General features: G+C 48.7%; 1 protein-coding gene across 2 annotated transcripts; it reads left to right on the plus strand.

Annotated features, from left to right (window-relative positions):
- The first annotated feature begins 23,645 nt into the window (after positions 1-23,645).
- Positions 23,646-57,937, plus strand: asb10 (ankyrin repeat and SOCS box containing 10). 2 transcript variants are annotated; one of them, XM_041189082.1, is made up of 6 exons: positions 23,646-23,998; positions 33,368-33,635; positions 35,763-36,267; positions 44,048-44,080; positions 44,670-44,783; positions 56,198-57,937. In XM_041189082.1, the coding sequence occupies exons 1-6, from the start codon at positions 23,803-23,805 to the stop codon at positions 56,381-56,383; spliced, it is 1,302 nt and encodes a 433-aa protein (XP_041045016.1). In that variant the 5' UTR covers positions 23,646-23,802; the 3' UTR covers positions 56,384-57,937. The 2 variants fall into 2 exon arrangements, with proteins under 2 accessions (XP_041045016.1, XP_041045017.1); XM_041189083.1 differs by lacking the exon at positions 44,048-44,080.
- Positions 57,938-72,089: the final 14,152 nt, after the last annotated feature.

Below are 72,089 nucleotides of genomic sequence, written 5' to 3' on the forward strand. Positions count from 1 at the left end.
GCACTCCTTCAGTACGGACCAGCCCACTGTGCAGCACTCCCTCAGTACTGACCCTCTGACATTGCAGCACTAACTCAGTACTGACTCTCTGACAGTGCAGCACTCCCTCAGTGCTGACCCTCTGACAGTGCAGCACTCCCTCAGTACTGACCCTCTGAAAGTGCAGCACTCCCTCAGTACTGACCCTCTGATAGTGCAGCACTCCCTCAATACTGACCCTCTGACAGTGCAGCACTCCCTCAGTACTGACGCTCTTACAGTGCAGCACTCCCTCAGTACTGACTCTCTGAAAGTGCAGCACTCCCTCAGTACTGACCTTCTGACAGTGCCGCACTCCCTCAGTACTGACCCTCTGATAGTGCAGCTCTCCCTCAGAGCTGACCCTCCAACAGTGCAGAACTCCCTCATTACTGACCCTCTGACAGTGCAGCACTCCCTCAGTAGTGACCCTCTGACAGTGCAGGACTCCCTCAGTACTGACCCTCTGATGTTGTAGCACTCCCACTGTACTTACCCTCTGACAGTGCAGCACTGCCTCAGTACTAACCCTCTGACAGTTCAGCACTCCCTCATTACTGACCCTCTGACAGTGCAGCACTCCCTCAGTACTGACCCTCTGACAGTGCAGCACTCACTCAGTACTGACCCTCTGACAGTTCAGCACTCACTCAGTACTGACCCTCTGACAGTGCAGCACTCCCTCAGTACTGACCCTCTGACAGTGCAGCACTCCCTCAGTACTGTCCCTCTGACAGTTCAGCACTCACTCAGTACTGACCCTCTGACAGTGCAGCACACCCTCAGTACTGACAGTCTCACAGTGCAGCACTCCCTCAGTACTGACTCTCTGACAGTGCAGCAATCCCTCAGTACTGACCCTCTGACAGTGCAGCATTCCCTCAGTACTGAACCTCCAACAGTGCAGCACTCCCTCAGTACTGACCCTCTGACAGTGCTGCATACCCTCAGTATTGACCCTCTGACAGTGCAGCACTCCCTCAGTACTGACCCTCCCACAGTGCAGCTCTCCCTCAGTACTGACCCTCCGACAGTGCAGCACTCTCTCAGTACTGACCGTCTGACAGTGCAGCACTCCCTCAGTACTTACCCTCTGACAGTGCAGCACTCTCTCAGTACTGACACTCTCACAGTGCAGCACTCCCTCACTACTGACGCACTGACAGTGCAGCACTACCTCAGTATTGACCCTCTGACAGTGCAGCACTCCCTCATTACTGACCCTCCGACAGTGCAGCACTCCCTCAGTACTGACCCTCTGACAGTGCACCTTTCCCTCAGTACTGACCCTCTGACAGTGCAGCATTCCCTCAGTACTGACCCTCTGACAGTGCAGAACTTCCTCAGTACTGACCCTCCGACAGTGGAGCACTCTCTCAGTACCTACACTCTGACAGTACAGAACTCCCTCAGTACTGACCCTCTGACAGTGCAGCACTCCCTCAGTATTGATCCTCTGACAGTGCAGCACTCCCTCAGTACTTACACTCTGACAGTTCCGCACTCCCTCAGTACTGACCATGTGACAGTGCAGCACTCCCTCAGTACTGACCCTCCAATACTGAAGCATACCCTCAAAACTGACCCTCCGACAGCACAGCACTCCCTCAGTACTGACCCTCTGACAGTGCAGCACTCCCAAAGTGCTGACCCTCTGACATTGCAGCTCTCCCTCATTACTGACCCTCTGACAGTGCAGCACTCCCTCAGTGCTGACCCTATGGCAGTGTAGCACTCCCTCAGTGCTGACCCTCTGACAGTGCAGCACTCCCTCAGTGCTGACCCTATGACAGCGCAGCACTCCTTCAGTACTGACTCTCTGACAGTGCAGCACTCCCACAGTAATGCCGCTCTGACAGTGCACCACTCCCTCAGTACTGACCCTCTGACAGTGCAGTACACCCTCAGTACTGACCCTCTGACAGTGCGGCACTCCCTCAGTACTGACCCTCCGAAAGTGCGGCACTCCATCAGTACTGACCCTCTGACAGTGCAGCACTCCCTCAGTACTGACCCTCTGACAGTGCAGCACTCTCTCAGTACTGACCCTCTGACAGTGCAGCACTCCCTCACTACTGACTCTCTGACAGTGCAGACTCCCTCAGTACTGACCCTCTAACAGTGCAGCATTCCCTCAGTACTGACCCCCTGACAGTGCAGCATTCCCTCAGTACTGACCCTCTGAGAGTGCAGAACTTCCTCAGTACTGACCCTCCGACAGTGGAGCACTCTCTCAGTACCTACACTCTGACAGTACAGAACTCCCTCAGTACTGACCCTCTGACAATGCAGCACACCCTCAGTATTGATCCTCTGACAGTGCAGCACTCCCTCAGTACTTACTCTCTGACAGTTCCGCACTCCCTCAGTACTGACCGTGTGACAGTGCAGCACTCCTTCAGTACTGACCCTCCAATACTGAAGCATACCCTCAATACTGACCCTCCGAAAGTGCAGCACTCCCTCAGTACTGACCCTCTGACAGTGCAGCACTCCCTCAGTGCTGACCCTATGACAGTGTTGCACTCCCTCAGTGCTGACTCTCTGACAGTGCAGCACTCCCTCAGTGCTGACCCTATGACAGTGTAGCCCTCCTTCAGTACTGACTCTCTTACAGTGCAGCACTCCCACAGTAATGCCGCTCTGACATTGCACCACACCCTCAGAACTGACCCTCTGACAGTGCAGTACACCCTCAGTACTGACCCTCTGACAGTGCGGCACTCCCTCAGTACTGACCCTCGGAAAGTGCGGCACTCCATCAGTACTGACACTCTGACAGTGCAGCATTCCCTCAGTGCTGACCCTCTGACAGTGTAGCACTCCTTCAGTACTGACTCTCTGACAGTGCAGCACTCCCACAGTAATGCCGCTCTGACAGTGCAGCACTCCCTCAGTACTGAACCTCTGACAGTGCAGTACAACCTCAGTACTGACCCTCTGACAGTGCGGAACTCCCTCAGTACTGACCCTCCGAAAATGCGGCACTCCCTCAGTACTGACCCTCTGACAGTTCAGCTCTCCCTCAATACTGACGCTCTGACAGTGCAGCCCACCCTCAGTACTGAGCCTCTGATAGTGCAGCTTTACTTCAGTACGGACCCGCCCACTGTGCATCACTCCCTCAGTGCTGACCCTCTGACAGAGCGGCTCTCACTCAGTACTGACCCTCTGACATTGCAGCACTGTCTCAATGCTGACCCTCTGAGAGTGCAGCACTCCCTCACTACTGACCCTCTGACAGTGCAACACTCCCTCAGTTCTTGCCCTCTGAAATTGCAGCACTCCCTCAGTGCTGACTCTCTGACAGTGCAGCACTCCCTCAGTACTGACCCTCCGACAGTGCAGCACTCCCTCAGTACTGACCCTCTGAGAGTGCAGCACTCCCTCAGTACTGACCCTCTGACAGTGCAGCACTCCCTCTTTACTGACCCTCTGACAGTGCAGCACTTCCTCAGTACTGTCCCTCTGACAATGCAGCATTCCCTCAGTACTGACCCTCAGACAGAGCAGCACCCCCTCAGTACTGACCCCCCGACCATGCAGCACTCCCTCAGTACTGACCCTCTGACAGAGCAGCACCCTCTCAGTACTGACCCTCTGACAGTGCAGCACTCACTCAGTGCTGACCTTCCGACAGTGCAGGACTCCTTCAGTGCTGGCTTTCTGACAGTGCAGCCCTACCTCAGCACTAACCCTCTGACAGAGCAGCACTCCCTCAGTGCTGACTCTCTGACAGTGCAGCACTTTCTCAGTACTGACCCTCTGACAGTGCAGCACTCCCTCAATACTCACCCTCTGACAGTGCAGCACTCCCTCAGTACTGACCCTCTGACAGTGCAGCACTCTCTCAGTACCTACACTCTGACAGTACAGAACTCCCTCAGTACTGACCATCTGACAGTGCAGCACTCCCTCAGTATTGATCCTCTGACAGTGCAGCACTCCCTCAGTACTGACCCTCCAATACTGAAGCATACCCTCAATACTGACCCTCCGACAGTGCAGCACTCCCTCAGTACTGACCCTCTGACAGTGCAGCACTCCCTCAGTGCTGACCCTCTGACATTGCAGCACTACCTCAGTACTGACCTTCTGACAGTGCAGCACTCCCTCAGTACTGACCCTCTGACAGTGCGGAATTCTCTCAGTACTGACCCTCCAATACTGAAGCATACCCTCAATACTGACCCTCCGACAGTGCAGCACTCGCTCAGTACTGATCCTCTGACAGTGCAGCACTCCCTCAGTACTGACCCTCTGACATTGCAGCACTCCCTCAGTACTGACCCTCTGACAGTGCAGCACTCCCTCAGTAATTACCCTCTGACAGTGCAGCACTCCCACAGTAATGCCGCTCTGACAGTGCAGCACTCCCTCAGTACTGACCCTCTGACAGTGCGGCACTCCCTCAGTACTGACCCTCCCACAGTGCGGCACTCCCTCAGTACTGACCCGCTGACAGTGCAGCAGTCCCTCAGTACAGACCCTCCGACCGTGCAGCACTCCCTCAGTACTTACCCTCTGACAGAGCAGCACGCCCTCAGTACTGACGCTCTGACAGTGCAGCACACCCTCAGTACTGAGCCTCTGATAGTGCAGCACTCCTTCAGTACGGACCCGCCCACTGTGCAGCACTCCCTCAATACTGACCCTCTGACAGTGCAGCTCTCCTTCAGTGCTGACCCTCCAACAGTGCAGCACTCCCTCAGTACTGACCTTCTGACAGTGCAGCACTCCCTCAGTACTGACACTCTGATAGTGCAGCTCTCCTTCAGTGCTGACCCTCCAACAGTGCAGCACTCCCTCATTACTGACCCTCTGACAGTGCAGCACACCCTCAGTACTGAGCCTCTGATAGTTCAACACTCCTTCAGTACGGACCATCCCACTGTGCAGCACTCCCTCAGTACTGACCCTCTGACAGTGCAGCACTTACTCAGTACTGACCCTCTGACAGTGCAGCACTCCCTCAGTGCTGACCCTCTGACAGTGCAGCACTCCCTCAGTACTGACCCTCTGAAAGTGCAGCACTCCCTCAGTACTGACCCTCTGACAGTGCAGCACTCCCTCAGTACTGATCCTCCAACAGTGCAGCACTCCCTCAATACTGACCCTCTGACAGTGCAGCACTCCCTCAGTGCTGACTCTCTGAAAGTGCAGCACTCCCTCAGTACTGAGCTTCTGACAGTGCCGCACTCCCTCAGTACTGACCCTCTGATAGTGCAGCTCTCCCTCAGTGCTGACTCTCCAACAGTGCAGCATTCCCTCATTACTGACCCTCTGACAGTGCAGCACTCCCTCAGTACTGACCCTCTGACAGTGCAGCACTTCCTCAGTACTGACCCTCCAACAGTGCAGATCTCCCTCAGTGCTGACTCTTTAACAGGTCAGCACACCCTCAGTACTGACCCTCTGACAGTGCAGGACTCCCTCAGTGCTGACCCTCTGACAGTTCAGCACTCCCTCATTACTGACCCTCTAACAGTGCAGCACTCCCTCAGTACTGACTCTCTGACAGTGCAGCACTCACTCAGTACTGAACGTCTGACAGTGCAGCAATCCGTCAGTACTGACCCTCTGACAGTTCAGCACTCACTCAGTACTGACCCTCTGACAGTGCAGCACTCCCTCAGTACTGACCCTCTGACAGTGCAGCACACCCTCATTACTGACCCTCTGACAGTGCAGCACTCCCTCAGTACTGACCCTCTGACAGTGCTGCATACCCTCAGTATTGACCCTCTGACAGTGCAGCACTCCCTCAGTACTGACCCTCCCACAGTGCAGCTCTCCCTCAGTACTGACCCTCCGACAGTGCAGCACTCTCTCAGTACTGACCCTCTGACAGTGCAGCACTCCCTCAGTACTGACTCTCTGACAGTGCAGCACTCCCTCAGTACTGACCCTCTGACAGTGCAGCATTCCCTCAGTACTGAACCTCCAAAAGTGCAGCACTCCCTCAGTACTGACCCTCTGACAGTGCTGCATACCCTCAGTATTGACCCTCTGACAGTGCAGCACTCCCTCAGTACTGACCCTCCCACAGTGCAGCTCTCCCTCAGTACTGACCCTCCGACAGTGCAGCACTCCCTCAGTACTGACCCTCTGACAGTGCAGCACTCTCTCAGTACTTACCCTCTGACAGTGCAGCACTCCAGCACTACTGACCATCTGAGAGTGCAGCACTCCCTCAGTACTGACCCTCTGACAGTGCAGCACTCCCTCATTACTGACCCTCTGACAGTGCAGCACTCCCTCAGTACTGACCCTCTGACAGTGCAGCATTCCCTCAGTACTGACCCTCTGACAGTGCAGCATTCCCTCAGTACTGACCCTCTGACAGTGCAGAACTTCCTCAGTACTGACCCTCCGACAGTGGAGCGCTCTCTCAGTACCTACACTCTGACAGTACAGAACTCCCTCAGTACTGACCATGTGACAGTGCAGCACTCCCTCAGTACTGACCCTCCAATACTGAAGCATACCCTCAATACTGACCCTCCGACAGTGCAGCACTCCCTCAGTACTGACACTCTGACAGTGCAGCACTCCCTCAGTGCTGACCCTCTGACATTGCAGCTCTCCCTCAGTACTGACCCTCTGACAGTGCAGCACTCCCTCAGTACTGACCCTCTGACAGTGCAGCACTCCCTCAGTACTGACCCTCTGACAGTGCAGCACTCCCTCAGTACTGACCCTCTGACAGTGCAGCACTCCCTCAGTACTGACCCTCTGACAGTGCAGCACTCCCTTAGTGCTGACCCTCTGACAGTGTAGCACTCCTTCAGTACTGACTCTCTGACAGTGCAGCACTCCCACAGTAATGCCGCTCTGACAGTGCACCACTCCCTCAGTACTGACCCTCTGACAGTACAGTACACCCTCAGTACTGACCCTCTGACAGTGCGGCACTCCCTCTGTACTGACCCTAAGAAAGTGCTGCAATCCATCAGTACTGACCCTCTGACAGTGCAGCACTCCCTCAGTACAGACTTTCAGACCGTGCAGCACGCCCTCAGTACTGACGCTCTGACAGTGCAGCCCACCCTCAGTTCTGAGCCTCTGATAGTGCAGCAATACTTCAGTATGGACCCGCCCACTGTGCATCACTCCCTCAGTGCTGACCCTCTGACAGAGCAGCACTGTCTCAATGCTGACCCTCTGAGAGTGCAGCACTCCCTCACTACTGACCATCTGACAGTGCAGCACTCCCTCAGTACTGACCCTCTGACAGTGCAGCACTCCCTCATTACTGACCCTCCGACAGTGCAGCACTCCCTCAGTACTGACCCTCTCAGAGTGCAGCACTCCCTCAGTACTGACCCTCTGATGTTGTAGCACTCCCACTGTACTTACCCTCTGACAGTGCAGCACTCCCTCAGTACTGACCATCTGACAGTGCAGCATTCCCTCAGTACTGACCCTCCCACAGTGCAGCTCTCCCTCAGTACTGACCCTCGGACAGTGCTGCATACCCTCAGTATTGACCCTCTGACAGTGCAGCACTCCCTCAGTACTGACCCTCCCACAGTGCAGCTCTCCCTCAGTACTGACCCTCCGACAGTGCAGCACTCTCTCAGTACTGACCCTCTGACAGTGCAGCACTCCCTCAGTACTGACCCTCTGACAGTGCAGCACTCTCTCAGTACTTACCCTCTGACTGTGCAGCACTCCCTCACTACTGACCCTCTGACAGTGCAGCACTCCCTCAGTACTGACCCTCTGACAGTGCAGCACTCCCTCAGTACTGACCCTCTGACAGTGCAGCATTCCCTCAGTACTGAACCTCCAAAAGTGCAGCACTCCCTCAGTACTGACCCTCTGACAGTGCTGCATACCCTCAGTATTGACCCTCTGACAGTGCAGCACTCCCTCAGTACTGACCCTCCCACAGTGCAGCTCTCCCTCAGTACTGACCCTCCGACAGTGCAGCACTCCCTCAGTACTGACCCTCTGACAGTGCAGCACTCTCTCAGTACTTACCCTCTGACAGTGCAGCACTCCAGCACTACTGACCATCTGTGAGTGCAGCACTCCCTCAGTACTGACCCTCTGACAGTGCAGCACTCCCTCATTACTGACCCTCTGACAGTGCAGCACTCCCTCAGTACTGACCCTCTGACAGTGCAGCATTCCCTCAGTACTGACCCTCTGACAGTGCAGCATTCCCTCAGTACTGACCCTCTGACAGTGCAGAACTTCCTCAGTACTGACCCTCCGACAGTGGAGCGCTCTCTCAGTACCTACACTCTGACAGTACAGAACTCCCTCAGTACTGACCATGTGACAGTGCAGCACTCCCTCAGTACTGACCCTCCAATACTGAAGCATAACCTCAATACTGACCCTCCGACAGTGCAGCACTCCCTCAGTGCTGACTCTCTGACAGTGCAGCACACCCTCAATACTGACCCTCCGACAGTGCAGCACTCCCTCAGTACTGACACTCTGACAGTGCAGCACTCCCTCAGTGCTGACCCTCTGACATTGCAGCTCTCCCTCAGTACTGACCCTCTGACAGTGCAGCACTCCCTCAGTACTGACCCTCTGACAGTGCAGCACTCCCTCAGTACTGACCCTCTGACAGTGCAGCACTCCCTCAGTACTGACCCTCTGACAGTGCAGCACTCCCTCAGTACTGACCCTCTGACAGTGCAGCACTCCCTTAGTGCTGACCCTCTGACAGTGTAGCACTCCTTCAGTACTGACTCTCTGACAGTGCAGCACTCCCACAGTAATGCCGCTCTGACAGTGCACCACTCCCTCAGTACTGACCCTCTGACAGTACAGTACACCCTCAGTACTGACCCTCTGACAGTGCGGCACTCCCTCTGTACTGACCCTAAGAAAGTGCGGCACTCCATCAGTACTGACCCTCTGACAGTGCAGCACTCCCTCAGTACAGACTTTCAGACCGTGCAGCACGCCCTCAGTACTGACGCTCTGACAGTGCAGCCCACCCTCAGTTCTGAGCCTCTGATAGTGCAGCAATACTTCAGTATGGACCCGCCCACTGTGCATCACTCCCTCAGTGCTGACCCTCTGACAGAGCAGCACTGTCTCAATGCTGACCCTCTGAGAGTGCAGCACTCCCTCACTACTGACCATCTGACAGTGCAGCACTCCCTCAGTACTGACCCTCTGACAGTGCAGCACTCCCTCATTACTGACCCTCCGACAGTGCAGCACTCCCTCAGTACTGACCCTCTCAGAGTGCAGCACTCCCTCAGTACTGACCCTCTGATGTTGTAGCACTCCCACTGTACTTACCCTCTGACAGTGCAGCATTCCCTCAGTACTGACCCTCCCACAGTGCAGCTCTCCCTCAGTACTGACCCTCGGACAGTGCTGCATACCCTCAGTATTGACCCTCTGACAGTGCAGCACTCCCTCAGTACTGACCCTCCCACAGTGCAGCTCTCCCTCAGTACTGACCATCCGACAGTGCAGCACTCTCTCAGTACTGACCCTCTGACAGTGCAGCACTCCCTCAGTACTGACCCTCTGACAGTGCAGCACTCTCTCAGTACTTACCCTCTGACTGTGCAGCACTCCCTCACTACTGACCCTCTGACAGTGCAGCACTCCCTCAGTACTGACCCTCTGACAGTGCAGCACTCCCTCATTACTGACCCTCCGACAGTGCAGCACTCCCTCAGTACCGACCCTCTGACAGTGCACCTTTCCCTCAGTACTGACCCTCTGACAGTGCAGCATTCCCTCAGTACTGACACTCTGACAGTGCAGAACTTCCTCAGTACTGACCCTCCGACAGTGGAGCACTCTCTCAGTACCTACACTCTGACAGTACAGAACTCCCTCAGTACTGACCCTCTGACAGTGCAGCACTCCCTCAGTATTGATCCTCTGACAGTGCAGCACTCCCTCAGTACTGACCCTCGGACAGTGCTGCATACCCTCAGTATTGACCCTCTGACAGTGCAGCACTCCCTCAGTACTGACCCTCCCACAGTGCAGCTCTCCCTCAGTACTGACCCTCCGACAGTGCAGCACTCTCTCAGTACTGACCCTCTGACAGTGCAGCACTCCCTCAGTACTGACCCTCTGACAGTGCAGCACTCTCTCAGTACTTACCCTCTGACTGTGCAGCACTCCCTCACTACTGACCCTCTGACAGTGCAGCACTCCCTCAGTACTGACCCTCTGACAGTGCAGCACTCCCTCAGTACTGACCCTCTGACAGTGCAGCATTCCCTCAGTACTGAACCTCCAAAAGTGCAGCACTCCCTCAGTACTGACCCTCTGACAGTGCTGCATACCCTCAGTATTGACCCTCTGACAGTGCAGCACTCCCTCAGTACTGACCCTCCCACAGTGCAGCTCTCCCTCAGTACTGACCCTCCGACAGTGCAGCACTCCCTCAGTACTGACCCTCTGACAGTGCAGCACTCTCTCAGTACTTACCCTCTGACAGTGCAGCACTCCAGCACTACTGACCATCTGAGAGTGCAGCACTCCCTCAGTACTGACCCTCTGACAGTGCAGCACTCCCTCATTACTGACCCTCTGACAGTGCAGCACTCCCTCAGTACTGACCCTCTGACAGTGCAGCATTCCCTCAGTACTGACCCTCTGACAGTGCAGCATTCCCTCAGTACTGACCCTCTGACAGTGCAGAACTTCCTCAGTACTGACCCTCCGACAGTGGAGCGCTCTCTCAGTACCTACACTCTGACAGTACAGAACTCCCTCAGTACTGACCATGTGACAGTGCAGCACTCCCTCAGTACTGACCCTCCAATACTGAAGCATAACCTCAATACTGACCCTCCGACAGTGCAGCACTCCCTCAGTGCTGACTCTCTGACAGTGCAGCACACCCTCAATACTGACCCTCCGACAGTGCAGCACTCCCTCAGTACTGACACTCTGACAGTGCAGCACTCCCTCAGTGCTGACCCTCTGACATTGCAGCTCTCCCTCAGTACTGACCCTCTGACAGTGCAGCACTCCCTCAGTACTGACCCTCTGACAGTGCAGCACTCCCTCAGTACTGACCCTCTGACAGTGCAGCACTCCCTCAGTACTGACCCTCTGACAGTGCAGCACTCCCTCAGTACTGACCCTCTGACAGTGCAGCACTCCCTTAGTGCTGACCCTCTGACAGTGTAGCACTCCTTCAGTACTGACTCTCTGACAGTGCAGCACTCCCACAGTAATGCCGCTCTGACAGTGCACCACTCCCTCAGTACTGACCCTCTGACAGTACAGTACACCCTCAGTACTGACCCTCTGACAGTGCGGCACTCCCTCTGTACTGACCCTAAGAAAGTGCGGCACTCCATCAGTACTGACCCTCTGACAGTGCAGCACTCCCTCAGTACAGACTTTCAGACCGTGCAGCACGCCCTCAGTACTGACGCTCTGACAGTGCAGCCCACCCTCAGTTCTGAGCCTCTGATAGTGCAGCAATACTTCAGTATGGACCCGCCCACTGTGCATCACTCCCTCAGTGCTGACCCTCTGACAGAGCAGCACTGTCTCAATGCTGACCCTCTGAGAGTGCAGCACTCCCTCACTACTGACCATCTGACAGTGCAGCACTCCCTCAGTACTGACCCTCTGACAGTGCAGCACTCCCTCATTACTGACCCTCCGACAGTGCAGCACTCCCTCAGTACTGACCCTCTCAGAGTGCAGCACTCCCTCAGTACTGACCCTCTGATGTTGTAGCACTCCCACTGTACTTACCCTCTGACAGTGCAGCATTCCCTCAGTACTGACCCTCCCACAGTGCAGCTCTCCCTCAGTACTGACCCTCGGACAGTGCTGCATACCCTCAGTATTGACCCTCTGACAGTGCAGCACTCCCTCAGTACTGACCCTCCCACAGTGCAGCTCTCCCTCAGTACTGACCATCCGACAGTGCAGCACTCTCTCAGTACTGACCCTCTGACAGTGCAGCACTCCCTCAGTACTGACCCTCTGACAGTGCAGCACTCTCTCAGTACTTACCCTCTGACTGTGCAGCACTCCCTCACTACTGACCCTCTGACAGTGCAGCACTCCCTCAGTACTGACCCTCTGACAGTGCAGCACTCCCTCATTACTGACCCTCCGACAGTGCAGCACTCCCTCAGTACCGACCCTCTGACAGTGCACCTTTCCCTCAGTACTGACCCTCTGACAGTGCAGCATTCCCTCAGTACTGACACTCTGACAGTGCAGAACTTCCTCAGTACTGACCCTCCGACAGTGGAGCACTCTCTCAGTACCTACACTCTGACAGTACAGAACTCCCTCAGTACTGACCCTCTGACAGTGCAGCACTCCCTCAGTATTGATCCTCTGACAGTGCAGCACTCCCTCAGTACTTACTCTCTGACAGTTCCGCACTCCCTCAGTACTGACCATGTGACAGTGCAGCACTCCCTCAGTACTGACCCTCCAATACTGAAGCATACCCTCAATACTGACCCTCCGACAGTGCAGCTCTCCCTCAGTACTGACCCTCTTACAGTGCAGCACTCCCTCAGTGCTGACCCTATGACAGTGTAGCACTCCCTCAGTGCTGACCCTCTGACAGTGCAGCACACCCTCAGTGCTGACCCTGTGACAGTGTAGAACTCCTTCAGTACTGACTCTCTGACAGTGCAGCACTCCCACAGTAATGCCGCTCTGACAGTGCACCACTCCCTCAATACTGACCCTCTGACAGTGCAGTACACCCTCAGTACTGACCCTCTGACAGTGCGGCACTCCCTCAGTACTGACCCTCCGAAAGTGCGGCACTCCATCAGTACTGACCCTCTGACAGTGCAGCACTCCCTCAGTACTGACCCTCCGAAAGTGCGGCACTCCATCAGTACTGACCCTCTGACAGTGCAGCACTCCCTCAGTACAGACTTTCAGACCGTGCAGCACTCCCTCAGTACTTACCCTCTGACAGAGCAGCACTCCCTCAGTACTGACCCTCTGACAGTGCAGCTCTCCCTCAATACTGACGCTCTGACAGTGCAGCCCACCCTCAGTACTGAGCCTCTGATAGTGCAGCAGTACTTCAGTACGGACCCGCCCACTGTGCATCACTCCCTCAGTGCTGACCCTCTGACAGAGCAGCACTGTCTCAATGCTGACCTTCTGATAGTGCAGCACTCCCTCACTACTGACCCTCTGACAGTGCAGCACTCCCTCAGTACTTGCCCTCTGAAATTGCAGCACTCCCTCAGTGCTGACACTCTGACAGTGAAGCACTCCCTCAGTACTGACCCTCCGACAGTGCAGCACTCCCTCATTACTGACCCTCTGAGAGTGCAGCACTCCCTCAGTACTGACCCTCTGACAGTGCAGCACTCCCTCATTACTGACCCTCTGACAGTGCAGCACTTCCTCAGTACTGTCCCTCTGACAATGCAGTATTCCCTCAGTACTGACCCTCTGACAGTGCAGCACTCCCTCAGTGCTGAACTTCCGACAGTGCAGGACTCCTTCAGTGCTGGCTTTCTGACAGTGCAGCACTCCCTCAGCACTGACCCTCTGACAGAGCAGCACTCCCTCAGTGCTGACTCTCTGACAGTGCAGCACTTTCTCAGTACTGACCCTCTGACAGTGCAGCACTCCCTCAATACTCACCCTCTGACAGTGCAGCACTCCCTCAGTACTGATCCTCTGACAGTGCAGCACTCCCTCAGTACTGACCCTCTGACAGTGCAGCACTCTCTCAGTACCTACACTCTGACAGTACAGAACTCCTTCAGTACTGACGCTCTGACAGTGCAGCACTCCCTCAGTATTGATCCTCTGACAGTGCCGCACTCCCTCAGTACTGACACTCCAATACTGAAGCATACCCTCAATACTGACCCTCCGACAGTGCAGCACTCCCTCAGTACTGACCCTCTGACAGTGCAGCACTCCCTCAGTGCTGACCCTCTGACATTGCAGCACTCCCTCAGTACTGACCCTCTGACAGTGCAGCACTCCCTCAGTACTGACCCTCCAATACTGAAGCATACCCTCAATACTGACCCTCCGACAGTGCAGCACTCCCTCAGTACTGACCATCTGACAGTGCAGCACTCCCTCAGTGCTGACCCTCTGACATTGCAGCACTCCCTCAGTACTGACCCTCTGACAGTGCAGCACTCCCTCAGTGCTGACCCTATGACAGTGTAGAACTCCTTCAGTACTGACTCTCTGACAGTGCAGCACTCCCACAGTAATGCCGCTCTGACAGTGCACCACTCCCTCAGTACTGACCCTCTGACAGTGCAGTACACCCTCAGTACTGACCCTCTGACAGTGCGGCACTCCCTCAGTACTGACCCTCCGAAAGTGCGGCACTCCATCAGTACTGACCCTCTGACAGTGCAGCACTCCCTCAGTACAGACTTTCAGACCGTGCAGCACTCCCTCAGTACTGACCCTCTGACAGTGCAGCTCTCCCTCAGTACTGACGCTCTGACAGTGCAGCCCACCCTCAGTACTGAGCCTCTGATAGTGAAGCAGGACTTCAGTACGGACCCGCCCACTGTGCATCACTCCCTCAGTGCTGACCCTCTGACAGAGCAGCACTGTCTCAATGCTGACCTTCTGATAGTGCAGCACTCCCTCACTACTGACCCTCTGACAGTGCAGCACTCCCTCAGTACCTGCCCTCTGAAATTGCAGCACTCCCTCAGTGCTGACACTCTGACAGTGAAGCACTCCCTCAGTACTGACACTCCGACAGTGCAGCACTCCCTCATTACTGACCCTCTGAGAGTGCAGCACTCCCTCAGTACTGACCCTCTGACAGTGCAGCACTCCCTCAGTACTGACCCTCTGACAGTGCAGCACTCCCTCAGTGCTGACCTTCCGACAGTGCAGGACTCCTTCAGTGCTGGCTTTCTGACAGTGCAGCACTCCCTCAGCACTGACCCTCTGACAGAGCAGCACTCCCTCAGTGCTGACTCTCTGACAGTGCAGCACTTTCTCAGTACTGACCCTCTGACAGTGCAGCACTCCCTCAATACTCACCCTCTGACAGTGCAGCACTCCCTCAGTACTGATCCTCTGACAGTGCAGCACTCCCTCAGTACTGACCCTCTGACAGTGCAGCACTCTCTCAGTACCTACACTCTGACAGTACAGAACTCCTTCAGTACTGACGCTCTGACAGTGCAGCACTCCCTCAGTATTGATCCTCTGACAGTGCCGCACTCCCTCAGTACTGACACTCCAATACTGAAGCATACCCTCAATACTGACCCTCCGACAGTGCAGCACTCCCTCAGTACTGACCCTCTGACAGTGCAGCACTCCCTCAGTGCTGACCCTCTGACATTGCAGCACTCCTTCAGTACTGACCCTCTGACAGTGCAGCACTCCCTCAGTACTGACCCTCCAATACTGAAGCATACCCTCAATACTGACCCTCCGACAGTGCAGCACTCCCTCAGTACTGACCATCTGACAGTGCAGCACTCCCTCAGTGCTGACCCTCTGACAGTGCAGCACTCCCTCAGTACTTACCCTCTGACAGTGCAGCACTCCCACAGTAATGCCGCTCTGACAGTGCAGCACTCCCTCAGTACTGACCTTCTGACAGTGCGGCACTCCCTCAGTACTGACCCTCCCACAGTGCGGCACTCCCTCAGTACTGACCCTCTGACAGTGCAGCAGTCCCTCAGTACAGACCCTCCGACCGTGCAGCACTCCCTCAGTACTTACCCTCTGACAGATCAGCACGCCCTCAGTACTGACGCTCTGACAGTGCAGCACACCCTCAGTACTGAGCCTCTGATAGTGCAGCATTCCTTCAGTACGGACCCGCCCACTGTGCAGCACTCCCTCAGTACTGACCCTCTGACAGTGCAGCACTCCCTCAGTGCTGACCCTCTGACAGTGCAGCACTCCCTCAGTACTGACCCTCTGAAAGTGCAGCACTCCCTCAGTACTGACCCTCTGACAGTGCAGCACTCCCTCAGTACTGAACCTCCAACAGTGCAGCACTCCCTCAATACTGACCCTCTGACAGTGCAGCACTCCCTCAGTACTGACCCTCTTACAGTGCAGCACTCCCTCAGTACTGACCCTCTGACAGTGCAGCAGTCCCTCACTAATGACCCTCTGACAGTGCTGCACTCCCTCAGTACTGACCCTCTGAAATTGCAGCACTCCCTCAGTACTGAACCTCTGACAGTGCAGCACTCCCTCAGTACTGACCCTCTGACATTGCAGCACTCCCTCAAAACTAACCCTCTGAGAGTGCAGCACTCCCTCAGTACCTAACCTCTGACAATGCGGCACTCCCTCTGTACTGACCCTCTGACAGTGCAGCACTCCGTCAGTACTGACCCTCTGAGAGTGCTGCACTCCCTCAGTTCCGACCCTCTGACAGTGCAGCATTCCTTCAGTGCTGACCCACCGACATGCAGCACTCCCTCAGTAGTGACCCTCTGACAGTGCATCACTCCCTCAGTACCGACCCTCTGACTGTGCAGCATTCCTTCAGTACTGACCCTCTGACAGTGCAGCACTCCCTCAGTACTGACCCTCTGACAATGCAGCACTCCCTCAGTACTGACCCTCTGACAGTGCAGCACTCCTTCAATACTGCCCATCCCACAGTGCAGCTCTCCCTCACTACTGACCCTCTGACAGTGCAGCACTCCTTCAATACTGCCCATCCCACAGTGCAGCTCTCCCTCAGTACTGACCTTCTGACAGTGCTGCACTCCCTCAGTACTGACTCTTTGACAGTGCAGCTCTCCCTCAGTACTGACTGTCTGACAGTGCAGCACTCCCTCAGTACTGACTCCTTGACAGTGCATCACTCCCTCGGTACTGACTCTCCGTCAGTGCGGCACTCCCTCAGTACTGACCCTCTGACAGTGCGGCACTCCCTCATTACTGACCCTCTGACATTGCAGCACTCCCTCAGTACTGACCCACTGACATTGCAGCACTCCCTCAGTACTTCCGCTCTGACAGTGCAGCACTCCCTCATTACTGCCGCCCTTACAGTGCAGCACTCCCTCTGTACTGACAGTCTGACAGTGCAGCACTCCCTCAGTACTGGCCCTCTGACATTGCATCACACCCTCAGTACTGCCGCTCTGACAGTGCAGCACTCCCTCATTATTGCCGCTCTGACAGTGCAGCACTGCCTCTGTACTGACCCTCTGACAGTGCAGCACTCCCTCAGTACTGACCCTCTGACAGTGCAGAATTTCCTCAGTACTGACCCTCCGACAGTGGAGTACTCCCTCAGTACTGACCCTCCGACAGTGGAGCACTCCCTCAGTACTGATCCTCTGACAGTGCAGCACTCTCTCAGTATTGATCCTCTGACAGTGCAGCACTCCCTCAGTACTGACCATGTGACAGTGCAGCACTCCCTCAGTACTGACCCTCCAATACTGAAGCATACCCTCAATACTGACCCTCCAACAGTGCAGCACTCCCTCAGTACTGACCCTCTGACAGTGCAGCACTCCCTCAGTGCTGACCCTCTGACATTGCAGCACTCCCTCAGTACTGACCCTCTGTCAGTGCAGCACTCCCTCAGTACTGACCCTATGACATTGTAGCACTCCCTCAGTGCTGACCCTCCAACAGTGCGGCACTCCCACAGTAATGCCGCTGTGACATTGCACCAATCCCTCAGTACTGACCCTCTGACAGTGCAGCACACCCTCAGTACTGACCCTCTTACAGTGCGGCACTCCCTCAGTACTGACCCTCCGACAGTGCGGCACTCCCTCAGTACTGACCCTCTGACAGTGCAGCACTCCCCCACTACTGACCCTCCGACAGTGCAGCACTTCCTCAGTACTGACCCTGCGACAGTGCAGCGCTCCCTCAGGACTGACCCTCTGACAGTGCAGCACTCCCTCAGTACTGACCCTCTGACAGTGCAGCACTCCCTCAGTACTGACCCTCTGACAGTGCAGCACTCCCTCAGTACCGACCCTCTGACAGTGCAGCATTCCTTTAGTACTGACCCTCCGACAGTGCAGCACTCCCTCAGTACTGACCCTCTGACAGTGCAGCACTCCCTCAGTACCGACCCTCTGACAGTTCAGCATTCCTTCAGTACTGACCCTCCGACCGTGCAGCACTCCCTCTGTACTGACCCTCTGACAGTGCAGCACTCCCTCAGTACTGACCCTCTGTCAGTGCAGCACTCCCTCAGTACTGACCCTCTTACAGTGCAGCGTTCCCTCAGTACTGACCCTCCGACAGTGCAGCATTCCCTCACTACTGACCCTCTGACAGTGCAGCACTCCTTCAATACTGCCCATCCCACAGTGCAGCTCTCCCTCAGTACTGACTCTCTGACAGTGCAGCACTCCCACAGTACTGATCTTCTCACAGTGCTGCACTCCCTCAGTACTGACTCTTTGACAGTGCAGCTCTCCCTCAGTACTGACTGTCTGACAGTGCAGCACTCCCTCAGTACTGACTCCTTGACAGTGCAGCACTCCCTCGGTACTGACTCTCCGTCAGTGCTGCACTCCCTCAGTACTGACCCTTTGACATTGCAGCACTCCCTCAGTACTGACCCACTGACATTGCAGCACTCCCTCAGTACTGACCCTCTCACAGTGCAGCACACCCTCAGTACTTCCGCTCTGACAGTGCAGCACTCCCTCATTACTGCCGCTCTTACAGTGCAGCACTCCCTCTGTACTGACCCTCTGACAGTGCGGCACTCCCTCAGTACTGACCCTCTGACATTGCAGCACTCGCTCAGTACTGACCCACTGACATTGCAGCACTCGCTCAGTACTGACCCACTGACATTGCAGCACTCCCTCAGTACTGACCCGCTGACATTGCAGCATTCCCTCAGTACTGACCCTCTGACAGTGCAGCACTCCCTCAGTACTGACCCTCTGACAGTGCAGCACTCCCTCAGTACTGACCCTCTGACAGTGCAGCACACCCTCAGTACTGACCCGCTGACAGTGCAGCACTCCCTCTGTACTGACCCACTGACAGTGCAGCACTCCCTCAGTACTGACCCTCTGACAGTGCAGCACGCCCTCAGTACTGACCCTCTGACAGCGCAGCACTCCCTCATTATTGCCGCTCTGACAGCGCAGCAGTCCCTCAGTATTGACCCTCTGACAGTGCAGCACTCACTCTGTACTGACCCTCTGACAGTGCAGCACACCCTCAGTACTGACCCGCTGACATTGCAGCACTCCCTCAGTACTGACCCTCTGACAGTGCAGCACTCCCTCAGTACTGACCCTCTGACAGTGCAGCACTCCCTCAGTACTGACCCTCTGACAGTGCAGCATTCCCTGAATTGAACAATGACAATTTTGTAATAGTTCCATGTTCACTCCAGTTTGCCCCAAATTCTCCTGCTCAAGACCCTTCCCTTTGGTGAACTTTCCCTTGGTCTGTCCATTACCGGGTCTCTGATTAACCTGCACTAGGTATCCACTCTCCGCTCAGTCACCCTGGTGATGTCCCTCTATCCACAGTGTCATGTGGTGACAAATCCACTTTGGCAGCATCCCCAAACCCTCGATGCTGTGCCCCTTTAAATCCAATTACTGGCTCCATTCCATTTTCTGCCGAGTTCCTCCAGAGTTTCTCAAAATAGAAGCCTGAGAACCATGAGTCCTTCTCAAATTCTTCCCTCAGGCACTGTGAGGCATGCAGATTTCGCAACATTCAGACTGTTTACACAGCTTCTGATGGTGTCTCCTCCTTTAATTCATCAGATTATACAATCCCTCAGTCTGTACTCAGGAGCTCATCAAGTCTCCTTAGACAGCACCTTCCAAACCCACAACCACTACCATCTAGAAGGACAAGGGCAGCAGATAGATGGGAACACCACCACCTGGAAGTTCCCCTCCAAGTCACTCACCATCCTGACTTGGAAATATATCGCCGTTCCTTCACTGTCGCTGGGTCAAAATCCTGTAACTCCCCTCCTAACAGCACTGTGGGTGTACCTACACCACATGGACTGCAGCGGTTCAAGAAGGCAGCTCACCCCCACCTTCTCAAGGGCAGCTAGGGATGGACAATAAATGCTGGCCCAGCCAGCAAAGCCCACATCCTGTGAGTAAAATAACTCAAACCCCATCTCCTGATTCTACACCATTGTTGATGACTCCTTGTCCCAGGTTATCCATTGTCCAGGCTGTAGTTCAAGTGTCATCGAACTCAGTAAGAATTGATTCCTGTTAGACAAAAAGAAAACAAGTTTTATTTTAATAAACCTGGAGAGAGGAAAAGCACAAAGCAAAACAACAGCTACGAGCATGGCCTGACCTGTGTGAGAACAAAGTGAAGGAGAGGGGAAAACCAAGTCCTTAGTTAATAATATCACTACTGATGACTATTGATTCCCTAGTTGATTCATTGCTTGGTTTAATCAATGCACAATCCCAATCAAGGTCTACAAAGTAACTTTTAAAAATTCACTGCAGGTTTCATACAGGCCTCTGAAAATCAAGAGCAAAGCAGAAATAAAATGCAAAAAATATAACATTGCGAAACTTAGTGATTAAGGCCTCTGGCCTACACTTTCCTGGTGTCATATTATCTGTAAACGGAGAAGGGGAGAGTCACAGATGGAGGGACTTGGCAGTGTAAACACACGCCAGGTAAAGTTTAACACTTCTCTGCACTGAGTGATTTATTTTGGTGCAAAATCTGTGAAGAGGCATCATGACCTAACTGGTACAGTTTTAAAATGATGCAGACTGGGATGTGTGTACACAATTTTTCAGAGATGGCAAGACAATTTGATGAAGCTGTGTAAAAAAAGGCATGCTGGGTCCTTGCTTTGTAAACTGGAGGTACATAGAGTACAAACCCTTTCTGGTAGGATGAGCTGGAAAGGGAGGCGATGAGCATGGTGGTATTGTCGACTAGTAATCCCAAGACCCAGGGTAATACTCCGGGGACCCGGGTTCTAATCCCACCACAGCAGATGGTGGAATTTGAATTCAATGAAAATCTGGAATTAAAGATCTGATGATGACCATGAAGCCATTGTCGATGGTTCACTAAATGCCCTTTAGGAAAGCTGTTGCCCTTTACCTGGTCTGGCCACCAAAGTCAATGTGTTTGACTCTTAAATGCCCTGTGAACAAGGGCAATTAGGGATGGGCAATAAATGCTGGCCCAGCCAGCGACACCCACAGCCCATGAACAAATGAAAAAATACTTGCTCACCTTGGCTTCTGCAGGAAAAGTTGGGGAAAGAAGGAAATCAGGAAGGCAAAAAGAAGACATGAGGTTACTTTGGCAGATAATGTGGAGGTAAACCCGAAGGATTTCTACAAGTATATTAAGAGTAAAAGGATAGTAAGGGACACAATTGGTCCCCTTGAAGATCAGAGTGGTCGTCTATGTGTGGAGCCTCATGAGATGGGGGAGATCTTAAACAGTTTTTTTGCATCAGTATTTACTCAGGAAACTGGCATAGTGTATAAGGAAGGAAGGGAAACAAGCAGTAGTGTCATGGAACATAAAGAGATTAAAGAGGAGGAGGTGCTTGCTGCCTTACAGCGAATAAAGGTAGATAAATCCCCCAGGACTGACATGATATTCCCTCGGACCTTGAGGGAGACTAGTGTAGAAATTGCAGGGGCCCTGGCAGAAATATTTAAAATGTCCTTAGCCACGGGTGAGGTGTCAGAGGATTGGAGGGTAGCTCATGTTGTTCCGTTGTTTAAAAAAGGCTTCACAAATAAACCAGGTAATTACAGGCCAGTGAGCCTGACGTCAGTAGTAGGTAAATTATTGGAAGGTGCTCTGAGAGATTGGATATACAATTATTTGGACAGCCAAGGCCTGATTAAGGATAGTCAGCATGGCTTTGTGCGTGGTAGGTCGTGTTTAACGAACCTTGTAGAGTTTTTCGAGGATGTTACCAAGAAAGTAGATGAAGGAAAGGCTGTGTATGTTGTCTACATGGACTTTAGTAAGGCCTTTGACAAGGTCCCACATGGGAGGTTAGTTCAGAAGGTTCAGATACTTGGTATCCATGGAGAGGTTGTAAACTGGATTTGAAATTGGCTGTGTGGGAGAAGACAGAGAGTGGTAGTGGATGATTGCTTCTCAGACTGGAGGTCTGTGACTAGCGGTGTGCCTCAGGGATCTGTGCTGGGACCATTGTTGTTTGTTGTCTATATCAATGATCTGGATAATAATGTGGTGAATTGGATCAGCAAGTTTGCTGATGACACTAAGATTGGAGGCGTTATGGACAGCGAGGAAGGCTTTCAAAGCTTGCAGAGGGATCTGGACCAACTGGAAAAATGGGCCAGAAAATGGCAGATGGAATTTAATGCGGAAAAGCGAGAGGTGTTACATTTTGGAAGGTCAAACCAAGGTAGGACATACACAGTAAATGGTAGGGCACTGAGGAGTGTGGAGGAACAAAGGGATCTGGGAGTTCAGATACATAATTCCCTGAAAGTGGCGTCACAGGTAGACAGGGTTGTAAAGAAAGCTTTTGGCATACTGGCCTTCATAAATCAAAGTGTTGAGTGTAGGAGTTGGGATGTTATGGTGAGGTTTTGTAAGACATTGGTGAGGCCAACTTTGGAGTATTGTGTGCAGTTCTGGTCGCCTAACTACAGGAAGGATATCAGTAAGATTGAGAGAGTGCAGACAAGATTTACTAGGATTTTGCCGGGTCTTAAGGAGTTGAGTTACAGGGAAAGATTAAACAGGTTAGGACTTTATTCCTTGGAGCGTAGAAGAATGAGGGGAGATTTAATAGAAGTTTACAAAATTATGAGGGGTATAGACAGAGTAAATGCGAGAAGACTCTTTCCACTTAGATTAGGAGAGATAAACACCAGAGGACATGGCTTTAGGGTGAAAGCGGAAAGGTTTAGGGGGAACATTAGGGGGAACTTCTTCACTCAGAGAGTGGTGAGAGTGTGGAACGAGCTGCCATCTGATGTGGTAAATGCAGGCTCACTCTTAAGTTTTAAGAATAAATTGGATAGATACATGGATGGGAGAGGTCTGGAGGGTTATGGACTAGGTGCAGGTCAATGGGACTAGCGGAATAATATTTCAGCACAGACTAGAAGGGCCGAATGGCCTGTTTTTTGTGCTGTAGTGTTCTATGGGTCTATGGTTCTAAGATTTAATTCAGGTGTTCAAAATCATGAAGGGTTTTGAGAGAGGAAATTCGGAGAAACTGTTTCCAGTGGCAGGAGGGTCGGGAATGACAGCGTCGCAGGTTTAAAGTGTTTGGCAAAAGATCCAGAGGGGGAGCTGAGGAGAAATTCTTTACACGGTGAGTTATTGTGATCTGGAACACGCTGCCTGAAAGGGCAGGGGAAACAGATTCAGTAGAAACTTTCAAAAGAGATTTGGATAAAAATAGGAAGGGGAGAATTTCATAGGGCTATGAGACAAGAACAGCGGAGTGAGGTTAATTGAATAACTCTTTCAAAGGGCCAGCACAGGATCGATGGGCTGAATGGCCTCCTCCTGTGCTGTATCATTCTCTGATTCGGGTAAGTCAAAGTGTGAAGTTCCGCCTCTAATGTTAATTAACTTTGGGACAAATTTAGGTCCCTCCCATTGCCAGCAGTCCTGTAAGAGTGGGTGAATGACCCAGCCACCAGAATGGAAACTGAAGCTCCAGTTTGTCTCAGAGCCAGTAAGAGTCACGAGTCAGGCAACAGCAGAAAATAGAAGCAGACTGGACGGCCAGGGAGCTGAGCAGAAACTCTGATTCAGCTGGACACAGCCTCGAGGACTGGGTATGACCGGAGCAATCTCCAATGTGACATCGACAGCATCGTGTGAGCAGCAAGATTGTCGGAAGTCTGAATCATGTCAAATGTTATTGTGACCTCCAAAGCTGAGGGAGCTGCCTGGGAACTATGGCAGGCATTGTTGCTCGGGGATGAGGAGACACTTGTCCTTCTGATCACTGACCCTGAGCAAGGTCACCTCCACCCCAATGTTGTCTTTGACACCAGCGATATAGAACAGTGGAAGAATTACAGATACAACCTCCGAGCGCTGAGTATGTGAGTTGCACAAGCAACGTGTTCAGGGTTGGGGGTCTGGGAGGGACCGGGCGTCTCAAGGGGAAGTTGGGGGTTTGGGGGGAAGTTGGGGGTTTGGGGAGTAGTTGGGGGTTCCGAGATCTGAGCGTATTTGGGGTTTTGACTCTTTGTGAGAGATTGTTTGCTGAAGGTGCAAAGGCAAAGCATTGGAAGCTGGAAAAGCAGATCAGCTGTTAAATATAAACTGCAAAGCAGGCGGCTGCTTCAATCTACAGATGCAAAATACTGAGGATGCTGGAAATCAGGAATAAAACAGAAGGTGCTGGAAATAGCAAGTCTGGCCGCATCTGTGCAGAGAGAAACCGAGTTAATGTTTCAGCCCATTGATGGGTCATCAGAACCGAACGATCCTGATGAAAGGTCATTGACCGGAAACGTTAACTCTGTTTCTCTCTGTACACCAGGTCTGGCAGAATTTGAGTATTTCCAGCATTTTCTGTTGTTATTTTTGCTTTGACCGAAGTGTGTTAAATGGAAGGAGAGTGCTTTATTCTATTTGATTTAGACAAGCAGATCTTGATTAATGCAGCAACTTTCACAATGCCAGAGGACTCCGAATTACTTTCTGAGATGTAGTCACTGCTGCATTGTAGGAAATGTAGCAGCCAATTTGTGCACAGCAAGCTCCCACTAACAACAATGTGACAATGACCAGGTAATCTGTTGATGTGACGTAGGTTGAGCGATGAATATTTGCCTCAGGACTCTGGGAAGAATCCCCTCCTCTTCTTCCAAACAGTTCCCTGTCTGCCCTCTCCTAGGGAACACAGCACCCACCACCCCCACCCCCAACTGACTCCGGACCCTCTGACAGAGCAGTAGCTACCATTTCTATTTATACATCACCTTTAATGGAACAAAAATGTCTCGAGATACTTCACAGGAATGTTATCAAACTATGACACAGAGCCACAGGAGATATTCACAGAATCAGAGAGTTGTCACGGTGTAGAAGGAGGCCATTCGGCCCATCATATCTGCACCAGCTCTCTGAACATTTTAACTTAGTGCCAGGCTCCTGCCTTTTCCTCGTAACCCTGAATATTGTTTCTATTTAAATAATCATCCAATGCCCTCCTGAAATTAAGTCAGGTGACCAATAGCTTGGTCAAACAGGTAGGTTTTAAGAAGTGTCTTAAAAGAGGAAAGAGAGAAAAAGAGCAGCGAGGTTTAGGTAGGAAATTCCAGAGTTTGGGGACTCATCAACTGAAGTGGACTGATTAAAATCAGGGACGCTCAAGAGGCCAGAATTAAAGAAGTGCAGGTATCTTGGAAGGTTGTGCAGCTGGAGGGCATTACACAGATAGGGAGGGGCAAAGCACTGGAGAGGCTTGAGAATAATTATTAGAATTTTAAAATCAAGACGTTTCTTGACCGGGAGCCAATGTAGGACAAGCACAGGGGTGATGGGGGAACAGGACTTGCTGTGAGTTAGGACATGATCAGCAGTGTTTGATGGCCTCAAGTTTACGGAGAGTAGAGAATGGGAAGACCAGCCAGGGGTGCATTGGAATAGTCACGTTTAGAGGGACGTTTAGATGTTATGGAGAAAGAAACAGACAAGTTGCAAAAAAATGTTTTGGATTGGGGAAGAGTGGATTTTAGTAAAATAAGGCAGGATCTGGCCAAGGTAGACTGAGAACAGTTACTTGTGGGGAAATCTACAGAGGAATAGTGGGGGGTGTTCAGAAAGGAAATGGGGAGGGTACAGGCTCAACATGTTCCCTCTAGGGTGATAGGAAGGAGTAACAAACCCAGAGAACCATGGATGACCAGAGATATTCAGGTTACGATGAGAAGGAAAAGAGAGGCTTTTAGCAGGTACAAGGGAAGCAAATCAGCCGAGGCATTAGTGGAATACAGACAGTGCAGGGTGGAGCTTAAGAAAGCAATTAGGAGAGAATACTTCACATCCACATTCACCCAAGAGAATGAGGATGAAGGTATCGAACTCAGGGAGAGAGACTGTGAGGTTCTTAAGCCAATTGATATAGGGAGTGACAAGGTATTGGAGGTGTTGGCAGGCTTAAAAGTGGACAAATCTCCAGGTCTGGATGATTTGTGTCCCAGACTGCTGAGGGAGGCAAGGGAGGACATCGCAGGGGCTCTGACCCGAATTTTTAATTCCTCTCTGGCCACACGGGAGGTGCCAGAGGACTGGAGAACAGCTAATGTGGTTCTGCTATTTAAGAAGGGTTGTAGAGATAAGCCAGGGAACTACAGGCCAGTGAGTCTCACGTCAGTGGTAGGGAAACTATTGGAGAAAGTTCTGAAGGAGAGAATCTATCTCCACTTGGAGAGGCAAGGTTTGATCAGGGATAGTCAGCATGGCTTTGTCAGAGGGAGGTCATGCCTAACAAATTTGATTGAATTTTTGGAGGAGATGACCAGGTGTGTAGATGAGGGTAGTGCAGTTGATGTAGTTTATATGGATTTCAGCAAAGCCTTTGACAAGGTCCCACATGGGAGACTTATAAAGAAGGCAAATGCACTTGGGATACAGGGTAATTTGATAAGGTGGATTCAAAATTGGCTTAGTTGTAGGAGACAGAGGGTGATAACAGAAGGATGCTTTAGTGACTGGAAGCCAGTGTCCAGTGGCGTATCACAGGGATCTGTGCTGGGTCCCCTATTATTTGTCATTTATATAAACGACACAGATGACTATGTAGGGGGTAGGATTAGTAAGTTTGCGGATGATACAAAGATTGGCCGGATGGTTAACAGTGAGGTTGAGTGTCTTGGGCTACAGGAAGATATAGATGGGATGGTCAAATGGGCAGATAAGTGGCAGATGGAATTTAACCCTGAAAAGTGTGAGGTGATACACTTTGGAAGGAGTAATTTGACAAGGAAGTATTCAATGAACGGCATGACACCAGGAAGTTCTGAGGAACAAAGGGACCTTGGCGTGTGTGTCCATAGATCTCTGAAGGCGGAGGGGCATGTTAGTGGGGTGGTGAAAAAGGCATATGGGACACTCGTCTTTATCAATCGAGGCATAGATTACAAAAGTAGGGAGGTCATGTTGGAGTTGTATAGAACCTTGGTGAGGCCACAGCTGGGGTGGTGGCAGATAGCACTAGTATAGAGAATATTAAGTTAACAGGTGAAGTCAGGATGAGGGAGAAAGTAACAAAATCTAATTCAGGATTACTATGCATGTATGTGAACACACAGAGTGTAGTGAATAAGCTTGGGGAAATAAAGGCACAGATTGCCATGTGGAAATGTGATGTTGTGGCGATAACAGAGACCTGGCTCAAGGAAGGGCAGAACTAGGTGTTAAGTATTCCCGGGTACAAGGTGTTCAGAAAAGATAGGAAAGGTGGGGGCGCTGGCCATATTGATTATGGAGAGCATTGCAGTGCTGGAGAAAGAGGATGTCCCAGAGGATTCAAGGACAGAATCTATTTGGCTGGAGCTAAGAAACAAAAAAGGGGCAATTACATTGCCCAATGTAGTCTATAGACTGTCAAATAGTAAGAAGGACATAGAAGAACAAATCTGCAGGGAAATGGCAGAGAGATGCAGGCATTATAGGGCAGTTATAATGGGTGGCTTTAATTACCCGAATGTAGACTGGCACTGTGGTAGTGTAAAGAGCGGAGAGGGGCAAAAGTTCCTAGATTGTGTTGAGGAGAATTTTCTACAGCAGTGTGTGTCCAATTCAACAAGAAAAGATGCACTGTTAGACCTGGTTCTTGGAAATGAGGTGGACCAAGTAGATGAATTGTCTGTGGGGGGACATTTAGGAGAGAGTGATCATTGTATCGTAAGGTTTTGGATGATGATAGAAAAGGACAATGTGCAATCCGGACTCAGAATAATTAATTGGGGGAGAGTCGACTTTGATGGGGCAAGAACGGAGCTGGACCAGATAGACTGGAATGAAAGATTGGCAGGAAAAACTGTAGCTGAACAATGGGCTACCTTCAAAAAGAGTCAGTTAGGGCACAGTCAAGGTATATCCTATCGAAAGGGAAAGGTAGGACAAACAAACCCAGAGCTCTCTGGATGAAAAAGGAGATAGAAATTAAGATAAAGAAGAAAAAGTGTCAAGCAGAAAATACAATTGAGAACCCAGATGAATACAGAAGGTCCAGAGGGAAGGTGAAAAAGTATATTAGGGAAGCAAAGAGGGATTATGAGAAAAGACTGGCAGCCAACATAAAGGGGAATCCCAAAGTCTTCTATTGGCACATAAATAGTAAAAAGGGGGATAAAAGGAGGAGTAGGGCTGATTAGGGACCTAAAAGGGAATTTACACATGGACACAAGGGCCATGGCTGAGGTGTTAAATGAATCCTTTGCATCCGTCTGTACCAAGGAGGTAGATTTTACCCAGGCAATGGTGACAGGCGAGGAAGCTCTTTCACTAGAAGGGTTCAAAATTGATAAGGAGGAAGTGTTGAATCGACTATCGGTACTTAAAGTTGACAAGGCACCGGGACCGGATGAGATACATCCAAGGATATTGAAGGAAGTGAGAGTAGAAATTGCAGGGACACCGGCCATAATCTTTCAGTCTTCCCTAGACTCAGGGGAGGTGCCAGAGGACTGGAGAATTGCAAACATTACGCTCTTGTTCAGAAAAGGTTGTAAGGATAAGCCCAGAATTACAGACCAGTCAGTTTAACTTCAGTGGTGGGCAAGATTCTAGAAACAATTATTTGGGAAAGAATTAGTAGTTGCATGGGAAAACTTTAAAAATTCAAAAAATTCTAACAGGGTTAGACAGACTAGATGCAGGAAGATGTTTCCGCTGGTTGGGGTGTCTAGAACCAGGGGCCACAGTCTAAGGATACAGGACAGGTAATTTAGGCCTGAGATGAGGAAACATTTCTTCCCTCGGAGGGTGGGCAACCTGTGGAATTCTCCACCACAGAGGCTGTGGAGCCAAATCATTGAGTATATTCAAGAAAGAAATTGATAAATTAGGGGCATCAAAGGGTATGGAGAGAAAGCGGGAGCAGGTTATTGAGTTGGATGATCAGCAATGATCATAATGAATAGTGGAGCAGGCTCGAAGGGCCGAATGGCCTACTCCTGCTCCTAGTTTCTATGTTTCTATATGGGTTGATAAGGAAGAGCCAGCGTGGATTTTTAAAGGGGGAAATTGTGATTAGCTGATTTTCTGCAGTTTTTTAAAGAGGTAACAGAAAAGTTTGATGAGGGTAATGCTGTTGATGTGGTGTACATGGACTTTCAAAAGGCATTTGACACAGTGCCACACAACAGACTTGTGAGAAAAGTTATTACTCATGGAATAAAAGGGATAGTAGCAACGTGGACACAAAATTGGCTGAAAAATAGAAAGCAGAGAGTAATGGTTAATGGATATTTTTCAGTCTGGAGGAAGGTTTGTAGTGGAGTTCCCCAGGGGTCAGTATAGGGACCCTTGCTTTTCCTGACACATATGAACTTCTGAATTAGGAGCAGGAGTTCGCCACTCAGCCCTTGAGTCTGCCCCGCCATTCATTAATACATTAATGATCTAGATCTTGGTGTGCAGTGGACGATTTCAAAGTTTGGGAGTATTGTGAACTGTGAGGAGGACAGTGTGGAACTTCAAGAGGACATAGACAAGTTGGTGGAGTGGGCAGATAGGTGGCAGATGAAGGTCAATGTGGAGAAGCGTGAGGTGATGCACTTTCGTAGGAAGAGCATCGACAGGCAATATAAAATAAGGGACAGGTAGATAGAGTAGTTTTTTTTAATCATTCATGGAATGTGGGCTTCGCTGGCTGGGCCAGCATTTATTGTCCATTCCTATTTGCCCTTGAGAAGGTGATGGTGAGCTGCCTTCTTGAACCGCTGCAGTCCATGTGGTGTAGGTACACCCACAGTGCTGTTGGGGAGGGAGTTCCAGGATTCTGACCCAGCGACAGTGAAGGAACGGCCGATATATTTCCAAGTCAGGATGGTGAGTGACTTGGAGGGGAACTTCCAGGTGGTGGTATTCCCATCTATCTGCTGCCCTTGTCCTTCTAGATGGTAGTGGTTGTGGGTTTAGAAGGTACTGTTGAAGGAGCCTTGGTGAATTCCTGCAGTGCATCTTGTAGATGGTACACACACTGCTGCTACTGTGCATTGGTGGTGCAGCAAGTGAATGTTTGTGGATGTGGTGCCAATCAAGCGGGATGCTTTGTCCTGGATGGTGTCGAGCTTCTTGAGTGTTGTGGGAGCTGCACTCATCCAGGCAAGTGGGGAGTATTCCATCACACTCCTGACTTGTGCCTTGCAGATGGTGGACAGGCTTTGGGGAGTCAGGAGTTTCTTGTTGCATGATTCCCAGCCTCTGACCTGCTCTTGTAGCCACAGTATTTATATGGCTAGTCCAGTTCAGTTTCTGGTCAATGGATGTTGATAGTAGGGCATTCAGTGATGGTAATGCCATTGAACATCAAGGGGCGATGGTTGGATTTTCTCTTGTTGGAGATGGCCATTGCCTGACACTTGTGTGGTGTGAATGTTACTTGTCACATGTCAGCCCAAGTCTGGATATTGTCCAGGTCTTGCTGCATTTGGACATGGACTGCTTCAGTATTTGAGGAGTCGTGAATGGTGCTGAACATTGTGCAACCATCAGCGAACATCCCCACTTCTGACCTTATGATGGAAGGAAGGTCATTGATGAAGCAGCTGAAGATGGTTGGGCCGAGGACACTACCCTGAGGAACTCCTGCAGTGATGTCCTGGAACTGAGGTGACTGACCTCCATCAACCACAACCATCTTCCTTTGTGCTGGGTATGACTCCAACCAGCGGAGAGTTTACCCCCTGATTCCCAGTGACCCCAGTGTTGCTAGAGCTCCTTGATGCCACACTCGGTCAAATGCGGCCTTGATGTCAAGGGGTCACTCTCACCTCACCTCAGTTAATAAAGCATATAGTATCCTTTGGGCTTTATTAATAGGGACATAGAGTATTGGAGCAATGAGTTTAAGCTGAACTTACACAAGACACTGATTAGGCCTCAGCTGGAGCATCGTGTACAGTTCTGGGCCACAAACTATAGGAAGGATGTGAACACATGGGAGAGTGTGCAGAAGAGGTTTACAAGAATGTTTCCAGGGACGAGAAACTTCAGCTATGAGGATAGATTGGAGAGGTTGGGACTGTTCTCCTTGGAGAGAAGAAGGCTAAGAGGAGATTTAATAGAGTTGTTCAATAATCATGAGGAGGCTGGACAGAGTAGATAGGGAGAAGCTGTTCCTGCTCGTAAAAGGATCAAGAACGAGAGGGCACAGATTTAAAGTGTTTTGCAGAAGAAGCAAAAGGGATGTGAGAAAAACTTTTTCACACAGCGAGTGGTTTGGGTCTGGAATGCACAGCCTGGAAGTGTGGTGGAGGCAGGTTCAATCGAGGCATTCAATCACAGAATCACAGAATTTTAGTGTCACAGAAGGAAACCATTCAGCCCATCGTGTCTGCACTGGCTCTCCAAATGTGCATTATGACCTAGTGCCATTGCATTAGAGGCATTTGATGATTATTTGAATAGAAACAATGTACCACACAATACAATAGAGGGTATCCTCAATGTGAAGGTGGGACTTTGTCTCCACAATGACTGTGAGGTGGTCACTCCTACTGATACTGTCATGGACAGATGCATCTGCAGCAGGCAGGTTGGTAAGGATGAGGTCAAGTATGTCAGGCTGTTCTTGAACAGTCTGTGAGATGCTCTCCCAATTTTGGCACAAGCCCCCAGATGTTAGTAAGGAGGACTTTGCAAGGTTGACCGTTTCTGGTGCCTAGGTTCCTTATGGTTTGGTACCACTGAGCTGCTTGCTAGGCCATTAAGAGTCAACCACATTGCTGTGGGTCTGGAGTCACATGTAGGCCAGACCAGGTAAGGACAGCAGGTTTCTTTCCCTAAAGAACACTGGTGAACTAGATGGGTCTTTGAAACAATCGACAATGGTTTCATGGTCATCCAGACTTTTATTGAATTCAGATTTCACCATCTGCCATAGTGGAATTAAAACCCAGGTGACAAGTCAATCACTCTGGGTCTCTGGATGAATAGTCCAGGGACAATAACACTACACATTGCCTCCCCTAATTAAGTAGCTACTGCTGCTCTTAGAGAGCTTGTACTCCCCAGCTTTAAAGTGCAATAAAACTTAATTCCTAATTTAAGTAGTAATTTTTACTTAATGCTCAATTGAAGAAAAAAACTAGACTTTGATTGAAATTAACCCTTTAAAGTCTCTCACACATCAGCTCACAGTGCAGACTAGTACCATGCCGAGAAAGGTCTCTATTTATGCTCCCGTTTCCAGTTTGGGGTACACAGAGCTGTGTATATTTCCTGTAGACAGTTTGGGGTACACAGAGCTGTGTATATTTCCTGTAGACAGTTTGGGGTACACAGAGCTGTGTATATTTCCTGTAGACAGTTTGGGGTACACAGAGCTGTGTATATTTCCTGTAGACAGTTTGGGGTACACAGAGCTGTGTATATTTCCTGTTGACAATTTGGGATACACAGGCTGTGTATATGTCCTGTAGACAGTTTGGGGTACACAGAGCTGTGTATATGTCCTGTAGACAATTTGGGATACACAGGCTGTGTATATGTCCTGTAGACAGTTTGGGATACACGGGGCTGTATGTATGTCCTGTAGACAGTTTGGGATACACGGGCTGTGTATATGTCCTGTAGATAGTTTGGGATAAAAGGGGATGTGTATATGTCCTGTAGACAGTTTGGGATACACGGGCTGTGTATATGTCCTGTAGACAGTTTGAGATACACGGGCTGTGTATATGTCCTGTAGACAGTTTGGGATACATGGGCTGTGTATATGTCCTGTAGACAGTTTGGGATACACGGGCTGTGTATATGTCCTGTAGACAGTTTGGGATACATGGGCTGTGTATATGTCCTGTAGACAGTTTGGGATACATGGGCTGTGTATATGTCTTGTAGACAGTTTGGGTTACACGGGCTGTGTATATGTCCTGTAGACAGTTTGGGATACATGGGCTGTGTATATGTCCTGTAGACAGTTTGGGATACATGGGTTGTGTATATTCCTGTAGACAGTTTGGGATACATGGGCTGTGTATATGTCCTGTAGACAGTTTGGGATACACGGGCTGTATATATGTCCTGTAGACAGTTTGGGATACACAGGGCTGAATACTCAGTTTGTGTGCAGGAAGTGATGGATCATTCTGATCAAGCGTTAACCTGGAAGGGTGAGTAATGAGTCAGTCAGTTGAGCCTAGACATGTTACTGAGAATCTTATTGCAATGCAGCTGTCCTGTCCCCTATGCCTATTAAATATCCTGTTGTTTCTTCATTCTGCAGGAATCTGGTCCCTCTGTTATAAACAGGAGTTCACGACTCCATTGCAAATCACATCCAGCCGTGGATATGACAAGTGCCTCAGGCACCTACTGACCTGTGGAGCAGAGGTAGACTTCGCACCAGGAGGGAAGACTGCACTGCATGAGGCATGTGAAAACGCACAGGCAGAGTGTGTGCGGCTGCTCCTGACATACGGAGCCAACCCCAACGCCTTCTCAGAGGATGGTTACACCCCACTCCATCTCTGCTCCTCTCCAGAATCCATTCAGTAAGCTTTGTCTCTGGCATGTTGTGAAATCTAGTGGGAGAAGGGAGGGTGAGGTGGAAGTTCAAGAGTATAGGAACAAGAAAAGCTTTAAACCAATCAAAACTTCAGCATAAGACCAACCAATCAACTCCCACCAACAGGACCAACCAATCAACCCCCACCTACAGGACCAACCAATCAACGTCCACCTACAGGACCAACCAATCAACCCCCACCTACAGGACCAACCAATCAACCCCCACCTACTGAACCAACCAACCAACCCCCACCTAGTGGACCAACTAATCAACACCCACCAACAGGACCAACCAATCAACCCCCACCTACAGGACCAACCAATCAACCCCCACCTACTAGACCAACCAATCAAACACTACCTACTGGACCAATCAATCAAACCCCCACCTAATGGACCAACCATTCAACCCCTACCCACAGGACTAACCAATCAATCCCCACCTACTGGACCAACCAATCAAACCCCCACCTACAGGACTAACCAATCAACCCCCCACTTACAGGACCAACCAATCAACCCCCACCTACAGGACCAACCAATCAACCCCCCACTTACAGGACCAACCAATCAACCCCCACCTACAGGACCAACCAATCAACCCCCACATATTGGGCCAACCAATCAACCTCCTCCTAGTGGACCAACCAATCAACCCCCACCTACAGGACCAACCAATCAACCCCCAGCTACTGGACCAACCAATCAACCCCCACCTACAGGACCAACCAATCAACCCCCACCTTTTGGACGAACAAATCAAACCCTATCTATTGGGCCAATCAATCAAACCCCAGCTATTGGACCAACCAATCGAACCCCAGCTATTAGAACAACCAATCAAACCCCATCTATTAGACCAACCAATCAAACCCCATCCATTGGACCAATCAAAACTATTCCATCCACAGCCCATGCTGGATTTCCTTGACCATAGAGCACTTCCCCCATCAGGAAACCTGCCTCTCTCTGAATTCTGTGTGAATGAAATGTGTTGACCGCTCACTCTCTGTGGGTAGTTCTCGGTGCTGCTCTTTGGAACTGGTTCAGAGGAATCAGGAGCTTTGTCTTCACCACCTGTCCATCTTCCTGCCTAATGAAACACTCCTGGCCTCACAGAATGAAGGTGTCATGGCTGCTTCCTAGGAATGTAGGTTCATTGTCATGATCCAATTTGGATGGACAAGAGACAGATCAGGTATGAAGAAGGACATGGTCCCACCGCCCGTGCAGCTCCCAGCTACTGGAGGTTTAGGGGGGATGTGAGGAAAAACTTTTTTACCCAGAGGGTGGTGAGGGTCTGGAATGCGCTGCCTGGGAGGGTGGTGGAGGCGGGTTGCCTCACATCCTTTAAAAAGTACCTGGATGAGCACTTGGCACACCATAACATTCAAGGCTATGGGCCAAGTGCTGGTAAATGGGATTAGGTAGGTAGGTCAGGTGTTTCTCAAGTGTCGGTGCAGACTCGATGGGCCGAAGGGCCTCTTCTGCAGTGTGTGATTCTGGGATTCATGGGCATGTCTGCTCTCATTGGACACCCCTCTAATACTGTGGCTGGCTGCCTATGGGAAAGGAGATGAGGTGATTTCCACCGGTAACCAAGACATCAGCCCCCTGCTTGATCCATCCATGTAGTGCAGATTGACTGAAGCCTTTGATGTGCCCTAAGCAGCTCAGGATGTGCCAATCCCGCTAAAGCCCCTGTAACAGGCACCAGCCAATCCCGGCCTGCGGGGGATGTCACACTCCAAGTAATGGCACTTTCTGCTATTGCTTCCCCAGTAAAGTGCAGACTGCAAAGGAAGCTTCCCTTCAGCCTTTCCAAGTCTGTCTGTCTTAGATAAATAAGGCTTCATGGGGTCGAACAGGACCTGCCACTGATGCAGTCTGACTTCTTTATCCTACAATAATACATAAATAGAGGAACCCTCTGGAATGCCCATTTCCAGAATTCTTAATTGTACAAAATAAACTCTGGCAGAAAAATCTCTTCAAAAGAAGATAATGGCTGCAGTTTGTTATTGCATTTGATGAGCTGTGATTGGCTGCAATAGGTTGTGTTAATGAACTCTGATTGGTTGCTGAGGTATAACTGCAGCTGTTGTTGACAGATGTGCCATATATTTATTGGAGTTTGGCGGCAATGTTAACAGTCGGACAGAGGACAAAGATGACACAGCCCTTCACATTGCAGCCAGGTTCGGTTTGGAGGAGCACGTGAACTTGTACCTTAGACGTGGAGCTTCCATCAATAGGATGAATGACAGTGGACAGACGCCACTGCACTCTGTGTGTGCCCAGTCCCACGGCAGGGAGGATGCAGAGAGATATTATCGGGTGTGTAAGCAGTTGATTGAGCACGGAGCCAGCGTCGCTGCCCTGGATGAGGAGAAGCAGTCTGCACTGCACCTAGCCTGTCGCACAGCCAACCACAGGATGGTGGATCTCCTTCTCCACAAGGGAACCGATGTCAACCGCATGGACTATGGCGGGAATTCCCCCATGCATAAAGCATTACAGGCTGTATCTTACAAGTTAGAGCATGAACCTGAGCACACTGTCCGATCCCTCTTAAACTATGGATCAATCCGCATCTGGCCAGGTGCTATTCCTAAGGTGAGATAAAATCCCCTTGTGATTGGTCAGTGTAAGAATGCCTATAGTGACTGATATGTGTGTGTTTGACGTGTCAATGAATATGTGTTCATGGATGTCTGTGTTTCTTGGCAAAATAACCAGAGAAGTGCTGAGGAGAATTTTTTTCTTTATACAGCAAGTAGTTATGATCTAGAATACACTGCCTGAAAGGATGATGGTAGCAAGTGAAGAGTGCACTCAGTGGAGGCAGACATCCACCATTCTGTGTTGACTCAATGTTATTACAATTACGCAGCTCTTCCTTGAGGATTTTCCCTTGCTGGTTGATGCACTGTAACAACAAAGCTGAAAAAATAAATCCTTTTATTAAGAGCGTCCATCTCACTGAGGAGGCTTCAGGTCAATCCATACACAACAACCTGCTCTGAAAACTCTGCTCACATTTTGGCAGCTGTGAAAAATTGCACCACAACATTCTAAAACAATCAACAACATTCTAAATAAAAGCCAATTACCCTCTCTCCCAATGTTAATGGACTTTAAAAAAAATCCAAGATCCAAAGATACTGAGGGAAGTGAGAGTGGAGATTTCAGAGGCACAAGTGATAGTCTTCCAATCTTCCTTAGATACAGGGGTGGTGCCGGAGGACTGGAGAATTGCAAAGGTTAAGCCCTTGTTCAAAAAAGAGTGCAAGGATAAACCCAGCAACTACAGAGCAGTCAGTTTGACTTCAGTGGTAGGGAAACTTCTGGAAACTATAGTTTGGGATAAAATCAACAGTCACTTAGACAGGTGTAGGATAATTAGGGAAAACTAACATGGATTCATTAGGGAGAATGATATTTAACTAATTTGCTGGAGTTCTTTGAGGAGATAACAGAAAAGGTTGGTAAGGGCAATGCTGGTGATGTGGTGTATCTGGATTTTCAAAAGGCATTTGATACAGTGTCACACAACAGACTTGTGAGCAAGATTCTAGCTTATGGAATAAAAGGGAAAATTGGCAGAGTGACAGGAAACAGAGAGTAGTGATAAATGGACGTTTCACAGGTTGGAGGAAGGTTTGTAGTGGAGTTCCCCAGGGGTCAGTGTTGGGACCCTTGCTCTTCCTGATATATATTAATGATCTAGACTGTGATGTGCAGGGCATGATTTCAAAATTTGCAGATAATGTGAAGGTTGGAACTGTTGTCAACTCTGATGGGGATAGTCTTGAACTTCAATAGGACATAGACATGTTGGTGGATTGGGCAGACAAGTAGCAGATGAAGCTCACTGTAGAAAAGTGTGAGGTGATTCATTTTGGCAGGAAAGATATGGTGAGACAGTATAAAATAAAGGGAGAGCCTCTAAAGGAGGTGCAGGACCAGAGGGACCTCGGTGTATACGTACATATGTCATTGAAGATGGCAGGGCATGTTGAGAGAGCAGGTAATAAAGCATATAGTACCTTAGGCTTTATTAATAGGAGCATTGAGTACAAGACTAAGGAGGTCATGTTGAACTTGTATAAGACAGTTGTTAGGCCCCATCTGAAGTACTGCATCCAGCTCTGGGCACCATACTTGAGGAAGGATGTGAAGGTATTGGAGAGAGTCCAGAGGAGATTCATAAGAATGATTCCAGGGATGAAGAACTGTAGCTATGACGATATATTGGAGAGACTGGGACTGTTTTCCTTGGATTAAAGGAGGCTGAGAGGAGACTTGATAGAGGTATTTAAGATCCTGAAGGGTATGGACAGGGTAAATAGTGAGCAACTGTTCCCACTCAGGAGAACATCCTGAAGTAGAGGACACAGATTCAAAACAATTGGCAAAAGGAGTAAATATGATGTGAGGAAAAGTTTTTCACCCAGAGGGTTGTTGGAGCTGGAACAAACTTCCTGAGAGGGTGGTGGAGGCAGGTTTGATCGAGGTATTCAATAGGGAATTGGATTACTACCTGAAAAGAGAGAATGTGCAAGGTTACAGGGGTAAGGCAGGGGAGAGGGACTAGGTAGAATGATCTTTCAGAGAAGCCAGTGCAGACTCAATGGACCGAATGGCCTCCTTCTGTACTGTAAAGATTCTGTGATCTGGATCTGTATCCTCGGCAAAAATGAATCTGTTCTTCCTTGGACCACAGCCTATCTGTGCATGAAGTTTTGTAGACATGTGCCCATTTGTTTTTGGAGACATAGCGTTTACAGGCAAACAGGTTAACAGACAGTTTCTAAAACATCGCCTTAACCTAGAAGAATAACTTTCAGAAAGGGAACTGGGTAAACATTTGGAAATGAAAAATGTACAGCACTTTGAGGAAGAGACAGGGGAGTGAGATGAATTGTGTACAGAAGAGTCAGGACATGCACGTTAGACTGAATGTCCTCCCGATGTTGTACTGTTTTCTGATTCTACATCACCCCCTGGCTCTCAGCTTCATCTGTTGCTATTTCAATCCTATTTGTGATGAGTGTTGCCAATTTTTACCTTCCTATTTGCTGTTGTAATAAATTCCAATTGCTCTGCTCACTTGCCCATCTTCTACAACTCAGTCTAATTTCTCAGCTTCCTCCAGTACCATCCCCAACCAGGGAAGGAGTATGGGACAAGGCGAGGGATTGCTCACATCCACCTTGGGCACTGAATCCAGTTCTGCTCAGACCCACAGTTGCATACAAACATACAAACATACTGACCAACATAAAAACATACTGACCAACATACAAACATACTAACCAACATACAAACATACTGATGAACATAAAAACATACTGATGAACATACAAACATACTGACCAACATACAAACATACTGATGAACATACAAACATACTGACGAACATACAAACATACTGACCAACATACAAACATACTGACCAACATACAAACATACTGATGAACATACAAACATACTGACCAACATACAAACATACTAACGAACGTACAGACATACTGATGAATATACAAACGTACTGACCAACATACAAACATACTGACCAACATACAAACATACTGATGAACATACAAACATACCGACGAACATATAAACATACTGACCAACATACAAACATACTGACAAACATAAAAACATACTGACGAACATACAAACATACTGACCAACATACAAACATACTAACCAACATACAAACATACTGATGAACACACAAACATACTGACCAACATAAAAACATACTGACCAACATACAAACATACTGATGAACATACAAACATACTGACCAACATACAAACATACTAATGAACATACAAACATACTGACCAACATACAAACATACTGATGAACATACAAACATACCGACGAACATACAAACATACTGACCAACATACAAAGATACTGACGAACATACAAACATACTGACCAACATACAAACATACTGATGAACATACAAACATACTGACCAACATACAAACATACTGACCAACATACAAACATACTGATGAACATACAAACATACTGACCAACATACAAACATATGAATTAGGAGCAGCAGGAGGCCACTCAGCCCCTCAACCTTGCTCCGCCATTCAATAAGGTCATGGATGATCCAGTTTGGTGACGAGGAGCTGATGGGGTAGTGGCATTATTGCTAGACTAGTAATGCAGAGACCCAGGGGAATGCTCTGGGGACCTGGGTTTGAATCCCACCACAGCAGATGGTGGAATTTGAATTCAATAAAAATCCATAATTAAAAGTCTAATGATGACCATGAAACCATTGTTTATTGTTGTAAAAACCCATCTGGTTCACAAATGTCCTTTAGGGAAGGAAATCTGCTGTCTTTACCTGATCTGGCCTACATATGACACCAGACTCACAGCAACATGGTTGACTCTTAAATACCCTCTGACCTAGGGCAGGTTGGATGGGCAATAAATGCTGGGCTGGCCAGTGACACCCACATCCCATGAATGAATATAAAAAAATTCTCCTTGTCTATTTTAAATGAGCAACCCCTTATTTTTAAACAGTGACCCCTAGTTCTAGATTCTCCCACAAGAGGAAGCATTCTCTCCACATCCTCCCTGTCAAGACCCCTCAGGATCTTAAAGGTTTCAATAAAGTCACCTCTTACTCTTCTAAAGTCCAACGGATACAAGCCTGACCTGTCCAGCCTTTCCTCATAGGACAACCCACCCATTCCTGGTATTAATCTGTTAAACCTTCTCTGAACTGCTTCTAACACATTTACATCCTTCCTTAAATAAGGGACCAATACTGTACACAATACTCCAGATGTGGTCTCACCAATTCCCTGTGTAACTGAAGCATAACCTCCCTACTTTTATATTCAATTCCCCTCACAGTAAATGATAACATTCTATTAGTTTTCCTAATTACCTGCTGTACCTGCATACTAACCTTTTGTGATTCATGCACTAGGAAACCCAGATCCCTCTGAATCTCAGAGCTCTGCAATCTCTCACCATTTAGATAATAAGCTTCTTTTTTATCCTTCCTGCCAAAATGAATGATTACACATTTGCCCACATTATACTCCAATTGCTAGATCTTTGCCCATTCGTTTAACCGATCTATATCCCTTTGTAGCCTCCATTTGTCCTCTTCACAACTTACTCTCCTACCTGTCTTTCTGTCAACAGCAAATTTAGCCACAATACCTTCGTCCTCCCTTCATCCAAGTCATTTATATTAATGGCAAAAAGCTGAGGCCTCAGCACTACTCCCTGTGGCACTCCACTTGTCACATCGTGCTGTGTGGATGAGAGTGGGGACTGCAGGGACAGTGAGTGAACTGACCACGGCACAGAGGTAAAGGGAGACATTCAAGTAGGGGGAGGAAATAGGAACGTAGTGGTGGTAGGGGTCAGTATAATTAAAGGGATAGATACTGTTCTCTGCAGCCGTGAGCATGAGTCCTGAAGGCTGTGTTGCCTGCCCGGTGCCAGGGTTAAAGACATCTCCTCAGGGCTGGAGAGGAACTTGGAGTGGGAGGGGAGGGATCCAGTTGTCATTATCCACATTGGTACCTACAACATTGATGGGATTGGAAAGGAGGTTCTGCTGAAAGAATTTGAACTGTTAGGAGCTAAATTAAAAAGCAGAACCTCCAAGGTAATAATCTCAGGATTACAACCTGAGCCACGGGCAAACTGGCATAGGGTAAATAAAGTCAAAGAGTTAAATGCATGGCTCAGAGACTGGTGTAGGAGGAATGGGTTTCAGTTCATGGGGCACTGGCACCAGTACTGGGGTAGAAGGGAGCTGTTCTGGTAGAGCAGGCTTCACTTGAACTGTGCTGGGACCCGTGTCCTGGCGAATAGAATAATCAGGGCTGCAGAGAGGGCTATAAACTAAATAGAAGGGGGGAGGGTTCTGGAGATGGGATATGTAGGCTAACATAGCAAAAGGATATGGTAGTATTGTAGGGCAGCTATTTAGGTAATGATACCCAGAGTGTGACAGGAAGGGGCAGAGAGTACACACATAAAAAAACAGCAGCAAATAGGGTCAAAGGGGAAAAAAATGGTAAAAAGGCAAAATTATTGGCTCTTTGCTTAAATGCACATAATATTCACAACAAAATAAATGAATTAACGGCACAAATAGAGATTAACGGGTATGATCCTATAGCATTTAAAGAGACGTGGTTACAAGGAGATCAAAGCTGGAAGCTAAATATTTTGGGGTATGTGACTGTTCAAAGGAACAGGCAAGAAGGAAAGGGGGGTGGGGGAGCTTCGTTAGTACCAGATGGAATAAGTATAATAGCAAGAAAGGATCTTGGACTGGAAGATGTAGAATCCATATGGGTAGAGGTAAGAAATACCAAGGGGAAGAAAATACTGTTGAGAGTGATCTATAGGCCCCCTAACAGTAGCTATACTGTCAGACAGAGGATCAATCAGGAAATAATGAGGGCATGTAAAAAAGGCAGTATATTAATCATGGGTCGCCAAGTTTGCAGATGATACAAAAATAGGTGGGAAGGCAAGTGGTGAGGGTGAAAGAGTCTACAGAGGGATATTGACAGTTTAGGTGAGCGGGCAAAAACTTGGTAGATGGAATCTAATGTGGGAAAATGAGAGGTTATGCACTTTGGCAGGAAGAATAGAGGAGCTGAATATTATTTAAATTGAGAAAGACTGCAGAAAGCTGCAGCACAGAGGGATTTGGGGGTCCTCGTGCATGAATCCCAAAAAGCTAACATACAAGTTCAGCAGGTAACAGGGAAGGCAATTGGAATGTTGGCCTTTATTTCAAAGGGAATGGAGTATAAAAATAGGGAAGTCTTGCTAAAACTACACAAGGCACTAGTTAGACCACACCTAGAATACTGTGAACAGTTTTGGTCCCCTTATCTAAGGAAAGATATACTGGCATTGGAGGCAGTTCAGAGAAGGTTCACTAGGTTGATCCTGGGTATGGAGGGGTTTTCTTATGAGGAGAGGTTGAGTAGGTTGGGCCTGTACTCATTGGAGTTTAGAAGAATGAGAAGTGATTTTATTGAAAGATATAAGATTCTTAGGGGGCTTGACAGGGTAGATGCTGAAAGGTTGTTTCCCCTTGTGAGAGAGTCTAGGACCAGGAGACATAATCTCAGTGTAGGGGGTCGTCCATTTAAGACAGAGATAAGGAGGAATTTCTTCTCAGAGGGTAGTGAATCTGTGGAATTCTTTACCGCATAGGGCTATAGAGGCTGGGTTGTTAAGTACATTCAAGGCTGAGATAGACAGATTTTTAATCAGTAAGAGTATCAAGGGTTATGGGGAAAAGGCAGGAAAGTGGAGTTGAGGATTATTAGATCAGCCATGATCTCATTGAATGGTGGAGCAGACTCGGTGGGTTGAATGACCTGCCAACTAGAAAAAGATCCATTTATGCCTACCCTCTGTTTCCTATTAGCTAACCTATCTTCTATTCATGTCAATATGTTACTCGTTACACCATGAGCTTTTATTTATCTGCAATAACCTTTGATGTGGCACCTTATCAAATGCCTTCTGGAAATCTAAGTAAGTACATCCACCGGTTCCCCTTTATCCACAGCAAATATGACTCCTTCAAACCACTGCAATAAATTAATTAAATATGATTTCCCTTTCACTAAACCATGTTGACTCTGATTGCCTTGAATTTTCCCATGTGTCCTGCTATAACATCTTTAATAACAGTTTCCAATATTTCCCTATGACAGATGTTAAGCTAACTGGCCTGTAGTTTCTTGCTTTCTGTCTCCCTCCCTTTTTGAACAAAAGAGTAACATTTGCTATTTTCCAATTTCATGGAACCTTCCCGAATCTAGGGAATTTTCAAAAATTCAACACGTCAACTATCTCATGAGCCACTTCTTTCAAGACCTGAGGGTGAAGTCCATCCGGACCTGGGGATTTGTCAGCCCGCAGCCCCAACAATTAACTCAGTACCACTTCCCTGGTGATTGTAATTTTCCTGAGTTCCTCCCTCTCTTCCATTTCCTGATTTACAGCTATTTCTGGGATGTTACTTGTATCCTCTATAGTAAAGACCAATGCAAAATACCTGCTTAATTCATCCACCATCTCCCTACTTTCCATTATCAATTCCCTGGACACTTCCTATAGGACCAACGCTCACTTTGTTAACTCTTCTTATTTAAATATCTACAGAAACTCTTACTATCGGTCTTTATGTTACCAGCCAGCTTTCTCTCAAACTCTAATTTTTCCCTCCTTATTAATTTTTTTGTCATTCTTTGCTGTTCTTTATGTTCTTTCCAATCTTCTGACCTGTCACCTGTATTTATGTAATTATATGCTTTTTCTTTAAGTCTGATACAGTCTTTAACTTTTTTAGTTAACCACAGAAGGTGGACCCTCCCCATGGAATGTATGTATTCTGTGTATTCTGAAATATCGCTTTAAACGTCTGCCTCTGAACCTCAATTGACCTATCCCTTAACCTCATTTGCCAGTTCACTTTAGCCAGCTCTGCTTTCATGCCCTCACAATTGCCATTTTTATTTTCTTTCTCTACCTTATCAAAACCTGCCATCATCTTGTCCCCTCTGTCAAATCTCCCCTCAATTTCCTTCGCTCCAAGGTGAACAACCCCAGCTTCCCCCACCTAACCTCGTAGCTAAAAACCCCCTCATCCCTGAAGCCATTCGGGTAAATCTCCTCCGCACCCCCTCAAGGACCCCCACATCCTTCCTAATGCGTGGTGACCAGAACTGGACACAATTCTCGAACTGTGGCCTAACCAGAGCTTTATAAAGGTTCAACAAAACTTCCCTGCATTGGTACCCGCTGCCTCTATTTAAGAAACCCAAGACCCAGTGCAATGTATCCCCACCCACCCCTCACACTCCCCCCCCTCCCCGGGTGGCACATATACCCCCCCTGCCCCCCACCAACCCTGCACCAGTGACCCCAGCCCTGCCACGCCAATCTTACACTTTTCTCTGTCTCGGTACCAGGTTTTGAAGTTCTGCTCAAAGTCTCCACGGACGATCGAGGTTCTCATCAATGTTTACGATCGGCTGAAAGTGACGGACGACTGGGTGGAATCCGTGCCCCTGGAGGTGCTCCAGGTACAACCTGTATCCAGAGTTTGAAAAAGATTGAACAGGAAACCCCACCCCATGAGCCCGAATTCCAGTGAGCTGCACAAGGAGGGCTTTGTGCTTTGCTGCTCCTTGGTTAAAAGGAGGATGTTACCTGTGGCCACTGAATAACGACCACTGGCTCCTGCAGCAACAATAACTTGCATTTATGTAGCACTTTTAATGTAATACAGTGTCCTAAGGTGCTTCAGAGGCGTTATCGGACTGTGGCACTAAGCCACACAGAGATATTCGGCCATATAACCAAAAGCTGGTTCAAAGAGGCCAATTTTAAGGAGTCTTAAAGGAGGAAAGTGAGATAGAGAGGTGGGGAGGCTTAGGTGGGGACTGTCAGAGCCTGGGGCCGAGGCAGCTGAAGGCACGGCCACCACTGGTGGAGCGATTAAAATCAGGAAGGTGCAATTAAGGAAGGAAATCTGCTGTCCTTACCTGGTCTGGCCTACATGTGACTCCAGACCCACAGCAATGTGGTTCACTCTTAAAATGGCCTGTGAACAAGGGCAATTAGGGATGGGCAATAAATGCTGGCCCAGCCAGTGACACCCACATCACGGGAATGAATAAATAAAAAAAAGGCCAGAATTAGAGGAGAGATCTCAGGGGATTAGAACAAAGAACAGAGAAAAGTACAGCACAGGAACAGGCCCTTCGGCCCTCCAAGCCTGCGCTGATCATATTGCCCGTCAAACTAAAACATTTTGCACTTCCGTGGTCCGTATCCCTCTATTCCCATCCTATTCATGTATTTGTCAAGCTGTCTCTTAAACACCACTATCGTACCTGCTTCCACCACGTCCTCTGGCAGCGAATTCCAGACACTCACTACCCTCTGCGTAAAAAACTTGCCCCGCACATTTCCTCTATAGTTTTCTCCTCTCACTTTAAATCTATGTCCCCTAGTAATTGACTCTTCCACCCTGGGAAAAAGCTTCTGACTATCTACTCTGTCCATGCCACTCATAATTTTGTAAACTTCTATTAAGTCGCCCCTCAATCTCCGTCGCTCTAGTGAGAACAATCCGAGTTTCTCCAACCTCTCCTCATAGCTAATAACCTCCAGACCAGGCAGCATCCTGGTAAACCTTCTCTGCACCCTCTCCAATGCCTCCATATCCTTCTGTTAATTTGGTGACCAGAATTGCACGCAATATTCCAAGTGTTGCCTAACCAAGGTTCTATACAGCTGCAGCATGACTTCCCAGCTTTTATACTCAATACCCCTGCCAATGAAGGCAAGCATGTCATATGCCTTCCTGACTACCTTATCCACCTGCGTTGCCACTTTCAGTGACCTGTGGACCTGTACACCCAGATCCCTCTGCCCATCGATGCACTTAAGGGTTCTGCCATTTACTGTATAATTCCTGTCTGTATTAGACCTTCCAAAATGCATTACCTCGCATTTGTCCAGATTAAACTCCATCTGCCATTTCTCCATCCAAGTCTCCAACCGATCTATATCCTGTTGTATCCTTTGACAATCCTCTTCACTATCTGCAACTCCTCCAGCCTTAGTGTCATCTGCAAACTTACTAATTAGCCCAGCTACATTTTCCTCCAAATCATTTATGTATACTACAAACAGCAAAGGTCCCAGCACTGAACCCTGCGGAACACCACCAGTCACAGCTCTCCATTCAGAAAAGCACCCTTCCACTGCTACCCTCTGTCTTCTGTGACCAAGCCAATTCTGTATCCATCTTGCCAGCTCACCTCTGATCCCGTGCGACTTTACCTTCTGTACCAGTCTGCCATGAGGGACCTTGTCAAAGGCCTTACTGAAATCCATTTGATAACATCCACTGCCCTTCCATTGTCAAGCATCTTTGTCACTTCCTCGAAAAACTCGATCAAGTTAGTGAGACATGACCTCCCCTTCACAAAACCATGCTGCCTCTCACTAATACGCCCATTTGCTTCCAAATAGATTGTGGGTCTGGTGGAGGTTACAGAGATAGGGAGGAGTGAGGCCATGCAGGGATATGAAAACAAGGGTGAGAAGTTTAAAATCAAGGCATTGTCGGAGAGAGAGCCAATGGAGATTGGCGAGTTCAGGGGTGATGGATGAACAGGACTTGCCACAAGATAGGCCACTGGGCAGCAGAGTTTAGGCTGAGCTCAAGTTTGCTGTGGGTTTAAGATGGGAGGCTGAGCTGGAGAGCATTGGAATAGTCAAGTCTAGAGGGATTAAATGAGGGTTTCAACAGCTGAGGGGTTGAGACAGAGGCAGAGCCAATATTACCAGGTGAAAATAGATGGCTCTAGTGATGGAGGGGTATGTGGTTAGGAATTCAACTCAGAGTTAAGCTGGATAGCAAAGCTTCAAACAACCTTGTTCAGTCTTCAGTCTGTCACAGAGGCCTGGGAGGGGCAAGGAGTTAGCAGCTTGGAATCTATCTTATCAAATCACTTTCTCATTTTAAACATCTGGATCAGATCACACCCCAACATGCGTGATTCCTGGAAATAAAGGGTGGGATTTTCTGTGTCTGCTGGTGTTGGGTATGCTCAGCTGTGTGAGCGGACAATACGGTGAGAAGGCCAGAAATCAGTTTCACAAAGTTGTGAAATCAGTTTGTGATCATCCACTCAGCCCTTCGATAGGGAGCTGCGTTCCCCACCACTGGACATCGGGAAACTCGTTCTAACACATCAGAATATCATTATAAGGCCAGGCCGCCGGACTCAACCCCACCCCCCACTGGATCGCCTGGCACACCGGTGTGATTGCTCACCAACATGTTTCACAACAGCAGATACCAGGTGTGCACTTGGCAGCTGCACTGTGAGGGGAACCTGGAGGTAAATGCACAGTAACTTTGTGTAGCACTCACAAGGAAAGCAACTGGGCAGGGGGCAAGGGCTGCCCTGTGGTTGAAGGTAGTGCACGAGCATGTGGGGCTTGGGAGGGAGGGAAGCGGCCACACATTAGGGAAACCCTGTGTAAAGTGACCATTCTTCTGCAGCTGAGACAGTTCAGACACAGCCACACTGATATTGTTGGGATCGAGCCTCTAGCTTATCTACCCCCTCAAGAAACACAGAGACATCAAAGTTCCAATGAGTGTTCCAGAGCTTTTCACCCCTCGGGCACAGACTGCAAACTAATGAGTGTTTTATTGGACTGCAGAACACTGGACACGTTGTACAATCTCCTCGCTAAATCTGGCCACGGAGCAGTCACTGCTGGAGGTGCTCACAGCCTCTTGCAATGTCATCATCCCAGTTTGGCCCAGTCTCCCCCACGGTTGAAGCTAACAGTGCAGCCTTGCAGTGTGGGTTAGGAGAATGCCTGTGCCTGAGCTGAGAGCACAGCCTGCAGTCCAATGGGCAAAGCTGCCGCCAGTTGCTCAGGTGGAGTGGGGCAGAGGTGGGTGGGGTTTCGGGCAGCCAAGCAGCGCACTGAACTCTGGGCATCCAAGTGGTGGCCAGGAATCTCCGGGATGCATTAAGGGGCCTCCAGACTTAACCAAGACAGGTTCTTTGTACACCCATGCTAACCCACACGTCTCTCTCTTTCATCCTGCAGAAGAAGAACATCAGGAACATGGAGCCTGGTGACCTGGCTGCGTGCCTGATGGCTTTACTGGGAGCAGGGACGATGGAGCCGAGAGTGACGCAGGTGCCAGACTGTGCAGAGGCAGGAGCAGCAACCTCAGGAAGAAGGGGCAGCAGGGGGTCTCACACACACTGTCCAGGAGTGACAGTGAGCTGTGGCTGGTCTGTGCCTAGCAACACCCAGGGTCTATGGACACCGCCTACCAATCCTGCAGATGACTGAGAACCATCGACTGTGCATGTCTAGGGAGCTGGTGACTCACATCTGCCACTCACTGCAGGACTTGGTGCCAAGGGGACATGGAGGGCATCCACTGCCAGTGGCTGTGGAAGTGACTGTGATGCTCAATTTCTACACCAGTGGCTCCTTTCAGGGCTCCACAGGCGACCTCTGTGGGATTTCACAATCCACCACCACAAGTATATCCATGAGGTCACGGATACATCTTCTCCATGGCAACAACTGTGTGCATTTCGCCTGGGACCTGGACAGCCAGGATGCCGGGGCCATTGGATTCACCCTGATCTCAGGATTCCCACAGGTACAGGGTGTGACTGACTGCACTCAAGTGGTGCTCAGGTCTCCATCGCTACACTCGCTGGACTTCATCAACCACAAGGGCTTCCACTCACTGAACGTGCAGCTGGTGGGCGACCTCCACAAACCCATCCTGCAGGTGTGAGCACGGTTTCCAGGGAGTGTGCACGATGCCTACATCCTGACTCACTCACAGATCCCTGCAGTCTCCCAGTGTCCACAGAGGCTGCAGGTTTGGCTCCTCGGGGACAAGGGCCACCCACAGAGGCCGTGTCTGATGACACCCAAGCAGCAGCCTCAGACTGCAGCAGAGCGACGCTATAATGAAGCTCATACTGCAACCTGCAACTTGGTGGAGCTGCCCATCGGGATGCTGAAGATGTGGTTCCGGTGCCTGGACCGGTCTGGTGGGGCCCTGCAATACAGTCCACAGAGGGTGTCACACCTCGTCGTCGTCTGCTGCCCCCTTTACAACCTGGCGCTGCAACAGGGAGAGGGACTGGCTGAGGAGGAGATGGAGGAGCTGGAGGTCTCCTCTGATGAGGAGGATGTTGATGGGGATGAGGGTGAGGAGGTCCTCGGTGGTGATGATGATGGGGATGAGGCTCTCGCACTGACCAGATGAGGCAGGAACACTCGGGAGGCCCTCATAGCTGCCAGATTTGTGGAGGATGATGAGGACATGCAGTGAGGTGTCCCCATAGATCCTCACATCACAGTTGTGAACATGTGACTCCAGTCTGGCTTATCTCAGTGCCAATACCCTCTGGGAGAATGCTCCTGTCATGGAGAGGCAGTGGAGGCCCTAATAGTCACTCAATCACAGGAGGATGATGACAACATGCAGTGAGGACACTCCATAGATCTTCACACGGCCTCTGAGAATGTCTGACTCCTGTCTGACCGAGGGCAGCTCACTCACGCTCCATGATCAGGGCCATCCCAGAGACGCAGCCATGAAACTTTAGACACATCTGATGCTGTGTCCACCTTCAGCACCTCAGCCCATCAGGAGCTGGTGCACAGCATCACTGGTCACAGATGCTGGTGTGATGGGGGCCAGCCCCACCTTAAAGGTGCTGAGAGACACACAGAGAGTATGAGAGAACTCTGTGGCGCCTGCCCACTACATTCTGGCAGCAATGACCAGCACTGCTGAGGTACAGGCATCAGTAATGTGTCCAGGGAGTGTGAGGCTGGACCATCACTGTGGTCTGAAGGCTGCACAGACACAGGGAAGAGGCCCTGGACTGAGACACCTGCCTTTGTCTTGTGCAGAAAGGTTTCACATCTGAGTGACAAGAACACTGTTCATCAGAACAAGGAGACATAGGCAGGGAGATATTCTTGGGAGTTTATTGACAATAGTGAATATTATGTACAAGTGATTAACACTCGTGTCCAGGCTGTGCAACTACTTTTACCTAACTGTCCTAACCCTGCTGCTACATCTTGGTGCTCCCCAGACATCCACAGTGGAGGTGGGGGCAGCCTGCTGACTGTGACACCCTGTCTGTGATGACTTTGGCGGGCGTCCTCTGGAGGGTCAAGACTTGGAGGGTCTGGCCTGCTTTCAGGGTCCTGCTGTGTGGCCTGTGGAGCTGGAGCTGCTGAGGTCACAGGAAGAGGGGATTCAGATGGGCCGGTCACTCCCAGAGTCACCTGGGTGGATGGGCCGGAGTGAGCACCTGCTGATCCTCCTCCCTATGGGTGCTCGAGGGTCCCTGGTTGACTCCGTGAGGAGCGGGGGTAGCTGGGGTGAGATCGAGCCCTGTACCCCTCTCATGTACACACTGTTGGAGGCCAACTATGGCATCAACAATGGAGTAGAGCCCGCGCAGTAAGTGCAGGAGTGATGTCCTGGACCAAGGTCTCCATGGCGGCCGCCATCCTGCCAGTGTTGACCTCGGTGCATTGGCAATGCCGGCGCTATCACCTCAGCCTGAATGTGGACAGACTCCTCCATCGTGCCTTACACTCTGAGGAGTACAGCCGGCATCCCTTCCTGATGTTCCCGAGCTTGTCTTTTCAGCTCCAGCAACTGTGACATGACCGAGTCCAGAGGCTCCTCATCTGACTCGGACTCAGCAACGTTCTGGCCTCCAGCAGCTCCTCTGAGTGCCGGGGATCTGGGAAGTCCCAGCCTCTGCCTGCTGTGGATCAGACTGTGCGATGTGCTCACCAGATTGTGATCCTGTGGCTACTCTAAAGCTCGGTCCCACTGAGGTGTGTGTCTCTGTGCTGGTGGAGGGTGTGGGTGAGGCTGTGATGGGTCTGGTGGAGGGTGTGGGTGACGCTGTGATGGGTCTTCAGATTCCTCTTCAGAGGTTTCTTTGGGGTTTGATTGGAGACCCTGGGTCATGGACTCTGTCAGCTGTTTCCCAGATGTGCCTGTGGAAGCAAGGGGAGATAGTTAGTGTATGGTAGTGGCCTGAGAAAGAGGACACATCACTCACAGCATGGTTATCTGATGGATGTTGCACTGCTGGATCCTCACTTGGTAGAGCAGCACTGACCTCACTGTCAGCACAGGACCGGTCCCAGTCATCACCGGCCGGCTGGATGGCTCTGTTTTCAAAGTCCGTGAGGACCTTTATTTCAGGCTTCCCTCCATTGGTCTGTGACGTCTCCCTCTTGTTGAGTTCCCGCTTGTCCTGCATGGATAGAGATGTACGTGGGACACCTGCTGGGCCAGATGATAAATATACCTGGCCTGTGTGGGTGGTGAGTGGTCCCATGGACAGGATGAGGACAATGATGGTGAGTGTGAGAGAGTGAATGGTGATGTCCCTCACACTGACAGTGAGTGAGGGCCCTGTGGGTGTGTGATGGGTTTGTGAGTGTGTGAGTTGGGAGTGATGAGGAGAGTGACTTATCCTGGGGAAGGGAAGAGATTGTTCACCATCTTGTGACCCTGGGTGTCTGTCCTCCTCTGCAGGGCGTTGGCGCTGACCAGCACTGACCACCGCTTCCCAAGCCGGGTTGGTGAGGTTGCTGCCCATCCTGTGGCCAGAGCGGGGGGTAGAGGACATCCCAGTGGATGTGTTACTGAAGCTGCCATTCGGGGTTATGTCTCCTTTGCAGCAGTCCTGGACTGTAAGGACTGAGAGGTGTAAGCGTGGCTGGACTTTAAATATGGTGCCCGATGTGTTGAAGTGGCGAGGTGATGGCGCGGAAGGGGAATGAGAGTCCGCCTGCCATGGGAACGTCATTTTCCACGCCCACCACTGCACTTGGTGCAAATCTGGGCTGATTCTGCCCAAAGCCTATGAAACCTGTTCCTGTAACATGCTATCATTGCGATGAAACTGCTCTGCACACCTCTGCCAGGTCAATATATGTCGTGTGCCCAGAACTGAATATTTACTCCACATAGGGTCTGACCAAGGGTCTATAAAGCTGGAGAACAACTTCCTCCTGTAAGACTGCTATCAACTATTTGTTACAGACAGGGGAGAGAGACAAACCTGATCTCCTTTACTTATCTCACCACCTGTCCACAAGCAGAAGCGTTTTAGTTTTTGAAATAGGCTAAGGCATGTTTCCCCAAACCATCAGTTTGGAGAGTCAATTTTTAAAGTAACTCTCAGCAAATTCTCTTTAGGGTTAAATCAGAAGAATAGTTTATTCACACATTCAAACCCGGGGATGGTCGTTACACCAACACACACACACAAGAAGATAGCAAAGAAAAGGGTTTTACAACTAGAAATAACTTAGACCAAAAAAATCAAAGACATGGATATTAATTCATGTGAATGTCAGAGTCCAGTGAGGGTTCCTCCAGGTCAGAGTTAAAGTTCAGGTGGGTTCAGTGAGCTGCAAACAGGAGTTGCTGAATTCCTTCAAAGTTGGTGAAAGCGCGGTAGGATGTGATTTAATCCAGAGACTTGGTCCACTCTACAGATGATGGCAGGAATCTTCCAGAGAACCAGGCTTTGAGGTGTTTAGTCTTGAGGCAGGCTTTGTTGTCAGTCTGGAGGCCACCTTTGGTGTTGACAGGCTGGATGTTAATGGTGGACTGACCTGGGAGTCCAGGAACATGACATTAAATTTTCCAAAAGCCAAAAGAGCTTTAGTCATGTGGTTTCCCACTGATGAGTCAGTTTCAGGTTAACCATCAGCTTTGATGTCTCTGGTCAAAATTCATTGTTCACCTTAGGAGATAGATGGTGGCTATTAGTGCCTCCACAGGTATAATGAGCTTTGCTGGCTCTCTCTTTGTAATAAGTCCAGGTTGGGGAGACAGACCACTTGCTGCTCCCTTGTTTCAGTGATTGTAACAAGTCCACACAATGATAGGTGTGAGATTCCACAAAGATGAGTGTTGACCCTTGCCCTGTAATCACTGTTGGAAGTTTCCAGAACTGTAGCCAACTTGCAAATCGTGTGAACTATAGCAGCTGTGTTTTTTTTGGTCCAGCAAAGCCCATTTTAATTAATCAGAAAGTAATTTTGATTTAACCAGTTCATGACCTTTTTCATCTCTTATGGACATGACACGCCTTAAAATATTAGTGTCACAGCTAATGTTCCCTTTAAAATCGAGTTATTTCTGTGGGCCCCTTTTTTTTCAATGAAAGGTTCCATTATTTTTTTTTGCATGTGCATTATTTCTCCCAGAACAAGGTCTACGTAGTAGCTTTCAGGTCTCTGTGTGCCTGTGCACCCTTGCAGCTTCCCAGGAACATTGGTAATGCATATTGCCTCAGAGCGAACAATCATTGACACAAACCCTTTTTGATGGCCTAGATTTTGAGAGAGTGGAAACCCCTGAAGGCCACTGAAATGAAAGGACAAGGGATCCCTGACCAAAATGGGGAACACCCTGCCCTTTGGCACCTCCTGCTAACTGACCAGTCAGGCCCACAGTGTCTGGTCATTTCACTGATGCTTAAGGGAATTTGCCGATTGGGTTTACCAGCCAGTTGTTCATGTGGAATGTGATGAGGTTAACAAGGCATCAGTCACCCTGCCCAATACAGAGGTAAAAACAAAAAGACTGCGGATGCTGGAAATCCAAAACAAAAACAGAATTACCTGGAAAAACTCAGCAGGTCTGGCAGCATCGGCGGAGAAGAAAAGAGTTGACGTTTCGAGTCCTCGTGACCCTTCGACAGAACTTGAGTTTGAGTCCAAGAAAGAGTTGAAATATAAGCTGGTTTAAGGTGTGTGTGTGGGGGGCGGAGAGATAGAGAGAGAGAGAGAGAGAGGTGGAGGGGGGTGGGGTGTGGTTGTAGGGACAAACAAGCAGTGATTGAAGCAGATCATCAAAAGATATCAACGACAATAGAACAATAGAACACATAGGTGTTAAAGTTAAAGTTGGTGATATTATCTAAACGAATGTGCTAATTAAGAATGGATGGTAGGGCACTCAAGGTATAGCTCTAGTGGGGTTTTTTTTTAATTTTTTTTTATATAATGGAAATAGGTGGGAAAAGGAAAATCTTTATAATTTATTGGAAAAAAAAAGGGAAGGGGGAAACAGAAAGGGGGTGGGGATGGGGGAGGGAGCTCACGACCTAAAGTTGTTGAATTCAATATTCAGTCCGGAAGGCTGTAAAGTCCCTAGTCGGAAGATGAGGTGTTGTTCCTCCAGTTTGCGTTGGGTTTCACTGGAACAATGCAGCAAGCCAAGGACACGGTCTGTCCGCAAGAATGACCCAAACCTCCCTGTCGCTTGCCATTTTAACACTCCACCCTGCTCTCTTGCCCACATGTCTGTCCTTGGCTTGCTGCATTGTTGAGGCTATTGACAGGATCAGTTAAGCAATTAAAGGACCTGCCGGGTCCAATTAAGCAATTAAAGGACCTTATGGTTGCCGGGTCAGCCAGGAGCCCCTGGGGGGGGAATAGAGAAAACATGAAACCTCATCCAGCGGTGGGACAAGGATTCATGTAGGGATTTAAACAGTTTAATAAAGTTTTAATGTAGATTATGAACACGTCCCATCTCATTGTCACATGAGGGGGTACATGCAAAGGATTTTTTTTTTCTAATCTTTTTCGAAGTGTCAGTGATCTCCCTGAGGCTGCACTTAGCCTCAGGGAGATGTGAGCTCTACCGTGTGCGTACAGTCAGAGCGCACACTCGCTTTTGGGGAATCCACCCCCCCCACCACCTGCACAGGGCCTCTTCCCGCTGGACATCACACTGGGGGGGGGCTTAATTGGCCCATCCACGTAAAATGGCGGTGGGGCCCGTTTCTCCGGCGGTGATTGGCTCCCTGCCCACCGGAGATTGGGTCAGACCCACCCACCCGATAGGCAGGAAATTCTGCCCCCAGTTTCAGCAATAGTGACGAAACTATGACTGATTTGTTATAAATACCCATCTGGTTCACTAATGTCCTTTAAGGAAGGAAATCTGCTGTCCTTACCTGGTCTGGCCTACATGTGACTCCAGACCCACAGCAACGTGGTTGGCCCTTAAATACCCTCTGAAATGGCTTCGCAAGCCACTCAGTTCAAGGGCAAATAGGGATGGGTAACAAATGCTGGTCTTGCCAGTGACACCCACATCCCATGAAATAATTTTAAAAAAACAACTTAAAGCATTATTTTCACTGTCAAGAATATAGAAAGGAATATTAAAGGTGAGCAAACTGCAGTGGATCCCCTTCAAGTGCCAGTCCAGAAAGAAGCTGTTAGTACAGTGAGGGTAGCACTATACTGAACAGCAGCCAGACAAATATCCCACTGAGGTCACAGGATTTCAGACACACCCCAAGGGGCAGTGAGCTGTCACAGTTTAAACACCTTTCCAGTTTCTTCATGCGTCAGATGTTCCAAAGGTTAACCTCTTTCTAACCCTCTGTTTTCAGCCCCTCTGCCCAGATGATGGGGTTCGATCAGGTGACCTGTTGTCCCTTGTGTGGTGGGGTCCAGGACGAGGAGCCATCAGTATAAGCTGGTCATCAGAAAAAAGTGCATTTATATAGCACCCTTTACAACCTCAGGATGTCCCAAATTGCTTTATTGCCAATGAAACATTTTGACGTGTAGTCGCTGTTATAATGTCGGAAATGTAGCACCCAGTTAGTGCACAGCAAGATTCCACATGTGCTACTGACCGCCAATCTGCTTTTAGTGATATTGAGGGGCTAGATGGAGATAGAGGGATACAGGGTTGGGGGTGGGGGTGGGTGTGAATAGGTAGTTAGAGTGTGAAGAGGTAGTTAGAGTGTGAGGGGGCTCAAGTTGGACATAAGCACAGTCACAGCCAGGTTTAGCAGTGAATGACCTTTTCCTGTGTTGTAATTCTGTGTCATATTTCTTCCAGGACCACCGGGAATTCTATGAGTCTCTGTTCGCACTCTCCCAAACACCACGTTCTCTGCAGCACTTGGCACGATGTGCAATACGTAACCAGTTCCAGGGACAGCTCCAGGACCTGATCCCTGAACTCCCACTGCCGACTTTCCTTCAAGACTACCTGTTGCTGCAGTTCCAGGATTATGTCAGTTAGGGAGCGGAACAAGCAGTTCACCATCAACAGAGGGGAGCCAGAGCAGAGCAGAGCACCCTGGAACTGGGGCAGTTCCCACCCAATCCCAACTCCATTCCACCATCCCTCCCCCACCCCTACTGCACCCCGCTTTGGGCTTTCACATAGAATGGTAAATGTGGTAACAAAGGAATAGAAAGAGGATGGAGAGAGAGAGAGAGAGTAAGAAGCAGAAAGAAAAAATGTAATCAGAGGGAGAAAGGTGTCCTGGGAGTGAGAGAGCAAACAAAGCTGGTAAAGTTAACTATTCAATTGTCACCTTTTCTTCTAACTTGTTGTCCAGGCTGACTCCCCACAGTATTAGGTCAACATACAGAATGCAGCAAGTCGGATTTCAGCCTCCTCTGTCTAATGCTGCTATAATGAGCCCGGGATATGTGGGAGTTAATGGGCATAAGGGTTTGAGTTGAAATCAGGCCTGGGATCCACTATATGCAATGGTTGACTGGGATGTTTCTGCAGATGGTCAGACTCTGGGATCCAAGTAAATTCATGACCGCAGTTTGTGGCCTGGGTGTTAATATGAAGGAGTCAGTGTGTAACTCACTGAGCCTACAGCACAGAAACAGGCCATTCATCCCAGCTAGCCCAAACTCACATTTATGATCCACACGAGCCTCCTCCAACGTTCACCTCACCCTCTCGATAGATCTAGCTCTCCTCTCCCCTCTGTTTATCCAGATTCACCTTAACTGAATCTATATTATTTATCTCAACAAGTTCCACATTCTCACCATTCTCTGGGTGATGAAATTTCTCCTGAATTCCCCATTGGATTTATTAGTGATGCTACGATCCCCATAGAGACTGATAACTTTTAAAAATATATTTGAACTCCCAGTGACTGACTTAAAGGATCACATTTGTTATCTTTTACTGTAACAAACTAACTAAAATCACCCAGAACTAAACATTATTTACCAGGCAAATAATACACTCAACTACATAAAAGACACCTCTTATCAGCTTTTTAACACACTCAAAAACCCCACGCAGCATTTATATATTACAGCACAATCTCCACAGAATTGCGGTCTTTACAGGACACAAGAACATAAGAAATTGGAGCAGGAGGAGACCACACGGTGCATCGATCCTGCTCCACCATTCAATACGATCATGGCTGATCTTAGACTTCAACTCCATGTTCCTGCCCACTTCCCATATTCTTTAACTCACTGCGAGACCAAAAATCTGGCTCTCCCAACTTTAACTATGGAACATCTACAATTCTCTAGGGTAAAGAATTTCAAAACTCCACAATCCTTTGAGTGAAGAAAATTCTCCTCATCTCAGCCCACTATTCTGAGGCTGTGCCCCATATTCTAGATCCCCCAGCCAGCAGGAATAACCTCTCCAGTCTTCCCTGTCAAACCTGTTCAGAACCTTTGCTGTGCCACTTCCAATGCAGATATATCCTTCTAAAATGTAGAGAATGTGGAAACCCAAACTGCACACAGTATTCCAGATGTGGTCTCACCAAAACCCTGTGCAGCTGCAGCAAAACTTCTGTATTCCTGTACTCCAATCTCCTTGCAGTAAAGACCAATAATGCCATTTGCCTTTCCTAATTATTTGCTGTAACTGCAAGCTAACGTTTGTGTTCCTTGAACAGATACACCCAAGTCTCTCCGAACGTCAACATTTACAAGTTCCTCGCCTTTCAAAAAATATTCTGCTTTTCTATTCTTATGACCAAAGTGAATAACCTCACACTCCCCCACATTATACTCTGTCTGCCACCTTGTTGCCCACTCACTGAATCATTTATGCCCAGGGTTTTGTTGGAGCGTCAAGGACACTTGCTCACCAGTCAGTGAACCAGCAGGAACCTCATCAGTTCTGTAGGGAGGCGCTGACAGAATCAAGTGACTTTAAGCATTTAAACGGCCACTGTCAGGATTTCCCTCGGGTTGAAGTCCCACCCACTGAGAACTGCCAGCCAACTGGAGGCTGGAATCTTCTCATGCAACCGGGGGAAGGGTGACAGTTGACCCAAAGCAATCCACTCTTAGATATGGTTCCATGGTTGAGCAGCACTCGATGAACAATCCAGAGTGTGCTAATAACTACACTAACAACCAATTAAGATAATGAGTCAAGCACATAACATGGCTCATTTACGTTTGCTCTCAGTGACATACATTCATCCATAGGGACCCACTCTCTGCAAACAAAATGAACCAGTTCAAGTCTTGCACCCATTCTGAATTACCCGGGAGCTTGGGGATCCTATAGTTCACCATTGCTTTCTCCATGGCAATCCCTCAGCCAATCAAAGTTGACTGGCCAGCCAATCAGCACCCATTTCTCCAGCAGTATAAATTGTTGTAACTTTTGAAATTTGGATTTCTTGCATGAGTCCTGCTGAGTGCAAGATGAAACGCTTTGGGGAAAGGGCAGGAAAGTGGAGTTGAGGATTATCACATCAGCCATGATCTCATTGAATGGCGGAACAAACTCAATGGGCCGAATGGCCTACTTCTGCTTCTATTTCTTATAGTTTTATGGTCATTGGCAACAACTCACCCTTTTCAGTAGATTTCTTTAAAATTATTTTTGATTTTCGTCTTCCCACTCAACACGTGTTTCATTCAATTCTTTTCTTGCAAGAAGAACCACATCTTAATGTGGTTCCGCTATTTAAGAAGGGTTGTAGAGATAAGCCAGGGAACTACAGGCCAGTGAGTCTCACGTCAGTGACAGGGAAACTATTGGAGAAATTTCTGAAGGAGAGAATCTATCTCCACTTGGAGAGGCAAGGTTTGATCAGGGATAGTCAGCATGGCTTTGTCAGAGGGAGGTCATGCCTAACAAATTTGATTGAATTTTTTGAGGAGATGACCAGGTGTGTAGATGAGGGTAGTGTAGTTGATGTAGTTCATATGGATTTCAGCAAAGCCTTTGACAAGGTCCCACATGGGAGACTTATAAAGAAGGCAAATGCACATGGGATACAGGGTAATTTGATAAGTTGGATTCAAAATTGGCTTAGTTGTAGGAGGCAGAGGGTGATGACAGAAGGATGCTTTAGTGACTGGAAGTGAGTGTCCAGTGGTGTACCACAGGGATCTGTGCTGGGTCCCCTATTATTCGTCATTTATATAAACAACATAGATGACTATGTGGGGGGTAGGATTAGTAAGTTTGCGGATGACACAAAGATTGGTCGGGTGGTTAACAGTGAAGTTGAATGTCTTGGGATACAGGAAGATATAGACGGGATGATCAAATGGGCAGATAAGTGGCAGATGGAATTTAACCCCGAAAAGTGTGAGGTGATACACTTTGGAAGGAGTAATTTGACAAGGAAGTATTCAATGAACGGCATGACACTAGGAAGTTCTGTGGAACAAAGAGGCCTTGGCGTGTGTGTCCATAGATCTCTGAAGGCGGAGGGGCATGTTATGGGGTGGTGAAAAAGGCTTATGGGACACTTGCCTTTATCAATCGAGGCATAGATTACAAAATTAGGGAGGTCATGTTGGAGTTGTATAGAACCTTGGTGAGGCCACAGCCGGAGTACTGTGTGCAGTTCTGGTCGCCACATTATAGGAAGGATGTGATTGCACTGGAGGGGGTGCAGAGGAGATTCACCAGGATGTTGCCTGGGATGAAACATTTAAGCTATGAAGAGAGGTTTGATAGACTTGGGTTGTTTTTGTTGGAGCAGAGAAGACTGAGGGGCGACCTGATCGAGGTGTACAAGATTATGAGGGGCACTGACAGGGTGGATAGGGAGCAGCTGTTCCCTTAGTTGAAGAGTCAGTCATGATACTCTGTTCTTTGTTCTTAGGTGTCAAATCTGACACATGGACTTCAGTAGCACTTCATCAAGCTCCCTGGCTTCATGGTATTCAGGCCACATTGACTTATTACCAGGCAAAACTATCAGGAGGTCACATGCACCTTTTTTCATTACATCAGTTAAAACATAACCATCTTATAAAACATAGCATTCGTTACAGTGACTATCATTTCTGGTTGGTCCTCAGTTTTGGACTCTGTCCACAAGTGGAAACATCTCTATATCTATAAAAGCAAATTACTGTGGATGCTGGAAATTTGAATTAAAACAGAAAATGCTGGGAATACTCAGCAGATCAGGCAGCATCTGCGGAGGAAGAAACAGAGTTAATGTTTCAGATCGAGATGTTGTGAGGTAGATGCTGAGAGATTGTTTCCCCTGGCTGGGGAATCGAGAACTGTGGGCGGGGGCAGTCTCAGGATAAGGGGTCCGCCGTTTTGGACTGGGGAGAAATTTATCCACTCAAAGGGTTGTGAGTCTTTGAAATTCTCTCTCCCAGAGGATTGTGGAATCTCCCTCATTGAGGTCAATAAATTTTTAGTTACGCAGGGAATTTAAGGATATGGGATTGTGTGAGTGTGGAGTTGAAGTAGAAGACCTGCCAGGGTCTTATTGAATGGCGGAAGGGGCTGGAATGTCCAAATGGCCTGTCCCACTCCTATTTACTATGTTCTTAAGCTGGAGGAGGTGGTGCCAATCAAGCAGCTGCTTTGTCCTGGATGGTGTTGAGCTTCTTGAGTGTTGTGGGAGCTGCACTCATCCAGGCAAGCGGGGAGTATTCCATCCCACTCCTGACTTGTGTCTTGTAGATGGTGGGCAGGCTTTGAGGAGTCACGTGGCAAATTATAGAATTCCCAGCCTCCGACCTCTTAGGATGATAGAATAGCCTCTTCCTGTGCTGTAATCATTCAGCCTGTCGAGTTTGTGCTGGGTCTTTGCAAGAGCAAGTTGCACTCTGTCTCCATAAGACCATAAGACTTAGGAGCAGAAAATAGGCCATTCAGTCCATCGAGTCTGCTCCGCAACTTGGGTTGTTTTCGTTGGAGCAGAGAAGACTGAGGGGCGACCTGATCGAGGTGTATAAGATTATGAGGGGCATGGACAGGGTGGATAGGGAGCAGCTGTTCCCCTTAGTTGAAGGGTCAGTCAAGAGGGGGCATAAGTTCAAGGTGAGGGGCAGGAGGTTTAGGGGGGATGTGAGGGAAAGATTTTTTACCCAGAGGGTGGAGACGGTCTGGAATGCGCTGCCTGGGAAGGTGGTGGAGGTGGGTTGCCTCACATCCTTTAAAAAGTACCTGGATGAGCTCTTGGCACATCATAACATTCAAGGCTATGGGCCAAGTGCTGGTAAATGGGATTAGGTAGGTAGGTCAGATGTTTCTCACATGTCGGTGCAGACTCGATGGGCCGAATCACTGTGTTTCTGTGAATTTTCCACCACCATTGAAAATGAAGGCCCCACTACATTATTCCCAACGCAACTAGCAATGGGCTGCTCATTCCAGATTTACAGGATCTCAGCCTGAATCAGATCAAACAGTTGCTGTGAGGAAAACTCATTTATGTACGTTTTTCTGCTTGATTCATCTGTGTAGTTTGACAGTGTTGGTTCAAAGTGTTTTCTCCGAGATTATTTTTGAATGTTGCCTATTAAACAATCACAAACAGGAAGACTTGGATTTTGATAGTATGTTTACCAACATTTCAGGGTTTCTCAAGTATGATTGAAATAATGTCACTGCTGTAATGGAAGGAGTTTGTGCACAACATGATCCCACTAACAGCAGATACAGGAATGACCAGATTGCCTACTGTTAGAGGCTGCTGGGAGCGAACCCATTTCAGCTTCCAATACTGACTGTCAATCTATCACTTCCACACAAGAGGGCAGATAGGGTCTCAGTGAAATATCTACCCCCTGAGGGGGCAGATAGGGTCTCAGTGTAATATCTCCGCCCTGAGGGTGCAGATAGGGTCTCAGTGTAATGCCTCCTCACTGAGGAGGCAGTTAGGGTCTCAGTGTAATACCTCCCCACTGAGAGGGCAGATAGGGTCTCAGTGTAATATCTCCCCCCTGAGGGGGCATTTAGGGTCTCAGTGTAATATCCCCCCCCTGAGGGAGCAGATAGGGTCTCAGTGTAATAAGACCATAAGACATAGGAGCAGAAATTAGGCCATTCGGCCCATCGAGTCTGCTCCGCCATTCAATCATGGCTGATAAGTTTCTCAACCCAATTCTCCCGCCTTCTCCCCATGACCTTTGATCCCCTTACCAATCAAGAACCTATCTATCTCGGTCTTAAATACATTCAATGACCTGGCCTCCACAGCCTTCTGTGGCAATGAATTCCATAGATTCACCACTCTCTGGCTAAAGAAGTTTCTCCTCATCTCTGTTCTAAAAGGTCTTCCCTTTACTCTGAGGCTGTGTCCTCAGGTCCTAGTCTCTCCTACTAATGGAAACATCTTCCCCACGTCAACTCTGTCCAGGCCTTTCAGTATTCTGTAAGTTTCAATCAGATCCCCCCTCATCCTTCTAAACTCCATCGAGTATAGACCCAGATTCCTCAAATGTTCCTCATAAGTTAAGCCTTTCGTTCCTGGGATCGTTCTCATGAACCTCCTCTGGACCCTCTCCAGGGCCAGCACATCCTTCCTGAGATACGGGGCCCAAAATTGCTCACAATATTCTAAATGTGGTCTGACCAGAGCCTTATAAAGCCTCAGCAGCACATCCCTGCTTTTATATTCTAGTCCTCTTGAAATAAATGCCAACATTGCATTTGCCTTCCTAACTACCGACTCAACCTGTAAGTTAACCTTAAGAGAATCCTGGACTAGGACTCCCAAGTCCCTTTGCACTCCAGATTTCTGAATTCTCTCCCCATTTAGAAAATAGTCTATGCCTCTATTCTTCCTACCAAAGTGCATGACCTCACACTTCCCCACGTTGTATTCCATCTGCCACTTCTTTGCCCATTCTCCTAACCTGTCCAAATCCTTCTGCAGCCTCCCCGCCTCCTCAATACTACCTGTCCCTCCACCTATCTTTGTATCATCTGCAAACTTAGCCAGAATGCCCTCAGTTCCTTCATCTAGATCATTAATGTATAAAGTGAAAAGTTGTGGTCCCAACACTGACCCCAGCGGAACTCCACTAGTCACCAGCCGCCATCCTGAGAAGGACCCCCTTACTCCACTCTCTGCCTCCTGTCAGACAGCCAATCTTCTATCCATGCTAGTACCTTGCCTCTAACACCATGGGCTCTTATCTTACTGAGCAGCCTCCTGTGCGGCACCTTGTCAAGTTCTGTCGAAGGGTCATGAGGACTCAAAACGTCAACACTTTTCTTCTCCGCCGATGCTGCCAGACCTGCTGAGTTTTTCCAGGTAATTCTATTTTTGTTTTGGATTTCCAGCATCCACAGTTTTTTTGTTTTTATCTTGTCAAAGGCCTTCTGGAAGTCCAAGTAGATAAAATCCATTGGCTCTTCTTTGTCTAACCTACTCGTTACCTCCTCAAACAATTCTAATAGATGTGTCAGGCATGACCTCCCCTTGATGAAACCATGCTGACTTTGCCCGATTTTACCATGCACTTCCAAGTATTCTGAAATTTCATCCTTAATAATGGACTCTAAAATCTTACCAACGACCGAGGTCAGGCTAATCGGCCTGTAATTTCCTGTCTTTTGCCTCACTCACTTCTTAAACAGGGGGTTACATTAGCGATTTTCCAGTCCTCTGGGATCCTCCCTGACTCCAGTGAGTCCTGAAAGGTCACCACTAACGCCTCCACTATCTCTTCAGCTATCTCCTTCAGAACTCTGGGGTGTAATCCATCTGGTCCAGGTGATTTATCCACCTTCAGACCTTTCAGTTTTCCTAGCACCTTCTCCTTGGTAATAGCCACCATACTCACCTCTGCCCCCCGACTCTCTTGAACTTTGGGGATGTTACTCGCATCTTCCACTGTGAAGACTGATGCAAAGTACCTATTCAGTTCCTCCGCCATTTCTTTGTTCCCCACTACTACTTCTCCAGCGTCATTTTCCAGCAGCCCAATGTCCACTTTTGCCTCTCTCTTACCCTTTATATATCTAAAAAACTCTTGCAATCTTCTTTTATATTACTGGTACTTTACCCTCATATTTAATCTTCTCCCTCCTTATTTCTTTTGTAGTTGTCCTCTGTTGGTCTTTGTAGGCTTCCCAATCCCCTGATTTCCCACTGCTCTTCGCCGCATTGTGTACTTTCTCTTTAGCTTTTATGCTGTCCCTGAGTTCCCTTGTCAGCCATGGTTGCCTCGTCCTCCCTTTAGTATGCTGCTTCTTCCTAGGGATGAATTTTTGCTGTGTCTCCCAAATTACTCCCAGAAACTCCTGCCATTGCTGTTCCACTGTCTTTCCTGCTAGGCTCATCTCCCAGTCAATTCTGGCCAGCTCCTCCCTCATGCCTCTGTAGTTGCCTTTATTCAACTGTAATAACGTTACATCCGATTCCAGCTTTTTCCTCTCAAATTGCAGGGGAAATTCTATCATATTATGGTCACTTCCTCCTAAGGGTTCCTTCACCTTAAGCTCCCTTATCAAATCTGCCTCATTACACATCACTAAATCTAGAATTGCCTGTTCCCTAGTGGGCCCCACCACAAGCTACTCCAAAAAGCCATCTCGTAGACATTCCACAAATTCCTTTTCTTGGGATCAACTACCAACCTGATTTTCCCAGTCTACCTGCATATTGAAATCCCCCATGATCACTGTAACCTTGCCTTTCTTACACACCTTTTCTATCTCCTGGTGTATCTTGTGCCCCACATCCTGACAACTGTTCAGAGGCCTGTACATAACTCCCATTATGGTTTTTTTACCTTTGCGGTTCCTCAACTCTACTCACACAGATTCTACATCATCTGACCCTACATCATTTCTTGCTATCGATTTAATTTCATTTCTTACTAACAAAGCAACCCCACCCCCTCTGCCTACCTGCCTATCTTTTCGATAGGATGTATATCCTTGGATATTTAGCTCCCAGTCCTGATCCCCTTGCAGCCATGTCTCCGTGATGCCCACCACATCATACCTGCCAATTTCAATCTGCGCCACAATCTCATTTACATTATTTCGTATACTGCGTGCATTCAGATACAACACCTTCAGTGCTGTATTTCCCATCCCCTTTCTCATTGTCGTCCCTTTATCTGATGTGCATGAAGTTAGATTCCTAGCCCTTTGCAAACACTCTGTCCTATTTTGTGTTCTGGGGACTTTAATAGCCTCTCCTGGGCTCTCCTTTCCTTTCAGTTTTTTCATAATTTTCCATGAAGTTGAATCCACCCCCCACACGCTAACCTGCTGCTTTGTTTCCCATTAGTCATACTTCTTGGAGTTTTACCCTTCCCTCTCTCCCCCTCCACTTTCTAGTTTAAAGTCCTGTTGACCACCCTATTTACCCTTTTTGCTAGAACATTGGTCCCAGATCGGTTCAGGTGGAGACTGTCCCAACGGTACAGATCCCTCCTGTTCCAATACTGATGCCAGTGCCCCACGAAATGGAACCCCTCTTTCCCACACCACTCCTTTAGCTATGCGGTTACTCCCTTATTCTCGCGTCACTATGCCAATTTGCACGTGGCTCGGGTAGTAATCTGGAGATTATAACCCTTGAGGACCTGTTCTTTAATTTAGTTCCTAGTTCCTGATAATCCCCAAACAGGTCCTCTTTCCTAGTCTTACCTATGTTATTTGTCCTGACGTGGAACACAACAACTGGATCCTTCCCCCTCCCTCTCCAATATCCTTTCAAGCCGGTCAGAGATGTCCCTCACCCTGGCACCAGGCAGGCAACATACCATGCGGGACTCTCGATCCTGCTTACAAAGGAAGCTATCAATTCCCCTAATTATAGAATCCCCGACAACTACCACTTGTCTTTTTGCTCCCCCCTCTTGAATGGCCTCCTGTGCCATGGTGCCATGATCAGCTGGCTCATCCTCCCTACAGCCCTGTTCCTCACCCACACAGGGAGCAAGTACCTCGTACCTGTTGGACAAGGTCAAGAGCTGAGGCTCCTCTGTTCCTGAACACAGGATCCCTCTACCTGCCTCACTTGCAGTCACACCCTGCCTACCCTGACCACTGACTGAACTTGAGGTACTTAAACTACCGGGTGTGACCGCCTCCTGATACAAAGCGTCCAGGTAACTCTCCCCCTCCCGGATGTGCCACAGCGTCTGGAGCTCGGACTCCAGCTCATCAATTCTGAGCCAGAGTTCCTCCAGCAACCAACACTTGCTGCAGATGTGGTCACTGAGGCTCGCAATGGGATCTGCCAGCTCCCACATCATAAGCTACAGCACATCACCTGCCCAGCCATCTTGACTTAGTTAATTAATTTATTAATTAGCTTTGCTTTTTTTTTCAAATTTGGTGCAGATTTCCTACCAACCAATCAGGTCACAGCTTTCCTGTGACATCACTTTTTCAGTTTTGGCTTCAGTTATTCTGTGCCCTGAAGTCACTGCTCCGGTGCTCCTCCCTCCGAGTCTGCTCCCTGGAGACAAGGCCACGAATCCCCGAGGTAAGCTAGGTTTATGCTCACCGCTCCGGTGCTCCTCCCTCCGAGTCTGCTCCCTGGAGACAAGGCAGCGAATCCCTGATGTAAGCTAGGTTTATACTCACTGCTCCGGTGCTCCTCCCTCTGAGTCTGCTCCCAGGATTTACTCACCAATCAGCTGCTTTTTCTTTAAAATCCACTTTCAGAAGAGTGTCCCTCACAGGTCTGTGCACTCCTGAAGGCACTGCATCTCCCTTTCTCTCTCTTTTTTTAGGTTTGAGGAGGAGGGAGGGATGGAAACACTACAGCAATGGAATATCTACCTCCCGAGGAGGCAGATAAGGTCTCAGTGTAATATCTACCCCTGAGGGGGCAGATAGGTTCTCAGTGTAATATCTCCTCCTTGAGAGGGCAGATAGGGTCCCAGTGTAATATTTACCTCCTGAGGGGGCAGATAGGGTATCAGTGTAATATCTCCCCTCTGAGGGGGCAGATAGGGTCCCAGTGTAATATCTGCCCCCTGAGGGGGCAGATAGGGTCCCAGTGTAATATCTGCCCCCTGAGGGTATAGATAGGGTCTGAGTGTAATATCACACCAGAATGATCCCACAAAAGTGGATTTTGATCTTAAATGTCTATAATGGGACTTGAACCCAAAGATTTCTGACTTAGGGGCCAATGACGGAAGCTACATCTTGTCTGTGTTAATGTGCATTTTTGAAGAGCGCACCTCAATCCCAAACTGTCTGATGGTGAAATTCAACCAGTGCCGCATCAGCTCTGAACTCAGGAAATGGCCTGTGCTGTCTGCAGCCACACTTACTCTGCTCCATCTGGTACCCCCGTGTGGGAGGGATGCTGTGTGTGGTGGAAGCTGATGACAGAGCTTCAGATTAAACAGCTGCTCCAGCTGACATGACACTCGGTTCTCAAACTTGGCCTGTTAAGGTTGAGTGGAACCCTGTGCTAATCTCACACTGCGGCACAGGATCCCCCACACCAGCTCCCTTTCAGGGAAGGCACTTTCAGTTCTGCTATTTTCAAGTTTTTGGAAGTGCTGGAGAGTGTTTTTGGAAGTGCTGTGCTGAGTGGCTGGATTTGACAGTGAGCATTGATTCATCTGTACAGTGAGGGCAGTGTATCTGATGAGCTGTGCACATGTATGCTGCAACAGGTATGGGGGCAGTAGTTGCAGTGCCTCTGAGTCTACAGCATAACAGGGAGTTGGAAAAGAGGATGCAGAGAGAGAAAGATCTGCACAGAGGCAGCGGGAGCAGTCCTACACCCCATCTCAATCACAAACAATGCCTTTCGCATTGAGGGTCGGTCACTGAACTGTTCCACATCACACAAACATATGAATTCAGACCAGGAGAAAGCCACTCATCCCCTCGAGCCTGCTCCATTCTTCAATAAGATGTTTGCTGCTCTGTTTCTGACTTCATACTCCTGCCTTACCCCAGATAAACTTTCATCACTTTGCTTATCAAGAATCTATCTAGCTCTGCCTTAAAAATGTTCAAAGACTCTGCTTCCAAAGCCTTTTCAGGAAGAGATGCCAAAGACTCGCGACTATCTGAGAGAAAAAATTCTCACCTCTGTCTTAAATGGGTGACCTCTTATTTTTAAACAGTGACCCCTGGTTCTAGATTCTCCCACAAGAGGAAACATCCTCTCTACATCCTCCCTGTCAAGACCCCTCAGGATCTTGAAGGTTTCAATTAAGTCACCTTTTACTCTCCTTAACCCCAGCCTGGCCTGTCCAACCTTTCCTCATAAGACAACTCTCCACTTGGAGAGGCAAGGTTTGATCAGGGATAGTCAGCATGGCTTTGTCAGAGGGAGGTCATGCCTAACAAATTTGATTGAATTTTTGGAGGAGATGACCAGGTGTGTAGATGAGGGTAGTGTAGTTGATGTAGTTTATATGGATTTCAGCAAAGCCTTTGACAAGGTCCCACATGCGAGACTTATAAAGAAGGCAAATGCACATGGGATACAGGGTAATTTGATAAGTTGGATTCAAAATTGGCTTAGTTGTAGGAGACAGAGGGTGATGACAGAAGGATGCTTTAGTGACTGGAAGCCAGTGTCCAGTGGTGTACCACAGGGATCTGTGCTGAGTCCCCTATTATTTGTTATTTATATAAACGACATATTTGACTATGTGTGGGGTAGGATTAGTAATTTTGTGGATGACACAAAGATTGGCCGGGTGGTTAAAAGTGAGGTTGAGTGTCTTGGGCTACAGGAAGATATAGACGGGATGGTCAAATGGGCAGATAAGTGGCAGATGGAATTTAACCCTGAAAAGTGTGAGGTGATACACTTTGGAAGGAGTAATTTGACAAGGAAGTATTCAGTGAACAACATGGCACTAGGAAGTTCTGAGGAACAAAGGGACCTTGGCGTGTGTGTCCATAGATCTCTGAAGGCGGAGGGGCATGTTAGTGGGGTGATAAAAAAGTCATATGGAACTCTTGCCTTTATCAATCAAGGCATAGATTACAAAAGTAGGGAGGTCATGTTGGAGTTGTATAGAACCTTGGTGAGGCCACAGCTGGAGTACTGTGTGCAGTTCTGGTCATCACATTATAGGAAGGATGTGATTGCACTGGAGGGGGTGCAGAGGAGATTCACCAGGATGTTGCCTGGGATGAAACATTTAAGTTATGAAGAGAGGTTGGATAGACTTGGGTTGTTTTCGTTGGAGCAGAGAAGACTGAGGGGCGACCTGATCGAGGTGTACAAGATTGTGAGGGGCATGGACAGGGTGGATAGGGAGCAGCTGTTCCCCTTAGTTGAAGGGTCAGTCACAAGGGGACATGAGTTCAAGGTGAGGGGCAGGAGGTTTAGGGGGGATGTGAGGAAAAACTTTTTTCCCCAGAGGGTGGTGACGGTCTGGAATGCGCTGTCTGGGAGGGTGGTGGAGGTGGGTTGCCTCACATCCTTTAAAAAGTACCTGGATGAGCACTTGGCACATCATAACATTCAAGGCTATGGGCCAAGTGCTGGTAAATGGGATTAGGTAGGTAGGTCAGGTGTTTCTCACGTGTTGGTGCAGACTCGATGGGCTGAAGGGCCTCTTCTGCACTGTGTGATTCTGTGATTCTGTGAACCCACCCATCCCTGGTATCAATCTGGTAAACCTTCTCTGAACTGCTTCCAGCACATTTACATCCTTCCTTAAATAAGGAGACCAGTACTGTACACAGTACTCCAGATGTGGTCTCACCAATGCCTGTGTAACTGAAGCATAACCTCCCCATTTTTGTATTCAATTCCCCTCACAGTAAATGATAACATTCTATTAGCTTTCCTAATTACCTGCTGTACCTGCATACTAACCTTTTGTGATTCATGCACTAGGACACCCAGATCGCTCTGAATCTCAGAGCTCTACAATCTCTCACCATTTAGATATTCCTCCTGCCGAAATGGACAGCCTCACATTTTCCAACATTATACTCCATTTGCCAGACCTTTGCCCACTCACTTAACCCATCTATATCTTTTGTAACCTCCTTATGCCCTCTTCACAATTTACTTTCCTACCTATCTTTGTGCCATCAGCAAATTTAGCCACCATTCCTTCAGTCCCTTCATCCAAGTCATTTATATCGATTGTAAAGAGTTGAAGCCCCAGCACTGATCCCTGGGGTACACCACTCATCACATCCTTCAACAGAACTGGCAGCCTCACACCAGGGTGTGGATAGGGTTGCCAGTGACTATCAAGGTCACCATCATTCTCAACTTTCACATGAGCAGATCCTTCCAGGCCAGAGCAAGTGCAATCTCAGAGTCCTCCCTGTACACTGCCCATCACTACAACTGCAAGGTAAGGGAAACTCAGCATTCAGGAGAGGATATTTTGTTATCTCACTAAACAGACTACTGAATCATTATGGGTAATTAATTGTTGAAGAAATGATAATTTGAACATAAGTGGAGAGAAACAGACTGAGGGGGCACATAACTTTACCAGAATTCTGAGATTCCTTTGGTGCCATCCACATTCAATAAGATCAGGGCTGATCTGATCAGGGCCTCAACTCCTACTTTCCTGTCTGCCCTGTCAATCAAAATTCTAACTCAGACTTGAATATATTTAATGACCCAACCTCCACTACTTTCTGAGTAAGAGAATTCCGCAGACTGACCACCCTCAGGGGGAAAATGTTTCATCTCCTCCTCAAAAGGGAGCTCTCTTATTCATAGACCAGATCCATCCCCGATTTCTACTCTGCCCCACAAGTGGAAACATTCTCCTGGTATCTACCCTATCAGGTCTCCTCAGGATCTCATATGTTTCATTAAGATCACCTCCCATTCTTCTAAGCATACTTAAATAATTGGGAGGAAAATGTAACTGGGCTAATTAGTAAGTTTGCAGATGACACTAAGGTTGGAAGAGTTGCAGATAGTGAAGAGGATTGTCAAAGGATACAACGGGATATAGATCGGTTGGAGACTTGGGTGGAGAAATGGCAGATGGAGTTTAATCTGGACAAATGCGAGGTAATGCATTTTGGAAGGTCTAATACAGGCAGGAATTATACAGTAAATGGCAGAACCCTTAAGTGCATCGATGAGCAGAGGGATCTGAGTGTACAGGTCCACAGGTCACTGAAAGTGGCAACACAGGTGGATAAGGTAGTCAGGAAGGCATATGGCATGCTTGTCTTCATTGGCAGGGGTTTTGAGTATTAAAGCTGGGAAGTCATGCTGCAGCTGTATAGAACCTTGGTTAGGCAACACTTGGAATATTGCGTGCAATTCTGGTCACCACATTACCAGAAGGATATGGAGGCATTGGAGAGGGTGCAGAGGAGGTTTACCAGGATGCTGCCTGGTCTGGAGGTTATTAGCTATGAGGAGAGGTTGGAGAAACTCGGATTGTTCTCACTAGAGCGACGGAGATTGAGGGGCGACTTGATAGAAGTTTACAAAATTATGAGTGGCATGGACAGAGTAGATAGTCAGAAGCTTTTTCCCAGGGTGGAAGAGTCAATTACTATGGGACATAGATTTAAGGTGAGAGGAGAAAACTATAGAGGAGATGTGCGGGGCAAGTTTTCTATGCAGGGGGTAGTGAGTGTCTGGAATTCGCTGCCAGAGGAGGTGATGGAAGCAGGTACGATAGTGGTGTTTAAGAGGCAGCTTGACAAATACATGAATAGGATGGGAATAGAGGGATACGGACCCCGGAAGTGCAAAATGTTTTAGTTGATGGGCAATATGATCGGCGCAGGCTTGGAGGGCCGAAGGGCCTGTTCCTGTGCTGTACTTTTCTTT

This window comes from Carcharodon carcharias, chromosome 6 (assembly GCF_017639515.1).
Source record: "Carcharodon carcharias isolate sCarCar2 chromosome 6, sCarCar2.pri, whole genome shotgun sequence".
In the NCBI taxonomy this organism is placed as follows: Eukaryota; Metazoa; Chordata; class Chondrichthyes; order Lamniformes; family Lamnidae; genus Carcharodon; species Carcharodon carcharias.

What these genes read in the sequence shown, in the direction of transcription:
- asb10 (XM_041189082.1), top strand. Translation starts at nt 23,803, where the DNA reads ATGTCAAATGTTATTGTGACCTCCAAAGCTGAGGGAGCTGCCTGGGAA. An exon ending in ATACAACCTCCGAGCGCTGA is followed by an intron (nt 23,999 to 33,367) that starts GTATGTGAGTTG and finishes TTCATTCTGCAG; the next exon opens with GAATCTGGTCCCTCTGTTAT. An exon ending in GGCCAGGTGCTATTCCTAAG is followed by an intron (nt 36,268 to 44,047) that starts GTGAGATAAAAT and finishes TAACTTTTTTAG; the next exon opens with TTAACCACAGAAGGTGGACC.